This window comes from Dermacentor albipictus, chromosome 1 (assembly GCF_038994185.2).
Source record: "Dermacentor albipictus isolate Rhodes 1998 colony chromosome 1, USDA_Dalb.pri_finalv2, whole genome shotgun sequence".
NCBI lineage: Eukaryota > Metazoa > Arthropoda > Arachnida > Ixodida > Ixodidae > Dermacentor > Dermacentor albipictus.
In genome coordinates this window covers 235,782,808-235,850,262 of record NC_091821.1, presented here as the reverse complement: position 1 = coordinate 235,850,262, position 67,455 = coordinate 235,782,808, and the positions used below count along the sequence as shown (strand labels likewise).

General features: G+C 46.9%; 2 protein-coding genes across 2 annotated transcripts; both read right to left on the bottom strand.

Annotated features, from left to right (window-relative positions):
• Positions 1–7,758: 7,758 nt before the first annotated feature.
• On the bottom strand, positions 7,759–52,414 carry LOC135901208 (uncharacterized). Its single transcript, XM_070521820.1, has 8 exons — positions 52,221–52,414; positions 45,422–45,633; positions 43,077–43,324; positions 22,973–23,076; positions 19,847–20,058; positions 18,472–18,717; positions 8,677–8,901; positions 7,759–8,106 (listed from the first exon to the last, which is right to left on the bottom strand). The coding sequence occupies exons 1-8, from the start codon at positions 52,234–52,236 to the stop codon at positions 7,858–7,860; spliced, it is 1,512 nt and encodes a 503-aa protein (XP_070377921.1). The 5' UTR covers positions 52,237–52,414; the 3' UTR covers positions 7,759–7,857.
• Positions 52,415–60,278: 7,864 nt separating this feature from the next.
• LOC135901277 (uncharacterized) lies at positions 60,279–66,047 on the bottom strand. The gene is made up of 3 exons (XM_065431015.1): positions 65,750–66,047; positions 64,987–65,201; positions 60,279–63,260 (listed from the first exon to the last, which is right to left on the bottom strand). Exons 1-3 carry the CDS (start codon positions 65,949–65,951, stop codon positions 63,012–63,014), a joined length of 666 nt encoding a protein of 221 aa, XP_065287087.1. The 5' UTR covers positions 65,952–66,047; the 3' UTR covers positions 60,279–63,011.
• Between the last annotated feature and the right edge of the window lie 1,408 nt (positions 66,048–67,455).

Genomic DNA, 67,455 nt, shown 5'->3' with positions numbered 1-67,455 from the left:
GACAGTCGGCACAACTGATTTTGTAGACGACGCCTTGAGCTTTTTCTTTAGGTGGACGATCTTTTGGTTCAGGGAGGAGGATATTGAAAGTGTTTATTGGTTTGTGCGCCACTTTGAGGCCTTCTTTTTTTAATATTCGGCTGAGCGCTTCGCTGGTACCTCTGATGTACGGGATGGGCACTCGCTTCTGGGGTTGGGGAGAAGTCAACGGTTGAAGGTCCCGCATTTTGCTTCTTCTTTTTTGTTGTCTGGTTGTTTTTCGAATGAAGTCATCTGTGTAGCCATTCCTCTTAAGTTCGTTGAGAACAGTTCTCTTTTCTTTCTTTAGATCCGATTGCGATGAGGAATGAGTTTCGGCTCGTTTGAATAAAGAATTTACAACAGACGCCTTGTGGTTTGCCGGGTGGTCAGATTGGAAATGAAGATAGCGGCCTGTGTGGGTTGGTTTTCGGTAGACTGAAAATTTTAGAATGCCGTCTTTTCGTGTAACTTGTACATCTAAGAATAGGAGTGATCCGTTCTGTTCGCACTCATATGTGAACTGTATATCCGGGTCTATGGAGTTTAAGTGTTTCTGCAAATTTTCAGTCTACCGAAAACCAACCCACACAGGCCGCTATCTTCATTTCCAATCCGACCATCCGGCAAACCACAAGACGTCTGTTGTAAATTCTTTATTCAAACGAGCCGAAACTCATTCCTCATCGGAATGAGTGTTTCCCCACCTCTCGTGTTCCCCCCCTCCTTTCTTCAAAAAAAAAAACGCTTTAAAAGCGGCACACCGCCACCCCCCGAAGAACAACCCCCTGAAAAAGGAGCCGAATGGGCTCCGAAACGTCGGGCTAATAAAATTCAGTTATTTGGTTGGAGTCAGTCTCAAGTTCCTGCTGCAACTTTATTGCTCACATTTGAAAAACGCAGTCGAGCAGGCTGAGCACATTGCGAAGCGTGCTTGTTGTATCGGCGCAGGACATATAAAATACCAAAAGTAGAAATGAGCTCGCGATACAACGATGCTCTAGAACAGGATTTTGAATTCTTAAACGAACCAAAATGTTTGGTTAAGCTGACCTGCCAAATCTCTCCGTTCCACTTGTTGAGTCATGCGGAGGCGGACGTCTGTTAAAAGGTGGATATATCGATGGCACATAAGCAGGATGGTTCGCAACGTTGTTTTTTTCTGTTACCGACGAAGTGGCGGCTGCAGATTCTTGAGTTTTCGCTTAGTTACCGCGGTCCTCCGTCAGGGCTACGCAACACAATTACAGAAGAACAAAATTGTCGCACTTTCTCATGCGAGCCGCTGTGTTGTGGGGAATGCCAGTAATCCGATTACCCAACAGGTTGAACGGCCCGTATCCAACGCTCTCGCCTTTCCCCTTCATACGATCGCGATGGACATCGGTAAGACTGAACGTTGTTATTCCGTCCTTCACGTTCATGGCAATTCACAACACAACAGTAGCGTCGATTGCGGCGTTCCTTCGTAGCGCGCGGAGCTATCGCGGTCGCCGTCGTTTCCGCCATCAGTCTGAAGAGTGAGCCAGGAAGCGCTTTATGGCAGTTCGGCGGCGCGTCCGACTAGCGTAGAAATTCATAGCTCTCTGTCTGGGTGTTAAATGCGCAAAACACATGCAATATGGAAGAAAATCTAGTTAAATCGTTGTTTCGCAGTCGCTAGCTGCATAGGCAACTTAGCAAGGGAGTCGGGCATAGGTGTTCTGTGATCGGGCTTCGCACTACTCAATTACTGCCTCTTCGCAACGGCAGGTGGCGCTACGCGTCTTGCAAAACTCCACACTCTTAGAAAAATGTACACCCTTTGGGGCTTGTCCCACAACGATAATCGTCATCTGCCTTGCCCGCGTTTCCTTTCTTTAACGCCGCGAGCCCGGTACTTCCCAGTCACGAACGGCATGCGCGTTATCAGTGTGACGCAGCATTCTCGACAGGAAAGTAGCGAACGCCTAGTTTTCAAGAAAGGAAACGCAAGCAAGGCAGATGACGATTATCGTTGTGGGACAAATATACACCCCAAAGGGTGCAACCGTTTTAAGAGTGCAGAGTCTGACGTCCAGAGACGTCTTCACTTACCGAAAGTAACAGGAATTAATGAAAAAAAAGAAAGAAAAATGTGCAGATCCTACGCAGTGTGGGAATCAGTGTAAGCGAAGCTTTCTGTAGTGTTAGCGTTAATTGACGATAATCGGCGGTGATGTTGATGGCGAATGTTTAATTATTGAGCGCTTGCTGCAATACGAGAGTGGTGCACGAGGTCATATGTTTCTATTGCGTGCACCACTTGTGTTTGTCCACGTAGTACACGAAACAAGCAGCGAGGCGCGTTTACTTGACGCGTTGTTGTGGGCCAGTGTTCATAGGCTGCAAGAAGGTTAGCAATGCCATTGCCTCACACAGGGCGTTGCGCAGTGGCCTAAATGTTGAAATTATGGGGCGTTACGTGCCAAAACCATAATCTGATTATCAGGCACGCCCTAGCGGGGAACTCCGGATTAATTTTCGCCACCCGGGTTACTGTGCGGTGCACCTAAATCTAAGTACGCGGGCGCTTTCGCATTTCCGCCCCGTCAAAAGCGGCCGCCGCGTTCGGGATCGAACTGGCATCCGTCAGCAACGCCATAGCCACTAAAATACCTCGTCGGGTACAGAAGTGTTGATTTGCAGGGTGGCCGCTTGCGTAGTGTCGTCTGCTCGGCCTGCGGCCGTTCTCAGCAGGACAAATTTGCACGATGCCTATTTTTTTTTCAGAAATATCAGAAACGTATCTTAGTGTACCTGAATTCAGATTCATCAACTTAGTCCTCTATTGTAGCCACATGTAGTAGAAGCCTTTCCCTTATTGAAGAAACTCCGAACGACGCATGCTCTCTTGACGTTGCATTGCCCCCCTCCCGCGCCGTGTAGGAGAGCTGCCACGAGCGAAGAGTAGTAAAGTTGTGCACTCATTTCGCGACTGCATCGGTGACTGAACGAGTAGGGCATCCGGGTCTACCCATTTTTTGCCCAAAGCCCGTCAATTTTCCAAAAGTCGCGCCATTCTTAGAACTTTCCGCCACCCCACTCTCACTGGCATTTCCTTCCTCCACGCCTCCGCCGCTCGTCCATTGGCCAATCTGTGTCACGTGGAAGCACGCGTCGCGCTTTTGTATATTTTTTTCTTTCCAGCGCGCTCCGACCGCCATTGCTGGCCCGGTGCGACGAAAGTACGCGCAGACGAACTGATGGCGGGAGGTCGCGGGATCAAATCGCGGCCGCGGCGGCCGCATTTCGATGGGGGCGATATGCAAAGACGCTCGTGTCCCATCCATTGGGAACACGTTAAAGAACTCCAGCTGGTCAAAATTAATTCGGAGTCCCCCATTACGGCGTGCCTATAATCATATCGTGGTTCAGGCGCGTAAAACCCAAGAATCATTTTTTTTTTCTGTCTTGTGTGCCATAAGTGTTCCAGGCAAAGCAACACTGCTTCCCTGCGAAAACTTACAACGCAAAAGAATACAGACGCACGTAGTATGCAGATATAAAAAAAAGTGAGCACATCAACAAAAATGTTACTGGTGCTAATGAGGGAGGGGGATAATTATTTTCGGAACTTCTGTTCAGTTGTCCCATCAAGTTCGTTCTTCCTATCAAATTCCGACCACTTGTACTGTAATAAATAAATAAATAAATAAATAAATAAATAAATAAATAAATAAATAGAGAACGATTCCATGTGCGGGTACGTTGTTCAAATTATCAATACTGTCTACGTGTGAAAACGTTGCTCATGGCCGCCACAACCCGTGCATGAGCTACACACATCTGTAAAAGGCGCGGAGCAAAAGTGGCCTTGTTACTAGGCGTTGCTGGCCCCAGACAGTGGGAATTTCGCACGCGCCGGCCGAACAAAAGTATACCATGTGCAAAAAAAGCAATGATTGGGCCTATCGGTTACATTATCGGGCAGCTGCTGCGGGCCCGACGTTCGATCCCACCAGTGGGCAACCGTGAATGCAGTTTTTTTTTTTTTCTTGTATGACCTGGTCGGCAAGACAGCAATAAGCAGCTACGGTCACGAATAGACCGGGCCGGTTCGTAAAGAATGCTTCGCTTTAAAGCTTTCGTACGATTGGTTACATTTTTCAAGAGCAGAAGACGGGCCTAAAGGCAAGGCCGTTAACAATATTGTTGCAGCAGAAATATTTAGATTTTCGGCAGGAGTCATTGATGTGCCTGTTAGCATTGCTGCCTCGTATCTCGATATTTGCAGCGAAATGCATTGCTTTTCCAGGTGATGTTTCCGTAATAACCCCAATCCAACGAATGCCCGAGAGGTTCTCGCTCATCAACGTGCAAATTGGAAAATATACCCTACCTCTCACCCACAACTCAGTGGAGAGGAAGCCGCCAGATAGCGCAAAATTCAGACCGGGGTATTTATTCCCCCACCTTAAATTACAAAATGCCATGTTCCCCACTCGCTACAGGCCCGACTGCCCGTGGTGCGGCGACATACCAACACTACAACACATTACATAGGATTGTGAATCACACCCGTTTGATAAAACACACCACACCATGGAGTAATGGGAGGCACAGCTAACCAGCTCAGACCTGGCGGGACAACAGTCCTTCATAAGACAGGTCAAGTGGGCGGCCGAGGTCAGTGGGGCTTTGGACTAAAGGGGCTCCGACCATTGCACGTAAATCTTAGGCAATAAAAGTTTGTCTCTCTTTCTCTCGCCTCGCACTGTGGAGAATGCAGTGTGAAAAACTGTTCGCTAAAACGGATTGCATAGCACGACACATTTTCAGCCCGTGTTTTCTCGAAACTGGTTCAACTCTCAATGCTTCTAGCAGGAGCATGTATGCTTTGAGTACTAAATTTGCTGTCTTCAATTACTATGTCAGAGACAAAAAAGTGGTGCTTACTTAATACTCTTATTTGCATTGACATTATGTTGTTCTATCGTATACTCCTCTAACAATGACGATATCGCTTTCAATTTTGGCTCAACCTGCTTCTCGTTTTTGATATACTTCCGCCGCACAGAATCTAATTTTCTGAAGAAATCGAGGCGGGCTTGTCGTAATTTCTTAAAAGTTGTAAAGTGCGTAGTCTGTTGGTGGTACTGTACTGTTCATTGTTCATATTGTTGGTAGAGCTTGGTTATTAGAAGTAGGAGTTGACTGTCGTCTCCTAGGATAGGCTTTATTAGTGTTAGCCTTTAATGACACTTGGCGCTTTTATCAATTCTGCGGCAGGTATGTGTTAAGGTACTCGATACTTCGTGTATCGATAACAAATGTATAGAAAATACGGATCTGATACAAGGCTTGCCGAATGTGATACAGATACAAGATACCTTAAAAGTATCTTCGGATAGTATCTATGATTAATGTATCTTCAATTCTGGCCAGCACTCTGCATACAGTGGCTGCACAGAGTGGTTTTGTTCTGTTCTTATATTTTAACAAAGGCTGTGTGGCCGCAGCTGTCGGGACGGTTATACACACCTCACTTTTGGCGAAGCGTGACGTAGCCAAGTGCGAAATTACCCGAAACATACCATCGCCTGGCCATTTTGGCCTGAGCTTGCTGTATGAAGCGGCGAACTGACCACTTTGACACACTTTGTGTGTGTGCGTGTGTGTGTGTGTGTGTGTGTGTGTGTGTGTGTGTGTGTGTGTGTGTGTGTGTGTGTGTGTGTGTGTGTGTGTGTGTGTGTGTGTGTGGAAGTTCGTTGGGTCGCTGCAACGCCATCGCTGTGAGTACTACGGTAAGCAACAACAAATAAGTTCTCTTCTGTTGCAGTGGCGTTTCACTGGCCGAAATGAGCGCGCCATGATTCCTACGAACCAAATGACAAACTATCATTTCAAAGCATTAAAAGAAAGTGAGAGAGAGAGAGAGAGGTCTTTACAACACGCGCTGAGGCGATGCACTTAAAGGGCCCCTCACCAGGTCTGGACATTTTGAGCTCACAAGCGCAGAGCATACATTGAGCGATAACGATCGTGTCTGCAAAGTATTACACCGCTACGCGCCGCGGAAAGACCTGAAATTTCAAACCGAACGCCGGTTTTCCTTATCCTCGCGGCTGCCGCGCTCCAAGCCGGATGGTGACGTAGTCGTGCCCCTGCGCCTACGTAGTCGTGTCCGCAGTGTGACGTTGCTCGTGGTGACACGTGACTTCGAGAATTATTCTAGACAACATCTGTTATCGATCTGTTGCTTGAATTGACGAATTGAAGTTTAGAGAAATAATAAAACACACAAACGGAATGTCTGCGTGTTTGTTTTTTGTTTTACTTCGCACCGAAGGAAGGGAGATGTGCTTCCGCTTCGTCTGCTTGTTTCCACGGTCGTGCGGTCACGTGCGCAGGTACCGAAACTATGCCATTTCCTACCGTGCTTCAGCGCGTGATCATGCTCTGCGATCCACTTGTTCTGCCTCAGTATTCGTGTAGCACTGAATTATACCGCTAGTCATGTTCCCTCGTGCCAACGAGACAACAGCTCGCGCGCGACACCGTCAGCGGAAATGCGTAGCGCCAGAAAAAAAAAAAAAAAAGACGCGAGGAGAAAAAAAAAAAGAAAACGAAGGCTGTGACGTATGCGTCACGCGATTCTCGAGGTCTGGTATGGGAGAACGGAGGGAAGGAATTACGCTTGCGAAGGCTAGACGGGTCGTGTGGAGAGAGCGTCTTGCTTGGCAGTGCAGTCCACCTGCTGAAATCGTGGTTTCGCGGCACAGAAATATTTCTATCTCGTCTATTAATGAGCCGATTTGAAAAATTTTCCGACAGAACCCTCCCAGAGGACACTTAACAACTTCCAGCGTATAACCAAAATTTGCTATGGGGCCTGGTGAGGGGCCCTTTAAGAGGAAGCTTTAGCTCGGGCCCAACACCGACGCGGCCTATTCAAATACATGTAAAACGCAAAAACGTTTTTCTGAGATAACCCCTGCACCTATTTTAATGAAATTTGTTACACTTGAGAGAGAAAGTGAAATTCTAGTGACTGTTAGAAGCGGAATTTCGATATCAGGCCTGAATTTTGGCAAAAGGATTTTCAAAAATTCGGAAGTTCGAAAAAAGGTAGAAGCACGAAGTTTACAAATAAATAGCTCTGCATCAAGAATAGATATCGCGGTTCTGTAAAGGGTATCCACTAGATCATTGAAAGCGGACAAATTTGGCGTGTCATTTTATATTTTACGTGAATTTTTCACGTTGTCTACAAGGGTTCTGCAAAAGCTGTATTTCCGTATTACTAAGTTTTTTTTTAGATTCATGTGTAACATATCAATTTCGTGCGCTTTATATGCACTATTAGATGCAATTCACATAATTGTGATATCGTTTTTCATTGCTGAGTTGCAGAGTTGTAAACATGATAGTTTCGTTTTCTGAAAATTTTCGATTTTTGTCTCTTTTTAATAAACAAATTGACGACCTAAATCGAAAATCTGAAACCAAAAGCCTCCAGATTTTAGGCTTTTCGTTTCAATGCAACAAACCTCGCCAAATGTGGTGCAGTGGTTGCTGAGAAAAATGAATCCTCCTTTTACGTGTACTTATATAGGAGCACCCGAGCTAAAGCTTCCTCTTAAGTACAATTCTGAGGTTACGGAACTGCATGTCACATGTCCGGGACTCCTTGTTTACGCTCCAAAAGGCACTCACCTTAAAATAAAGTCAAGAAAGCATACGTCATTTATGGCCATGTTATATTGCCACAAGAACGTAAAAACGAGATCAGAAGACGGTTCTTTCGGGTTTAAACTAATTTGAGCGTTCAGTTCAGACGTCGATATCTCTTTCGCCACTCGATGAGGTTCAGGCGTCTCAGAAGTTGACCGTCTGTACCACCAGCACCTCGTAGTCGCTGTAGCAGTGCTCCTCGCCGCCGTACGGGATAGAGAGGCAGCGGCGAGAAGGCTGCACCTTGCCGATGGTGAGCGTGCCCTCGTGGTAGGTGCGGCCGATGTAGAGCGGCTCGCCCGAAGCGCACACGCCGCCCTGGACGGCTCCCGTGGGAATCGCGCCGTCGGAAGCCGGCGCCCATGCGAACGGGGTGCCGTCCGAGATGAGAGCCTGCGACAGGACCGATAACCGTATCACACTGAAGCTTGCTTGATTATGTAGTGTGTGTGTGCGCGTGCGTCTGCTAGTTATCCTATATACAAAGCTAACTACCTTGTATAGAATAGGAACCTTCTAAAAGTTTCCATTGTTTTAATGCTGCTGGTAACTCTAAATCTGTTAACATATACTGTTGCTGTCCGACCGCTGCCCCTTGTACCAGTTCGGCCGGGCAGTGGCAGTAATTCGGTGGTAGCGCAGTGGCCAACTGAGAAGACGGCTCGGATGAGTTGTTTTTTGACTACGGAATTTATCTTTACCGCCATTTACTAACGGCAGAAGCATGTCTGAGTATAGCAAGTGCGCGGTCAAGCTGGCGGCTAAAACGCTGACTGAGCCAAAACGCGTCTCCTAAAACTTAGTTCAAAGGCGTGAGAGAACGTTATTGGACCACCGAGAATGCTTTTGCGGGCATTACAGATGCCGTTTTCTAAAGGAAGGGGGCAAAAAGGGTATATGGCTCGCTACAACGCATTCTTTCCCACTGCTGCGGTCCAAGCAAGAGTCGCTGTTCCTGCGCACCTGGTAGTCCCTGTGGCTGTGCTCGGCGCCATCGTAGGCCACGTAGCAGCAGCTGTGAGACGGCACCACCTTGCCCGGTATCACCTCGCCGTTGTGCACGGCGCGGCCGATGTAGATGGTCTCTCCGCTGTCTTCACCGCCGGGCACCGCGTTGTACGGGATGCGGTTCTCGAAGCACATGACCCACTCGCACACGGGCCGGTACGTGGGTGCTGCGAAACGGTGCTGTGTCCATCAACCCGAACGCATGCATACGCTACGCGGGCTTTGCGCTGTGCCATTCGCCTCCACATTTCCCGATTTTTCTGCGGTTGAGCGTACTGAGCGCAGTTGCGCCCGGAGGGTTTTATTAAAAATTGCAGTAGCTTGTAGCAGCCGCGACGTGGTGATGTGTGTAGCTGGAACTAGTTTTCCCAGATGGGCTTTGTATGCCGCGTGTGTTTCTTCTTTTTATTTAAAAAATACATTGTGCGATTTTACGCGCCAAAATCACGATCTTATTATAGCTATACCACGGCGGCTGTTCTATCTTTACTGTGACTTTTGGTCGAACAGTCAATTTCTTTGCTTACTGAAGAAAAAAGGAGCGATAATTGTTGCTGCCTTACGAACCACATGTCGCGATGTCTCACATTGTGAAAAAAGCGACGATATGCAAGAATTTCGGCTAACCGTCGACGTTCAGTATACCTGTTCTACGCATAGCACATTTCAAAGGGCGCATCGTCCTATAGGCTGTGCACGCACCCCGCACCCTGTCCTTGACACTCAATTGCACAATTAAGTTGTTTCTGGCAATCTTGATAAAGACGTGCGATTAGCAGGCGCTACAAAACGTTGAGTTAATGCAATCTTAGACTAGCCTCTCGGAAAACACGGGTCGTGTATATCGTGTCATTATGCTGACAGAACTGTATCGCGCTCTGTGCAACGTATTGAACGAAGCCGCCATGTACAAACGCTGATAAAGCAATGTGTGTGTGTGTGTGTGTGAGTGCGCGCGCGCGTGTTCGCGTGTATGTGCGTGCGCGTGCGTGCGTGCGTGTGTGTGTGAGAGAGAGAGAGAGAGAGAGAGAGAAAACGGAGCTGCTGCCGTTGTTCTAAAATTACATTAGCCCAAAATCTTTCACTGTACGACATTCTTGCTTTGGGACTATAGGTTCCATCAATTATGCCGCAAACTTATCGGCAACGCACATGGAAACTCATAATCTCTTCGAATATATTTACAGTTATCGCATCTCTTGTTCAGTACAATATACGGCGATGTTTATCATCGATCGTTGTGCAGAAACACGGTTGGTTTCGCCCTTTCTTATATAAAACCGGAACCAAAAGTGAGTCCTACCAGGCGCTGTTATTTGTTTCGCGTTGTTGGACGAGTTTGTGCAAGCGACTTAGCGCATATGACAATGCATGGTGCGTACGCGCGCAAAAGCAACACACCTTGTCACCAACACAGCACTACGGATTATATTTCGTCATTTCACATCGGTCTCATTATTTGCGTACCGCTAGCTTTTAATTCCATCCGTTCTAACGTGATGAATAACTTTTGCGGTTATGGTTCTAAACGGGCAAGTGGCGTTTTATTTCTGTTTACTGTAACTTTACATAAACTGTAAGAATACATGAAAAGAAAGTGAGAGCAGCCATCGGCGCACTGTTACGCGTGTGCGACATGTAAGGCCCGTTGTCATGCGTAGCTATTCTAGTGACAGCAGGGAGTAGACTCTACTCGCGGTACAAGAACTCGACTGGTGGATATCAGCGCTGACGTGCGGGCATACTCGATAACGCGAGCTGTCGCCTCACCGCACTTCGCTGTGCGTGCCGTAGCCGGATCTTTTTGTGCCACAGCGTGCGGCGACTGTGGCGGGCCAACCTTGGCAGCCGTATCGCTTCCTCAGTAAAGTGGGAAGTTGGGCTAGTTGGTGAGTAATCATCATACCCTGCTGGTGAAGCAGCGCACTGACACGGACACAGAGAAGACACACAGGATTTTCTTTGACGCCTGAGGGTGCGCAGGTACATAAATATGAAGTATGTGTTCTGAAATAACATAATTGCGAGTAGCAGCGAGTGTCGGCCTTTTCTTGTGTGCCTTCTCTGTGTCCGTGTCAGTGCGCTGCTTCACCAGCAAGGTATGATGAGTATCGCTTCCTCCTCCATCGGCAGGCTGCTGTCGCAAATGTTTCCTGCTCGTGACGTGTGTGCAAATTGAATGCGCAAGCTGAAGCGGACTGGGAAAGTCGAATTTCATGCTACCTCCGGAATGTGTTGGGAGTATGCGGAGCTCCGCCGCAATGGGTTGCTCACTGCAGAGTTGAGGGAGCGATTGAATGTTTTTTATTTCGGCATGGATTTCAATTAGACAAAATACAAAGCTATGCAATTCACAGCCATGTTTCACAGTGCGAGTGCCTGTTACAGTAGTTCAATATGACGTTCTGGTGCTGAGCATGAGGGCGCAGGTTCGATTTCCTATCACATGGCGATGGAGGAGGAATGCGAATGCCCTGCAGGTGTACACTTAAACTTAGGTGCACGTTAAGGAACCGCGCAAAACGCGAAGCCCCCCACTACGATGTCCCTCATAAGCCCATTGTTGCTCTGGGACGTTATACCGCATCAGTCGAATCTCGGTTAGCTTGTGCTTGGGTTGGAGTTACTGAATAAACAGGTTAAAGCTATAAAATATGGGTCGGCTTCAGAACTCTCCCGCGTTTTCAACTGAAGAGCCCGGCTGCCTAGAGAAAGTCCGAGCTTATCACATGCAGCGGTATCTCCCGCGAACAGATAATGTACGTACGAGCGGCTCCGGAATCAATGCGTGGGCAGGCTAGGCATGCCAGAAGGATGTCCTGAAATCGTGATAGACTCGAGAATCACTGGAGATATGTCCAGAATAGCCTGTACACGTTGCCACTCTTCCATGCGAGCGGCATTCTCCGAGTGTTGTTCGTTAAACGACACATAAAGTATAGATGCTTGTAAGTGGCACATCGGGATCGTGTGCGAGGCACGATTGATACCGCACAAGTTGTTGGTAGCGTAGCGCGCTCTGTGTTGCCGTGGAATTGCCAAAAACAATGTGAAAGCGACATTCGCTGTATAGGAGTGTAATGAGCGCACTTCGATTACCGCTAAATGCAAGCGGACCTCATAAATAGGTTGCTGAAGTTCGCTGCCTTGTTAATATTCCTGCACGGATAAAAAATATGCCTGAATTGTGCACCTCCCCCCCCCCCCCCATTCCCACTTTAATCGTCCATCAGGTCGTCTTCACTTTTCGCCATACCACTAACGTTTAATTTAACGTTTTAATTTCAGCTTCTAACATGCTGTGCGTGTGGTGTGTGTGTGTTTTATAACTACTACAGGTATAAGTGTATACTTACACTTGTGATAGCCAGCTCATAAGTATTCTTATCAGCTAGTTATTACTGCCGCCTCTAAGGCTTTTGTATGTCGACCGCGCGAAGAACACAGAAGAGATAATCACCAATCACCAAGACGACAAACTAGGTTTTAACCCTGAGTAGCGGAAAGCATACGAAGACTACGTGCTTTGAGAGTGCGACATATTTTACAATGACAAAGCAAAAGAAGATACGACAACGGTCGGCATGAATGAAGCATGTTCAAAATCATGGGCCCTATATATTATTCTATGTGTGGTTGCGAGCCAGGTAGCCCACCTCGCACGCGTCCTTTTATCAATTTGAGTGAATGTATGAAGAGAATGACGCTGGGGGGCCGTCATCGAGTGCATGACATCATCGACGGTGAGGCCAAGAAGCTACCGTTCAATAAATGTCTCTGGCGCCTTCAGCAGAGCGGCTGCTTTGGGACAAACGTGGAAAAGAGAACGGTAAGCTAATGCTTCCAAACGTCAGAACTGAGCCCATCGGACTGTTCCACGTGAGAAGGAGGAGTGCGAAATGTTAAGAACTTACCACCGAAAGCCTCCATTGCGTCCCGAGCGAAGTGAACTGTTAAGTGGCAGGAGTGCTTTGGCTGCCGCGATATGACGCCCATAAATAGAGGCGTTTAAGATAAGGCATACGGAGGAAGTACAGATAACTCTCAGTATGGGCGGTCAGCGGAGCAAGTGCAACGCTGTGGCAAGACTCCACGTGACGCTGACATCAGAACAGCGGGCGCACCTTGCTGTCGTGCCGTGCCTCCTTGCTGCTTTGCCTTCCCCTAAAAGGCGACCATGATGGTCGTCATTTTTTAGCGTTGAATGTACATACATGCTTCTTCTTTTTTCTTTTCAACAAGCTCACTATTTGTTTTATGCGAAGCATATTACTAGAGCTCAACCCAGCTCCTCAGGCGCGGCGGTGTCACCTTCAATACCACGTGACACCGTGACGTCACGACAGAGGAGAAACGGGGCTCCAACTCGCGCCGTCGCTCGCGGCGTCGCGGCTGTATATAAGCAGCTGCGCTTGCCTCTGCTAGATACTCACGAGGTGAGATGCCTCCGGGAGACAGAGCTGCTCGTTGGAATGAGAAGCGAAGGTTGCGGCGTGCTACAGAGACTGTTTCTAGGTGGCTTTGCTACGGCGCAGCGACTACGCGCCCCGCATCGGACGCGGTGAGCGTCGAGCAACACAGCGTTCGGCGCGACAACGAAATGTGCGCCTGAGCAAGCGCCGCACGCCTGAGCCGACGCCGACGACACCGGCTTTTCTGCGACACGAGCTCCTTAACGCTGTCGCGTTAAAATAAAGGCTAGTATGCTTCGCATCCTGGGCTTAACCTTAGCTAAGCCACAGCCAGTTTTTTTTTGTTTTATGATATACAAGTAGAAGCACGCGATAAAGGTACATCATGACGAGGGTATTTGTCAGGCTCAACCATGCGGCCAATGCATGTAGCCTCTTGTGCATACATCCTGGGAGCACTGGGAAACTTGAGTTTCGAAATTGTGCATCAGCAGGCCGTGGTACTCTATTGTAAGGGTTAACCGAGATATTTGGAAAGAGGTGGAGGAGAATATTGGAGGCTGCAGGCGGATCCAGCCTTGCAAGGCATGCCGGCAAGTGCTCCTCAACCCGAGCGCCTTCTTTCAAAAAAGTTCGTCAGTGTTCAGAAACGCAGCACGAAACGGGGGAACACGACGACGCGCACAACGAGGCGCAGTAACAGGACAGACGCCCACAGCCTGCTATCCATCCTGCGCGCAGGGCCGCCCACTTCCCGACACAATGCCCTGAAATGAGTTTGTCAAACGTTGCCAATCATTGGATAAGCCTACAGCACTTGAAAACTCCTCAAGAGAAGTCGGGACACCTCCTTTCTGAATGCCCGGAGCCCACGAGGAAATACCATGTTGTTCGCACCAGTATGGGCAGAGTGTAGACGCTGGAGTGCTTGAAAAAAAAAAAAGTCGCCCTCTGTGACAAGTCCGTAACAACCCCAACAAACAGTGCTCAACATCACCTAAAGTCAATGTACAAGTCACCCATAACGGTTAGTGTTCCGCCCACACGTACTCAGTGCTCACTCTCTCCCTTTCTCCTTTTTCTATTCCCCTTTCCCCCACCCCCAGTGTAGGGTAGCAAACCGGATACTCTTCTGATTGACCTCCCTGCCTTCCCTGTCCTTGCTTTCTCTCTCTCTCTCTTTCTCTCTCTCTCTCTCTCTCTCTCACCCATAACGGAGACGCGGCGAGGCCGATCTTGTGCAGCCACGCCGGCCCGGTATGCGCACTGACCCCGTGCGGAGGCGAAGCGACAGGGTTGCCTCTGGCCTGCGCATTCCCTTTGTCTGACGGGGCTGGTGAAGTGGCTACCACGAAGAGCGAAAATGGCTGCCCACGGCTTGTTTTAGAATGCGCTATAGGGATCTCTATAGGAGCCATTTTTTTTGTTGGCTGGAGTTCTAAAGCGTTTCGAGCAAGTCTACCAGTCGCCTCATTTCCCTGCAAGTGTATTGCGGTGGTAATCTACGTCACCGGCGCTGTGGATATATATTACTGGGGAAATAATTTTTGTTCACAGTTTTGGGAGGTCACGTGCAAACTAAGGACATGCGATTTCAGAGAAATGTTTTCGCCCTCTTATGGCGGCATACCTAACAACATTAAGAGACATTAAATAGTAGATACGGCTATATTTCAACGTTGTTATTTACGTTTTGAAGGATAAATTGAAAATGTAACTTTGTTTTGTTGCACTTTCAGGTGGATGCGAACTTACCTTTTCACATTCTATGCATTTTTTTCGCTTCGGAAGCTATTCTCTCTCGGAGAAAAAGTGCATTAAAAAAGACCAACTACATTTTGTAATACATAAAACGCACTGAAATAAAGGTCAGCATCTCGTATATGATTGCCCATTCGTTTCTTTACTCGCTTTTGACACAATGGATGAATAACTCAAGCGCGATAAGATAGGTTAATGAATGCAGCAGCAAGTTTGAAGGTTGGGTGAAGGCCATTAGAATACGTGACTTAACCTAAAAAAGGTGCAACATTATGAATCTTTGCAATTAACATGAACGAAACGAGTTCAACCTACTTAATTGCTTATTTATACTGGTGGGAGAAATACCCCCAGTGATCGAAGAAGGCAAAACACTTAAGCTAGCCTGTGTTGAAGAATCTGGCCGCAAGGCATGACTGAGAGAGCGGAAAAAATGTTCAAGAACAATTTGTCGCAGCTAAGTTACTCTGACTAGCAGGTATGCCATTAGAAAATAAGTGATTGCAGATATGTCTCTGGAAACAATGAAATGAAATATATACCAAAGAAGGCCAAGAAAATTTTATTGGCAAATAATGAAGGTTTTTGCAAATAATTGAAATACTTTCCGTCTGAAGTAATAAATAGCCTAAGAGATTTAGACCACAGCAAGGTCAGAAACTGCTCTAAATGGATTCCAGTGCAGTTATTAGACTCCTCTACACTTGTACCATGCTTGTACTGTGACAGGAAATGGAGGGTGCGCGCGTGTGTAATTAGGCAACACGTACTGTGTCACGTGACAGTGGCCCCTTTCAACCTTGATATGCTTCACCGCAATATATTGCGTATGCTTCACCGCTTAACACAGCTGTATTGCGCCGACGCTGACCTAAAGAAACCGGCCCTTATGCAATGGATATCAGAATTATGCCTCACATGCACTCCCCGACGCATGTCTCGAGCTGAAGAGAACTGAGTTAGGCCTACACTGCCTACACATAAATGGCCTGGATTTAAATCTGACTTGGTCTGGCTACTTAGCGCACAATGACAATTACGATGTGCTGTACAGCATGACGTATGCGTGTTTCGCAGTGGGGTTGGGGCAGTTTCTCCGGAGATTTATGGCCGTGCTTGTACAATCGGTAGGATTGGTCGAAATTCGAATCTCCAGTCGGGAGAGTTGGCAGGTATGCACGTAACTCAGTAAACTTAGCTAACTTAAGTATACCTAACTTAGACAACATTTTAACGCAAGAAGACAAGGAAGGACAAAAGGGCGACGTAGACACTACGATACGCTGCTTCCCTTTTGTCCTTGTTCGCTTGCGCTAAAGTATTATCGAAGTTCGTATACAAACATGGCCAACACATAGTAGTGTTATGTATACTGTGCGCTGTTTTACGTTTCCTTATTAAATAACATTTAAATCACTTTTAACCAACGCTCACAATCACCGAAAGGAAAATGAGCCTTACTTCATTCCAGAATGCTGGCGGCTCAAGCAAGAAAACGAGAGAGAAGTGGTAATGAATACTGTTGTTTGCCGTCGTTTGGAGCTAAATTATTTGTTTCATTCCACCTAATTAGATAATTAGTCTTCATTAATTAATCAACTTCTCAAATATTATAATTAGATTAAAAGTGTCGATGAGGAAATTGTAGAGCCACATGAACAACTCCTGATAAAGCGTTTTGTTGCTCGATACGTGCTACATAAAAGTGCGTTTATTTTTTTCTGAGCGCGAAAGAAGCCCGCATGCAAAGTGCCTCGAGAGGCCAGTCGCGCGGCAATATTGCGCGTATTCGCGGGCTTCTTTCACGCTAAAAAAATGTAGCACGTATTGAGCAACAGAAAGCCTTATCGGGAGTTTTTCATGTCGCTCTACAATTTTCTCATTCACACTTTTAGTATAATCTTAATATTTTAGAAGTTGATTAATTAATTAAGACTAATTATATAATTATGCGGAATAGAAAAAAACATGGAGTATCTCCAAGTGACGGCAAACAACATTACCTTTGTTCTGTCCAGGTAAGTGGCATTCGCATATTTTTTTAAACTCTGGCTAAAGTTATAGGGGGCACACCCTGTATACTGTGAGAAGGATCACCAGCACTCAAAAGAAGCATTGCGCGAACACTCGCATTGTGGAGCACACGACTGCTGAATACAGTACCAACACAGGAGCAACCTTATTTCACAAATATACGCAAGATTCGCACTCAAGACAATTACACGTGTATCAAGACTAGACAAATGAATATATAAATAAAATACTATCACATACATTTGATTGTCTTGCTTATCCAATAGCGTCAACAAACATTTTAGCCGCGCGGGTTATAATATGTGATGTGATTGAAAAATACGTTCAATTCTTGCAATCAAAATGTCTCCCAAACAGGCTAACTTGCGGTGACAGCCTGAATTGTTGTCCCCTTTTCAGAAGCGCTTCCCTCCTTACGCCGAAAAAAAAAAAGAAAGAGCGAAGAGACAAAGCGAAGGTTAACTCTCCAGGCTTCTTCAAACCTACAATTTCAAACATTGTCTAGAATAATCGAGGTCTTCATACATAACTGAAATCATGCCTCGTCGATTTTACACGGTTTCTGTTTAATTTCGGATGAAGCCAAACTCGACACTAATTTCTGAAATCAAGGTGCACTAATTGTTCAAATACTATAGCCCACAACTTCCAGCTTGCGACCGCTAAAGTTCGCTTCACTTTAGCTGCACACGGCTCAGGCGTTTCACGAACACATCGCACGCTGCGATGCAAGCAAGGCTTGCGTTCTACATAAGATACACCATTTGCAAAAATCTGTTATTCGTTCGAAACTCAAATGCGTAAGGCAAAGTAGAAAAAAAAAATCTTACACGTGCCATGCATTCAACGAGATTATTTCGTCACTTTGAGGACTAAAATAAAAAGCAAAACTCATTTACATGTTTTGCAAGGCGATCATCTCACATCGATCGATGCAAGGCGATCGTCTCACATCTTCTGGCATATTACCGGGCACCACATTATCCATAACACATCTCTGCCTTCATGTTATCGCTCCTTCTGGATAATAGACAGTTTGCCAAAAGACATGACCTGCGTTTTGAATAACCGTGGACCCGTGCAAGGTACGGCGTTTTGCCTCCATCCTTGAGTCATGTAGGTCAAATGTGCACTTCCTAAAGCGAATCATATTTCTTGACAACTAGAAGTGATTGTCTTTAAAGACTCTTCATTCTTTAACGCTGACAGATTTTCATGTCTTCAGAAGTGTAGGATGTGCAGAGTATAGTGTTGTTTGTGATTAACGCCGCAGACACCTATAGGTAGATATTGAAAGAACCGGTAGGAGAAATACGATATATGGGCCAAGTCTGGTTTATTCTAAACGACAAGTTTGCCGGTTTGGTAGTCTCGCTCCAACTCTCAACATTTAGCGTTCCAGGGCTATGTGCCCATTCCATTCATACTCCATTCCGGAACCTCGGGTTTTCATTCCTTTCCCATTCCATCTGATTCTGGAAGCAATTAAACTCTGGAGTGGCCACTCCAAAACTCTGTATAGGAGGGGTGTAACGGCTTTTCAGAAGTTGATCGTCTCGGAAACCAGCACTTCGTAGTCGGTGTAGCTGTGCTCGTCACCACCATACGGGATGTACAGGCAGTTGTGCGATGGGTGCACCTTGCCGATGGTCAGTGTGCCGTTGTGGTAGGCGCGGCCGATGTACAGCGGTTCTCCATTGGCGCAAGTACCCCCCTGGATGGCTCCGGTTGGCACGGAGCCGTCGGAATCTGGTACCCACGTCATCGGGGTGCCGGTGGAGACGAGTACCTGCAAGAAGACAAAAAATGACATGGAGCTCACTGACGAATGAGCTTGGGAATCGGGGATCTGTTCGCATGTCATTCTTCATATCTTTGACCTGCCCCTTCGTAGAGGTCTCGCTATCCTTCTTGCGAACCATATACTTGAGTGCGAGTGAATCTGTAAATACGGTACTTCAGTCAAACTTGTTCTGGGGTTAGCTGGTGCACAGATGCAATCACTGGAATTCACAGAACACAGTACTAATCACGAAGACAGGCGCACACAGAACAGCGCCCATCAGTGCATCAACTTCAGCGCCCGTCGATGTTTTACTCGGCAGCAATACTGGTCCCTATTATCTTTGAGTGTTTTTAACATCAAAAGCACTTTAACCGTTTAGCGGCCTCTGCGCCTGCGCTTTGGTTTCAACGGAGTTCGCATCTGCGCTGCACTGAGCGCCAGCTTTAATTTATACTAGCACATACTATTCATGCACTACATTTACAGAATGTTTCGAAGCTACTTGATCTGACGCCGAGTCCTGTTGTATAGGCGCCTGCAACATGCCTGCTGCTTCGAACGTGCAGGAAGACAAAGAACGTCGTTCCTTGGCAACAGAGTTCTTAACACACATTCCTGAGAGCAGTACGCTCATAAATGTGTTTGCGCCGTCTCCCGCCGCGACCGTATATAGTTGTCTGTTTGAGACGACTTACCCTAAGCACGCGCTGCCAGTTGGGCTGGCCATCATTTGAGTGCTTCTTGCTCCCCAATTGGCTTTGCCGGACCGCCTTTAGCAAATCACCCACCCAATCAGAAAACAGGCAGCCCAACAGTAGGCTGCCAACCGGACAACTCTCGCTGAAACGCAATTTGTCTCAACTCAGCGATTTTCTTTGTCAATGGCAGAGTGCAAAATGAATGCCCCAGGAAAAGAATCGTTTAGGGACAAAGCTCATGTTATCCGCAACAAAAAACTAAATCTTGTGGTCTGCGTGCCAAACCCACAGTCTGAATATGAGGCACACCGTAGTGCCGAGGGCTCCGGAATAATTTTTTTCGATTTGGGGCTAGTGAGGAAATGGTCTTACGTAAGAGAAGTTTTGTGAATATGGGCTCAGGAGAACTGGAATTGGCGAAAAAGTTTGCGCACCTGATATTCCTTGTAACTGTGCTCGACGCCGGCGTATGAGACGTAGCAGCAGCTGTGTGAAGGTAGGACCTTGCCCGGGATGACGTCATCGTCGTGCACCGCGCGTCCTACGAAGGCGGTTTCTCCGCCGTCTTCACCGCCAGGCACCGCGTTAGATGGTATGTGACAGCCGTAGCACGTTACCCACTGGCAGACGGGCTTGTGCAGGTATGCTGCGAGACAGTACGTGGAACGTATGTTAACTTGGGCTAGAGTAGCCGGATACTTAAAAGATATCTGCTTCTGGGTCACCGAAAGCACTGGGAGTCAGTAATGAGGTTCGAGCCAGGATCGGAGGAAGCAGTGCATGTGTGTGTGTGAGAATGAGAGAGAGGAAGCTCTTTAATGAAATTCAGAGAATTCCGCCGCCATGTATGTAGCTGCCTACATTATACTTTGCGTGAGAAAAGGGATAGAGAGAGAGAGAGACGACAGGAAAGGCAGGGGGTTAACCAGACGCATGTCCGGTTTGCTACCGTGCACTGGGGGGAGAGGTTATGGGGATGAAGAGAGAGAGAGAGGAGAGAGCACAGTTTCGCGCACAGTGGAAGGTTCGCACCAAGTCTACACACGGCTCCAAGATCTGTCGACTTGAGGTACCTCAAGAACGCTTTCGTGGCTTTCTGTGACATCGACGCGTACGGTCAGGGTCCAAGGATCTTATTTACGGAAAATGGTCTAGAGTCCAGCTCGTTCAGTGCTGTCCGGAGAACTTCGCGGTCGACGGTATATTGGGGTCAGATACATAGGATGTGTTCAATCGTTTCTGTGGTTCCGCAAGAGTCGCACATGGGCATATCCCCCATTCCAATGCGGAACGAGTAGGCCTTCGTAAATGCCACCCCGAGCCAGAGGCGGTACAGTACTGTCGCCTCAGAGCGGGAAATTCTTCATGGCACTTGTAGCTTTAAGGATGGATCCAGCCTATGAAGATGACACTTCGGGAGGTTGGGAGAAAAGGGATAGGGGACAGAAAGTTCCTTGGAGGCGGAGGGGGCGAAAATGAGAAAAAATGGAGCAAAATATATGATCGTACATATAGAGGTGAGACAAAGGGGATGATATTAATGTAAGGAGCGAGAACTTGTTGAGCTAATGTCTGGAAGGAGCGGGAAAATAAAATTCAAAGCAGGGAGTTGCTTAGAAGAAAACAATGGCGGAATAATTCAGTGCGACTCAGAGAACGTGGCTTAGCCACGTAAGAGAAACAAGCCCGGACCTGACACCCAGGGGGCCTGCGCTAGTGGTGGTTGTGATGCTGGCACTAATAAAATATCGCAACGAGGTATATTTCTTATTATTAATTTATAAATAAACGACAAATTCATATTTATTAAATATTTAATAAATACGAATCCTGCCAATGTTGCTCTTTTTGCGGTCTCCTCGGGTTTTTTTTTATTGTCGTAGAGCTGCCTGAAAATTTTTGTGTAACTGTTACGCACGCGGAATGCATAAATTTGTACGACGCTTAATTTCCTAATTGCATGAAAAGAAAGAAAGGACGTCCTGGGCCGGTATATATGTAACAATTATTTTTGATCGATTCTGTCGCTTCCTTATCACCCACCGCTGAACCCCGGCCGGTCCAGGTGGTAACGTATACGCGGAGCGCCGCTCGGGCCACTGGTAAAGCGCGAGGAAAGAATCGGTGTAGAATATTTACATTGCCCTGATGACGCAAAGCGCGCACGCCGCGACGCTGCACAGGTTACACATACTGTGCAATCAGAGAGGATGTTTACCGCGACGTTGTAATTCCAGCTTGGTAGGAAGCGGGAGCCGATGGGCGTATCCGCTGGCCGCCGGACGATGGGCTCTAAAGTGAGAGTTGCTGTACAGAGAATGTTTGCCCTTTTTCTTCCCTTCCTTTTTTTACAGCATTGTTGGATGCGATTTATCACGCCGTTATATTCCGCGGCAGAACTTGTATCATCGCGTTCCTTGCCCTTGTTTTGTGAGGCAAAATACTGTATTGTAGAACATCTTATTGATTGTGCACTAAAGATAAACAACGTGATATACTATCGAGGGCAAAAACGTATGAGCAGCATTATAGCTGCGGCAACCCTTAATTGTTCGCCAGCCTGTAGCTATAAGCAGTCTGGAAGCCAGAGCGTCACACCGCTTGTGCAATCACTGCGGTGCACTTCTCAGCTGCTTTTAGGATGTGAGGAACTTTTTCGCCTGTACTGCTGTCTGTGTCTGTCTGCAGGCGGCGTGCGTGTGAGTGCAGAAAGGTGGGTGTGATTTTGTGTTTCTCGCCAAATTTCAGTTGCTTACGGCGCACGAATAAAGTTAAAATTATTCCCTCATATTAACCTTTTAATTTTTATTGTTGCATATTATTGACGCGGAACTGTACGTAAAATGAAGGTTAATTTCTGCACAAAAGACTTCTCTTTTTTTGTTGATACTGGACTATTCTACTATGTAAAAGAGAAACGCAACATTATAAGAAGTTTTGGTTGTGTGCGCGGCAAGAAAAGAAGAATTAATTAAAACAAAGCTTCCCATGAGCGTGAATGTGCATTGTGCGTCCACAAGAAACGTGTTTGCTCGCTTGCATTGAATAGCTGCTCCCTCACCTTATTTACTGCGTTTGCATGGCATTTTCGTGTTTGGGAACAGCCGCATGAATGGCGCATCAATTACACAGCGCTTCTGTAGACGTTTGATGCATATATGACCAACCTAGGTCGGCAAACACGCCCACAATGTGTTCTGCCGATACACGAGACTGTTCGACTCAATGCAGACGCGGGCACCCATGTCAGCAGTTCGCAACGTTTCGATTGGTCACTATAAAACTTGTATATTGAACAACGCGATACGTGCGCGCCGGTCCTACCCACCCAACATTTCTTGGGTCTTTTCCGATTTCCATCAAGCTCGTGATGATAGCTTGAAAGGCCGCCCATCATTGTGCCCAGTTTCGGTGGTGCGACTTAATATGAGGCCACATTTTGTCGACTTTGTGAATGTTCATGCTGTCTTGTATTGTGACAAGCTGGTACACTTGCCTGCCATCGCTTTTATCGATGATCGAAAAGCGATGTTTTGCATCGTGGGCGTATATTTCTTGACCGTCATTTTCCGTGGCGCTACCAGGAATTTGGCTCGGCAGGGGTAAGGCGGTGCGTGGATGCAGGGGGTTTAGGCAGAGGTACTGTCCAGCTTTCTCATGGTTCCTATATATAGAGACGGGCATGGAGTTAAAGTAAAACTCTTGCTTGAGCTAGTTGGTTCATGCTTGAATGTGTAATGAGCAGGGCGCAAAGATCAGGACAGAAGAAGAGCACAAACGACAGGACCGGGCGCCACTCACAACTAAGTTTATTTCCGCAACAAGCCTGCCTTATGTAGGTCAACCAAACCGAAGCACACACGAAACATTAGAAGTAAACTGCAGGACACGTGTCGTGTACCAAATCCTTCTAAGCTGTGGTCGCACCTATATCGATGTTTCAACGAGCGTGCAATTGAACATTGTCGTAATCTGCGCAACAATGAAGGGAGCTTCCTTGTGTTGGCTATTTCACAAGCTGCTAGCAAGCGCTCCCTATACCTTGTACACGACGATCTGCGGCCGAGACGCGTCAAGTGGCGGTGGGATCATATGGCTGGACTTTGTTCGGAAGTGCGCATTCGATCGTGCGACGATGAGGCTGTGCGAAAAAAAAATTACGGGGTTTTACGTGGCAAAACCACTCTCTGATTATGAGGCACGCCGTAGTGGAGGACTCCGGAAATTTAGACCGCCTGGGGTTCTTTGACGTGCACCTAAATCTAAGTACACGGGTGTTTTCGCATTTCGCCCCCATCGAAATGCGGCCGCCGTGGCCGGGATTCGATCCAGCGACCTCGTGCTCAGCAGCCTAACACCATAGCCACTGAGCAACCGCGGCGTGCGAGTGTGAGCGCGAGAGTCCGTGTGCGCGTTCGACGGGCGCTATGTGCGAGCTCCTGTGCGACGAACTTGAGCCCCTGCGTTGCTCCCTGCGAGCATTCTTCCTTATTTTTGTTCACTTAATAAATCAAGTTGCATTCAATCAAACCACAGTGAGCTGTGGATTGCTACTATCGTCATCACTTGCATAGAGCATTGCAGAGACTGCACTAATTGCCGCCCTCAGTTCGAAAAAAAACCACTAAATTTTTGAAGTTTGGAAAAGACAGGTTCGAGCGGGAGATTGTGGAAGCCTATTTCATCAAAAAAAAAAGAGGGAAACATATAAATGCGTCAGCAGGCCGTCCATTGTGTTTAGTGACAAGAAGCTACATTTTTAGAAGGCTTCATTTAGGTCTCATGTTAGCGTGATTTCATTTAGGTTTTTCTGTCGATCTTCTTTATATTCAGTTCTTATTTTTGACGATTTTCTAGTACTCTCACAGGTCTTTTTTCGCCTTTTTTCCGTTTTGACGCAGACGCTGTTCTTTAGACCCTTTATCGTTCAACTGTTCTGTCCATTTCATTGTTTGTCACATGGTTCATTTTTCGCAAGGTCATACGTTTTATTAATTTTATCGGTGAGTGACTTTAGAGATTTTAGATTTGACGCAGACGCTGTTCCTTAGACGCCCTTTCTTCATGTTATTCCGTGTTATTCGTTGATCATTATTCTTATAGTCGTGCGGTTTTTATCACTGACATGGTCCTTAGGACTCTTGTGTCGAAAGCTGGGCCATAAACAAGATAAATTGAGCCCGACGAATAGACCTCAAACAATATTTACAAGTGCGCACGAGTTGGCACAACCATAGAGTCGTTGAAAGACACGGTAGTAGCACGTTTTAGGGCAATTATTACGGGAATAAAAACAGCAAATGGGACTCACCGCCGTGTAATAAAGCCCTTCTTCCTTTCGGTGCATGAACACGGGTCGCACACACTAGCGCCAGCGTCGTCGCTCTCGCCGTCTCAAAATAATGAGAAGCAGGAGCTTCTTTTTTAGCAGCAAAAGCTGCTGCCTTCTTTCCATGATGTGGCGTATGGCGTCTAGCAATAAAAAGCACCTACTTCCCCCTCTATCATGGAATAAAGAAACCTCGATGCTCAGCTTCGCACGCCGACGCGCCGACCGCTCGTGATGTTCACGCCGATATTGCTTTTCTGAAGCTTAGCTTTGTGTAATTTTTCTACACTGCCCTGAATATTTTATTTAGCGTAAAACTATGCCAAAGGCATAAATATTGCATTGAAGAATACTTATGACAGCTCTTTTCATTGACATTACACAATTAGCTTAGGAGGTATCTGGTAAAATAAATCTGGTCACCTTGTGCGACGCTGCGCTGGCGCTGGTCCGCGTGCCGCTCGTGTGGCTGGACGCCCTCTCTGGCGCCGTTCATGCGACCACGCCGGGAGGCGCAACGCCAAAAAACGCCGGTAGAAACGCTGAATGTGGGGCGGCCTTTATGTGTTGGACAGTTTGTTAGTGAAGCGTAGTTGGTACTAGTTATCTCTCGTTTTTCTACCCGTTGGCTTGGTAATGACTGCACTCGATGAATTGCTTCCTGTGCTGCTCCACATGTGGTTCTTTGCTGATTTGATCTATTGTGCCAGATATCATTCCTGAGTGTTCGAAGGATTGCTGTATTTCTTATGTTTCGCGCGTGCTTCGGTTTGGTTGACCTACATAAGGCAGGCTTGTTGCGGAAATAAACTTAGTTGTGAGTGGTGCCGATCCTGTCGTTTGTGTTCTTCTTCTGTCCTGATCTTTGCGCCCTGCTCTTTACACATGGAGTTAAAATTTGGCTTGATGGTTTCGAGAGGGCGAGGCTTGAGTTTCTAGTTTTTGAAATTATGGATATACGCAAAGAGTGATAAAGTCTCAGCCTTTTGCGTATCGGCCACATCCTTGGAGGGGAGAGGAATGCCACGTTCGGTTTGTACAGCCCCGTCTAATGACAACGTTCACGTTCATTACACCCGCAAGTTGCCACTATCATCGACCGATTTGCATTCAAGCGGCTCATCGAAAAGATCCCATTGTAACTTGTAGTATCTTTGTTTGCCATTAACCACCCAATCCCTCATGTAATGGCTCAACAAGAGACCTTTGAGGAAATAAATAAATAAATAAATAAATAATGCCAGACGGTTGCTTCAGTGCCCTGAACATGAAGACGATACACCAACCGGGAATTATAATCCTCTATATCGTAGCATATAACCTAGTGACACTTGCTAATGCTGGAACTTGACTGCCTTCAAGACGATATAGCAAAGCTTATATTATTAATGTTATTAATATTACTATTATTACTGGTACCATTGCAATTACCGCCTTCGTCGAGTCTCGCCTTCGGCTGCGGCTGGCACTCTGTGGTTGCATAACTGATGAGCCAAATTGTCAAGCACTATAATATAGTATCCACCAGCCTTTGCGCACTCATTAGTATACCTCGTTGTCCAGCAAAATGCAACAGGAACGACATGATCGTGTAAAATCACAAAGTCAAACTCACCTCCGTAGCTAGCCATTCGGACTTATGGAGTACGGCTCGTTCGCTGCGGGTGTAGGAACGCTGAGGCCCCGAGTGAGGCTCGAATATATATCAACAGCTGAGGTGACGAGACGTGGCGCGAGTTTGCACAGATAGAGCGGAAACTCGGCTCATGCAGGAGCGGAAGAGTGTCAGCGTGCAGACAAACCTCCCACCCGACGTGTTTACAGTGGCGGCCGGTGTAATGTTCAGTGCCGCGATCAAGGTTGTACTGTGTTTCAAGCAGTGATGAAATGCTTGCGGCTTTTTACAGCGAAGCTGTTAGCCTCTAGTTGGTTGATATTTTTTTGTGTGTGTGTATGCGTGTCCGCGTGCGTGTTGCTCACACAGAAGTGTGGGACGATTCCGGAGACAGCGAAGAGAAGCGGAAAGCGCATAGAGGCATCACATGACGTCATCACATTACGTCTTCAGGCGATATCGTCACGTGACGATGCCGTCATTCTGGTGAATTCGAATTACAATCCGAAGCTATCACGTCTGCAGCTTGCGTGTAAGTCGTACTTTACGAATTTGCCGAGGCAGTTTACGTTGTCCCCCACCATGGCGTGCCTCAATATCAGATCGTGGCTTTGGCACATAAAACCCCATAATTTAATTTCAATTTACCATTACCTCAATATGCTGTGATTTAGTGCTGCTGTGTCAGCCGGCGCTGCCGTCGTTTACATAAGGAACTTGATCACTGTTATAACTGTGAGGTCCCGCTGTTCGACAACAGCACTGAAAGCTCATTCATACCGAAAGTGGAGCATCTAAGCGGACAAGCGGATTTTCAAAGCGGGGAGGCGGCGAGCGCCCGCGCCTGTTCAGACCAGCCGGGTTGTCTGGCTGCCCGCGCCGCCGGGGAGGCGGGGCATCTCGCAATTTCTTTAGCAATTTCAGGGGCGTGCCGCCATATTGTGGCACTTTGGGTTTGCACGCGCCGTGTCGTCGTTTTATACCTTCTTTTGTCCTTGTCTTGTGCTGCGCTGTAACAAACCTTACTATGAATCTCAACCAACTGGCCCAACTTGCGGTTTGGACGCTTTTCAAGAACAGAAGCGAACAGCCCAGAGAAAGACATTTGTTTACATTCGTTCACGAGCGCTTCCGCCGTGTCGGGTTCTGATTGGCTGCGGCCAAAGCGGCCAACTTGTCCGCGCGGAAAAAATCGGTCCGGGCGCGATCCGGCCAAGCGGCCGCGTATTTTCCGCAAAGCGAAAAATCCGCGCCCGCTTGGCCGGATCCGCTTGTCCGCTCCGCCTTCGGTGTGAATCCTGAAACGTTTCGGACAAATTTTGTAGATGCGTAGGGTACAGCTTAAGTAGAACATTCGCACCACAATTTAAGTGAAGCATTACGTATGAATGAAGCTACAAGATGTTACCCTCTTCCCTAGACATGCTTTTCCTCCTCAACTCGTTCGCCGAGCAATCGGGGCTAAGCTCCGCCTTCACTGGTTCTGCGTCACGATGCGACATCACATCGTCCACTTCCGGTTGTTTTGGAGTCCGCCCCCCCCCCCCCCCCGCGCGAGACGTCTCCGCTAGCGGCTTGGCCGTCAACCCCAAGCGAGAGCTATCGAAGCAGCGTGCGTTGCGAGCATTCTGTCGCAGCACCGAACGTGTCTGGTATTTCGGTAATCACACACTAGCAGAACGTTTCGACGGAACGGTGAAGGCATAAACTCAAGCTGATGAAGGAACTTTAGCGTAGATGTACATGAGCTGCCTGATCGGTCTCCACGGTCCAGCCACCCGTTGGCGCAGAGCTTAACCAGCCAAAGAAAGAGCTAGTATTGCTCTACCCAAGTGTAAAACATTTTCAACATTTACAAAAACAACGTGTTAACGATTACACTCTGCGAAAAAGATTACACCAGCAGCAAAGAAGAATACATTTTGTTACTGCTACTGTGTGTGCATGATCTCTATGCCACCAGGTGGCTGCACCGTGCAGACCATTCACATTTGCGCTTCTGTTCATCCTCTGAAATGACACGCAAGGGCACACGGCCAGGCCCTGTCCCCTTGCGCTTCCGTTTACCCTAATACCGGAGTCGCGAAACACTATTGCGTTAGTAATCTTCCGGTGTAAAGTGACGGCCGCAATTGCGCAAATCCTGGCGCCCATCGGATAGCGGCTGTCCAAGGCGCTGCAGCCAGTCCGCTCGTCTACTGGCTTGCAGAAGGACACGATGTCGCAGCTTGACATATTGCCAGTCGCTACGTTTGCAGTCCACAACGCAATAAAGTCGAATCATAGCTCTCGTGAAAAGACATACCGACACTGACTGCGGGGCTCTCGTCAAAGAAGGAGCGCGTTGTAACACAAGCAGACACTAGCTGTGTGCCGGAAGTGCTTAAGTGTACTGAAAAATTGTTCTTGTGCATTCTCTTTATGTTACTGTCTTTTTATAATAACAAATTAACTAACATTCCAACTATTACAAACATCATTTGTTTACCACAAAGTTGGAAAAATTATCGATCTCGCGCCCTGGTAAGCCAATCGGATAGCTCGTCCCACTGACGTCATATGGGCGATTTCCGTCATATGGGTAGGGGCGGCTTAAAATTCCGCCGAGCAGTGTGCTACGATCGGCAGCGATGTGCATTTTTAAAACCTTATAATAAATTACACGATTTACGTGGAGCCCTTAGATGTGTCAATTAATGATCAGAAGGACCTACTCTAACGACTCAGTACGTTTGTAGAAAATCGTCAGAATCGTTTCAGGGTCCCTTTAAGACCGTGGCTACCCGTTACAGTTGCCCCTATGGCGCTGTATACCTCGCAGAAAAGCAGAAGAAAAGTTTTGCAGCCGCTCGTGCCACATGCGGTTAGCACATGTGGTGAAGTTAGTGTAATGAGTCTCTGCCAAGACGACTCTGCTCAGCTTTGTCGGGTACACCTTAACAAAATATTCTGCTTGCCGTATTGGAATGACTGGCAACACAGCTTCTCAGTCAGTATGACTGACAGTCGCGAGGAGACCACTGAACACGTTTTGCGTGACTCTCTCCGACAGTGTACTACAGAGACGATCGCTCGCGACTGCGCAAGCTATCATTGATGCCAGACCATCGTCAGAATAAATCATTTTGGAATTGTGATCTCAAAAACTGTGACAGCACAGGGCCACGAATGCAATGTTGCAATTCTTAAGGGTAACGTACCTGCACAAGCGACTTTATCATTGACTAGTGATAACTGTTATCCCGTGCTGTGAATGGACGTGATTGTGTACATGTGCTCTGTGTTCTCCCCATCTAGTTCCTTCTTAACTTTATAGCTCTCCTGCTCCCAACTACATGGTGGCAAGCTGTATAATTGTTCCAGTTAAGCTTCCTGCATTTCTCCTTTCTTTCCTATCTCTTTCGTGAAATATAGAGATCTAGGTGGGGAGCACAGCGTGTGAAAGAAAGCAACTATTTTAATAGCGCGAAGATAAACAACAACAACAACAACAACAAGCCCTAACGGCAAAGTGATAACACGCTAACTAAGATAAGGAAGAACAAAGGCATGCGAAATCGAAGTTATTGCACTATCCAAGGCACAAGTGCACAGTTCGAACTATCAGATGAATAAAACACTTAGCGTGGCATAAACGCAAGGACATCACAGGCAGCAAAACAGAATAACAGCTTAATGTAAATACTAAACGCTTTCTGCGTATATGTGCATTACAAGGTAAAGATACGACGCAATGCAGAGGGACAAAAATTAAGCGCACTCCGGTTGGCATCTACCTAATGCAAAGCATTCACGGTTTGGTACAGAATGGATCTTCTGAATCATATAACTGTTCTACAGCGAATGATTCATGCTTTTGCGAAATCACTAAGCACTATCACCTGGGTAGGAGGACTTATCCTCCCACTCATAGCAAACTGGCTACACCTCTGGCGTCCACTTTACGCATGCTTTAGACTGAGTCCTATCTCAACCTGGCCCTTTTCCATACGATCACTCCAGAGGCTTTTAGCTCTACTTTGCCCGACTGTGGGGCTGTTAGCAGTCTCGAACCGATGCTCTGGCGATGCCCCTCGTTACAGGGACCCAATCGCATCACGGAAGAAGAATGGAGTTCTGCCATCCAGAGCTCAGAACTTTCACGGCAAAGATGCGGTGGTTAAGCTCGGCCTACCAGTGCCCACGTGGGAGCGGCCCGCAGCTCTGCCCTAGGGCAAAGCTTCTCAGGACCAAGAAAATGAAGCTCGTTGTCTGTCTGTCTGTTGCGACGTGTTGCGAAATGATGCGGAGTGCAGCGGATTGTGTTGTTTGCCATTGTTGCGGTACCCACGGTGACCAAAGATGGCGTCAACGAGGTTCATTGAAGAGCGGCACATGCCCAATGGCACACACAAGTGACCAGCGGCACGATGAGCACGAGAGTATCGATGGGCTCACACTCAACAAGCTTGGCGCCCCAGCCAACCATCAAGTGAATCCTCGAATATAGTGCAAGGGTGTCCAGCCATTCATGCAAAGCAGCTCCTGAAGAGGCGCATTGGTGTCGTGGTTAATTGTGCAGCTGTAGGCAATTTGGGGCATATAGCTTTTAATTTAATTCGGGCAGACTTTATATACTACAATGACTATCCAAACCGCAGTTTCTTTATTTTTGTACTGGCTGTTCCTTACTGGCTACTTCGCGAAAGAGGCCATATAGTTGATGCACGACAAAAAAAAACTAGGTTAACTCGGAGAAGAATAATTCTTAGTCATGGGGCAAACGCAGCACTGCTTTCTTAGCATTGTAGATTAGATTTGTAGATGAAGATATACATCACCTCCTTCTAAATTGCCCACATCACGACACACCAAGAAGCCGACTTAAATCAGCGCTAATCAAATTAGACCGCAGACCTTTCAGTTTAAGGAAACTTTTGGGCCCTTGGCCAACAACGGCCTCGCAGAAGAGTGCTTTAAAAGCACTAAAGACTTTTCTTGAAGACAGCGGCATTGCTGGACGTTATTAGCGCTTTCATTGTGCCCTTCATTTCATTGTCACTGTATATATCCATCTGTTTCTGAATTATGTTGGCTGTTCTGTTGTGACTGTGTGTGATAATGCATTTACACGCTGTATGTACCACCCGCTGGCTAGACAATATGTTATTAGGCGACAATATCTTTTGTACTTTTAAGACTTTCATCTACATAAGTGTGGAGACATTTACATTGTATATTGTATGTACCATGTATTCCTTACGTCATAGTCTTCCTGTGGAAACGTTGCGTGATAAGGCCTGATGCTTGTGTGAAAAGACTATTTGATATGTAACCTTGAACCCTGTACGATGTATGACGGAACCACTCAAGAGATGAGGAGTAGCAAAAACAAAAAAAAAAAACTGTATCGCGTTCTGTGCAACGTATTGAACGAAGCCGCCATGTACAAACGCTGATAAAGCAATGTGTGTGTGTGTGTGACAGAGAGTGTGTGAGATAGAGATAGAGAGAGAGAAAACGGAGCTGCCTTCGTTGTTCTAAAATTACATTAGCCCAAAATCCTTCACTGTACGACATTCTTGCTTTGGGACTATAGGTTCCATCAATTATGCCGCAAACTTATCGGCAACGCACATGGAAACTCATAATCTCTTCGAATATATTTACAGTTATCGCATCTCTTGTTCAGTACAATATACGGCGATGTTTATCATCGATCGTTGTGCAGAAACATGATTGGTTTCGTCCTTCCTTATATAAAACCGGAACCAAAAGTGAGTCCTACCAGGCGCTGTTAATTGTTTCGCGTTGTTGGACGAGTTTGTGCAAGCGACTTAGCGGATATGACAATGCATGGTGCGTACGCGCGCAAAAGCAACACACCTTGTCACCAACACAGCACTACGGATTATATTTCGTCATTTCACATCGGTCTCATTATTTGCGTGCCGCTAGCTTTTAATTCCATCCGTTCTAACGTGATGAATAACTTTTGCGGTTATGGTTCTAAACGGGCAAGTGGCGTTTTATTTCTATTTACTGTAACTTTAAATAAACTGTAAGAATACATGAAAAGAAAGTGAGAGCAGCCAGCGGCGCACTGTTACGCGTGTGCGGCATGTAAGGCCCGTTGTCATGCGTAGCTAATCTAGTGACAGCAGGAAGTAGACTCTACTCGTGGTACAAGTACTCGACTCGTGGATATCAATGCTGACGTGCGGGCAGGCACGTACCCAGGGGGGCAGGCACGTACCCAGGCACGTTTCGGCCCCCCCCCCCCCCAAAATCAAGTGGCATACCCCCCCCCCCCTCCTCACCCACGCCACCACTCCTCACACATTCCTAAAGCGCCACCAGATCAATGTTGAGACTTGACAGCTGTTCATCGGTCGGCATTATGCTGCCTTTTTCACTCCTTTTAGACGGCGGTAGTTATCGGCACCTCTTGTAATGTGAAAGACAGGTTTCTCATAGATTCCGCACCCGTGCGATTAACTCGATATGCGTTCAGTTGTCCCCATCCATTCAACCGTCACGCGCATAGCTGTTGCTTTTGTTAGTTCAACCTTCTTTGTTTAGGCTGATCCTGGGACCAGGAGAGGGATGCGGCTGTTACTCAGCTGGTCTGTACTTTCATGGAACGAGTTGCGGCCGGAGAAAACGCTAATTGCGTTTAACTTTTCCCTTTGCTTCATTATTTTCTTGAGTTACGGCTCGCCGCGACGCTGACAGATGCCCGGAACCATATACACGTGATATGGGTTAGATAAGGTGGGAAATAAAGTAATGTGAAAGAGCGTCCATCATGAAACCCTGCAATAACCCTTAAACCCATAGGCAAGTTGACTGTCGCCCGTTACCTCGTCTGTTTTTCCCTAACTGTATAGCACTTTCCGTGCAAAATTGGCAACTGGAAACAAAAATCGCAAGGAGTTGAGAAATTAAGCGATATACTAAGGGAGAGAGCCAAGGCAACAACCAAACTGCAAGCAAAAGCGAATAATAAAAAAGTTAAGCGTTGTTTATGAGACTATTTATGGATGAACACCTTTTTATTGAAACAGGAAGTAGAGAAAACGCCGCCGGAAGTGAAGAACAATTACTTGTTTTGAATGACGCTTCTACATTTATCGGTCGAAGCGCCTCACGCAGCCACTTCTCTGCTGTGCTTATGTGTGTGTTTTTCTAACCTTTCGTGGTGAGCGCAGTACGTCTAGAATTGCAGAGTCCTGCGCTCTACGCGGTTGTATGGGACTGGCGGCCGCACAGCGTTACGCAATTCGCGGAACTGTCAAAGCTGATCAACAAGGCGAAAATAACTGATATTCGAAACTATAACATGAGAAACACTGAAGAAGCCGTAAAAAATGAACGCAGCCTGAAATCAGTAAAAAAGAAACCTGGCATAGGACAAACCATGATGTAGGCACTAAAAGATAAAAAGGGGAATATCATCAGCAATCTCGAAGATATAGTAAAAGCAGCGGAAAACTTCTAAGCTGACCTGCATATACAGTACCAAGAGGAGTCACGATACCTCACTTAGAAACAGTAATGAACAGGTTACTGAAACTGCTATTTGACAGAAACCACATTTGAAACCCAGAGAAACCTAGAAAGCCACATTTGACAGCTTCTCCAGAGTATAAACACCTGGCATTTCCCTGGCATAGCGAACCTTATTACACAAAGATGCTTGAGGTCTGCCTCACCAAATTACGCTGCCGCATACCCTCCCTAAATTTCTATTTATACAGGTCGGGTTTGGTTCCCTCTCCCCTTTGTTTTTTTTGTGAGGAGGAGGAGACGATACAGCACTTTCTTCTATCTTGCCGCCGCTTTGCTGCGTTAAGAAAAAGATTGTTGGAGACACCTTTTCGAAGAATTGGCCTGGACTTGGCAGAACCTGCAATTCTTTTGTTCGGGGCGTCCACTTTGGGATTCAGCCACAGGGATGCATTCCTTACAAACATTCCTTACAGAATCTAAACGAATGCCCTGCTAAATTCGATTTTTTTATTACTTTTAAATTAATTATTCGTCATTCAACAGCACCTTCCTGATTTTATTTTAGCCGGTAATTCAACCCTATTCAATGCTATTCGCATAGATATTATGAAATTTATGCTCTATCTTATTTTGGAAAAATCCAGCCATTTCTTGGCCAATCCCCCATCGTGGGTAGGAGCCACACGTGCCACAGGCTTCAACAACAACAACAACAACAAAGGAACAAGAGATCAGGATCGCCAGTCGGCCACTAGAGACTGTGAAGGAGCACGTTTACCTAGGTCAATTATTCGCAGGCAACTCTGATCATGAGAAGGAAATTCACAGAAGAATAAAAATAGGTTGGATCGCATACGGCAGACATTGCCAGCTCCTGACTGGAAGCTTACCATTATCATTGAAAAGTAAGGTGTGCAATCAGTGCATTTTGCCAGGTCTGACATATGGGGCAGAGACTTGAGAGCAAGTTAAGGACCGCGCAAAGAGCGATCGAACGAAGATTGCTAGGCATAACGTTAAGAGAGAGAAAGCGCGGTTTAGATCAGAGAGCGAACGGGTATAGACGATATTCTAATTGACATCAAGAGGAAAAAATGTAGCTGGGCAGGTCATGTAATGCGCCGGTTAGATAACCGTTGGACCATTAGGGTTACAGAATGGTTACCAAGAGAAGGAAAAGGCAATCGAGGATGACAAAAGACTAGACGGAGCGATGAAATTTAGGAAATTCGCGGGCGCTAGTTGGAATCGGTTGGCGCAGGACAGGGGTAAATGGAGATCGCATTGCAGGGAGCGGCCTTCGTCCTGCAGTGGACATAAAACAGGCTGCTGCTGCTGCTGCTGCTGCTGATGATGATGATGATGGTGGAGGTGGTGCCCCCCCCCCCCCCTTGAAAAGTAATCCTGGGTACGTACCTGCGTGCGGGGAAACTCGATAACGCGAGCTGTCGCCTCACTGCACTTCGCTGTGCATGCCGTAGCCGGATCTTTTTGTGCTACAGCGCAGGTTCGATTTCCTATCACATCACATATTTCCTATTCGATTTCCTATCACATATTTCCTCCTCCATCGCCATGGCGATGGAGCAGGAATGCGAATGCCCTGCAGGTGTACACTTAAACTTAGGTGCACGTTAAGGAACCGCGCAAAACGCGAAGCCCCCCATTACGATGTCCCTCATAAGCCCATTGTTGCTCTGGGACGTTATACCGCATCAGTCAAATCTCGGTTAGCATGTGCTTCGGTTGGAGTTACTGAATAAACAGGTTGAAGCTATAAAATATGGGTCGGCTTCAGAACTTTCCCGCGTTTTCAACTGATGTTCCGCGAAGAGCCCGGCTGCCTAGAGAAAGTGATCACATGCAGCGGTATCTCCCGCGAACAGATAATGTACGTACGAGCGGCTCCGGAATCAATGCGTGGGCAGGCTAGGCATGCCAGAAGGATGTCCTGAAACCGTGATAGACTCTAGAATCACTGGAGATATGTCCAGAAGAGCCTGTACACGTTGCCACTCTTCCATGCGAGCGGCATTCTCCGAGTGTTGTTCCTTAAACGACACATAAAGTATAGATGCTTGTAAGTGGCACATTGGGATCGTGTGCGAGAAACGATTGATACCGCACAAGTTGTTGGTAGCGTAGCGCGCTCTGTGTTGCCGTGGAATTGCCAAAAACAATGTGAAAGCGACATTCGCTGTATAGGAGTGTAATGAGCGCACTTCGATTATCGCTAAATGCAAGCGGACCCCAGAAATAGGTTGCTGAAGTTCGCTGCCTTGTTAATATTCCTGTACGGATAAAAAATGTGCCTAAATTGTGCACCCCCCCCCCCCCCCCCCCATTGCCACTTTATTCGTCCATCAGGTCGTCTTCACTTTTCGCCATACCGCTAACGTTTAATTTAACGTTTTAATTTCAGCTTCTAACATGCTGTGCGTGTGTGTATGTGTTTTGTAACTACTACAGGTATAAGTGTATACTTACACTTGTGATAGCCAGCTCATAAGTATTCTTATCAGCTAGTTATTACTGCCGCCTTTAGCGCTTTTGTATGTCGACCGCGCAAAGAACACAGAAGAGATAATCACCAAGACGACAAACTAGATTTTAACCCTGAGTAGCGGAAAGCACACGAAGACTACGTGCTTTGAGAGTGCGACATATTTTACAATGACAAAGCAAAAGAAGATACGACAATGGCCGGGATGAATGAAGCATATTCAAAATCATGGGCCCCATATATTATTCTATGCGTGGTTGCGAGCAAGGTAGCCCGCCTCGCACGCGTCCTTTTATCAATTTGAGTGAATGTATGAAGATAATGACGCTGGGGTGCCGTCATCGAGTGCATGACATCATCGACGGTGAGGCCAAGAAGCCACCGTTCAATAAATGTCTCTGGCGCCTTCAGCAGAGCGGCTGCTTTGGGACAAACGCGGAAAAGAGAACGGTAAGCTAATGCTTCCAAACCTCAGAACTGAGCCCATCGGACTGTTCCACGTGAGAAGGAGGAGTGCGAAATGTTAAGAACTTACCACCGAAAGCCTCCATTGCGTCCCGAGCGAAGTGAACTGTTAAGAGGCAGGAGTGCTTTGGCTGCCGCGAAATGACGCCCATAAATACAGGCGTTTAAGATAAGCATTAGGAGGAAGTACAGATAACTCTCAATGCGGACGGTCTGGGGATGAAGTGCAATACTGTGGCAAGACTCCACGTGACGCTGACATCAGAACAGCGGGCGTACCTTGCTGTCGTGCCGTGCCTCCTTGCTGCTTTGCCTTCCCCTAAAAGGCGACCATGGTGGTCGTCATTTTTTAGCGTTGAATGTATATACATGCTTCTTTCTTTTTCATTTCAACAAGCTTACTATTTGTTTTTTTGTTTTATGATATACAAGTAGAAGCACGCGATAAAGGTACTTCATGACGAGGGTATTTGTCAGGCTCAACCATGCGGCCGATGCATGTAGCCTATTGTGCATACATCCTGGGAGCACTGGGAAATTTGAGTTTCTAAATCGTGCATCAGCAGGCCGTGATACTCTATTGTAAGGGTTAACCGAGATATTTTGAAAGAGGTGGAGGAGAATATTGGAGGCTGCAGGCGGATCTAGCCTTGCAAGGCATGCCGGCAAGTGCTCCTCAACCCGAGCGCCTTCTTTCAGGAAAGTTCGTCAGTGTTCAGAAAGGCAGCACGAAACGGGGGAACACGACGGCGCGCACAACGAGGCGCAGTAACAGGACAGAAGCCCACAGCCTGCTATCCATCCTGCGCGCAGGGCCGCCCACTTCCCGACACAATGCCCTGAAATGAATCCGTCAAACGTTGCCCATCATTGGCTAAGCCTACAGCACTTGAAAACTTCTCAAGAGAAGTCGGCACACCTCCTTTCTGAATGCCCGGAGCCCACGAGGAAATACCATGTTGTTCGCTCCAGTACGTGCAGAGTGTAGACGCTGGAGTGCTTCAAACAAAAAAGTTGCCCTCGGTGACAAGCCCGTAACAACCCCAACAAACAGGGCTCAACATAACCTAAAGTCAATGTACAAGTCACCCATAACGGAGACGCGGCGAGGCGGATCTTGTGTAGCCACGCCGGCCCGGTATGCGCACTGACCCCGTGGGGAGGCGAAGCGGCAGGGTTGCCTCTGGCCTGCGCATTCCCTTTGTCTCACGGGGCTGGTGAGGTGGCTACCGCGAAGAGCGAGAATGACTGCCCACGGCTTGTTTTAGAATGCGTTAGGGATCTCTATAGGAGCCATTTTTTTGTTTGCTGGAGTTCTAAGTCTACCAGTCGCCTCATTTCCATGCAAGTGTAATGCGGTGGTAATCTATGTCACCGGCGCTGTGGATATATATTACTGGGGAAATAATTTTTGTTCACAGTTTTGGGAGGTCACGTGCAAACTAAGGACATACAATTTCAGAGAAATGTTTTCGCCCTCTTATGGCGGCATACCTAACATTCAGAGACAATAAATAGTAGATAGCACTATATTTCACCGTTGTTATTTACGTTTTGAAGGATAAATTGAAAATGTAACTTTGTTTTGTTGCACTTTCAGGTGGCTGCGAACTTACCTTTTCACATTCTACATATTTTTTTCTCATCGGAAGTTATTCTCTCCATGAGAAAAAGTGCATTAAAAATACCAACTACAATTTGTAACACATAAAACGCACTGACATAAAGGTCAGCATCTCGTATATGATTGCCCGTTCGTCACTTTACTCGCTTTTGACACAACGGATAAATAACTCAAGCGCGATAAGATAGGTTAATGAATGCAGCAGCAAGTTTAAACGTTGGGTGAAGGCCATTAGAATACGTGTCTTAACCTAAGTAAGGTGCAACATTATGAATCTTTGCAATTAACAGCAATGAAACGAGTTCAACCTTTTTAATTACTTATTTATACTGGTGGGAGAAATCCCCCAGTGATTGAAGAACGCAAAACATTTAAGTAAGCCTGTGTTTCAGAATCTGGCCAGAATGCATGACTGAGAGAGTGGAAAAAATGATGTTCAAGAACTATTTGTCGTGGCTAAGTTACTCTGACTAGCTAGTATGACATATTAAAATAAGTGATTGCAGATATATCTTTGGAAACAATGAAATAAAACGTATACCAAAAAAGGCCAAGAAAATTTTATTGACAAATTATGAAGTTTTTTGCATATAATTGAAATGCTTTCCGTCTGAAGTAATAAATAATCCATGAGATTTAGACAATTTAGACCGTGAGCAACGCCAGAAACTGCTCTAAATGGATGCCAGTGCAGTTATTAGACTCCTCGGCACTTGTACCATGCTTGTACTGTGACCGGAAACGGCGTGTGCGCGCGTGTGTAATTAGGCAGCACGCACAGCGTCACGTGACAGTGGCGCCTTTCAACCTTGATATGTTTCACCGCAATATTTTGTCTATGCTTCACCGTTTAACACAGCTGTATTGCGCCGACGCTGACCTAGAGAAACCGACCTTTATACAATGCATATCAGACTTTTGCCTCACATGCACTCCTCGACGCATGTCTCGAGCTGAAGAGAACTGAGTGAGGCCTACACTGCCTACACAGAATAGGCCTGGATTTAAATCTGACTTCGGCTGGCTACTTAACGCACAATGACAATTACGATGCGCTGTTATGCATGACGTATGTGCGTGCGCGTGCGTGTGTGTTTGCGCGCGCGTGTGTGTTTCGCAGTGGGTGTAAATGAATGCTCGCGCCTTTGGGCTAACTCTAATTGCTGTCGCTCTTGGACGACTCCGCTAACTTTTGCTGCTCGTTAACTAAGGTGGACGGCGTCGGCCGTGCACGCAGGAGCCTCGAAGGAAGGAACTGCACTCGTTGGGATACGTTTCGAGACTAGTTTATTTACAAAAGATGGATCGAAGAAAGGAGAAAGGAAAGAGAGAAGAAACACAAAGTCCACGTTCTCTTTTGGCCGCACCGAGGTCTTCGTCCTTGTCGGGGACGTCCGCGCCTCGCACTGAGTAGGCGGTTCGCCGAAAAGCCGGTGGAACGGATCAGATTGTTATTAGATGCGCCGGCCGGGACGTGCTGCAGTGGGGCGCTTCTCGTCCGTTCGCCGGCTCCCTCTCTCTCTTGTGTCGTCGGTCCTCCAACCACGGGTGCAACAATGTATGGTGGTCGTTTGCGACTTTCAACAGTGGGGTTACGGCAGTTTCTCCGGAGATTTATGGCCGTGCTTGTACCATCGGTAGGATTGATCGAAATTCGAGTCTTCAGTAGGGAGAGTTGGCAGGTATGCACGTAACTCAGTAAACTTAGCTAACTTAAGTATACCTAACATAGATAACATTTTAACGCAAGAAGACAAGGAAGGACAAAAGGGCGACGTAGACACCACGATACGCTACGTTTCCCTATTGTCCTTGTTCGCTTGCGCTAATGTATTATCGAAGTTCGTATACAAACACGGCCAACACGCGGTAGTGTTATGTATACTGTGCGCTGTTTTACGTTTCCTTATTAAGTAACGTTTAAATCACTTTTAAACAACGCTCACAATCACTGAAAGGAAAATGAGCCTTACTTCATTCCAGAATGCTTGCGGCTCAAGCAAGATAACGGAAGAGAAATGGTAACGAATACTGTTGTTTGCCGTCATTTGAAGATAAATTATTTGTTTCATTCCACATAATTAGATAATTAGTCTTAATTATTTATTCAAATTCTCGAATATTATAATTAGATTAACAGTGTCGATGAGGAAATTGTAGAGCGACATGAACGACTCCCGATACAGCGTTTTCCTGCTCGATACGTGCTTACATAAAAGTTTATTTTTTTTCTGAGCGCGAAAGAAGCCCGCGAATCCGTGCAAAGTGCCTCGAGTGACCAGTCGCGCGGCAGTATTGCGCGTATTCGCGGTCTTCTTTCACGCTCGGAGAGAGAGAGAGAGAAAGCAAGGACAGGAAAAGTAGGGAGGTCAACCAGAAGAGTATCCGGTTTGCTACCCTACACTGGGGGTGGGGGAAAGGGGAATAGAAAGAAGAAGAAAGGGAGAGAGTAAGCACAGAGTACGTGTGGGAGGGACACTAAGCTCAGGGACACTATAAACGGTCTCTTAAACCGGTGTACCTCAAGTATTGCAGTAATGCACGATTCGCTTTTCGTGCCAGTGACGGGTGTGGCCACGGTCCGAGTATCTTTGACTCGGTGAAAGGTCGTAAGTCTAGTCGGTGTAAAGTTTCCTGCAGAGAGAGGCGTTGTACATCATAGTGGGGGCAAGTACACAATAGGTGCTCGATGGTCTCCTCGCACCCACAGTAATCGCACATCGGGCTCTCGGCCATTCCCAAACGAAAGGAATATGAGTTTGTGAATGCTACTCCCAGCCACAAGCGGCACAGCAGGGTTGCTTCACCGCGGGAAAGGCTAGATGGCACTTGTAGCTGTAGCATGGGGTCCAGTTTATATAATCGGCAGTTGAAGGCACCTGAACTCCAGAGTTCTTGCTCACGCTCGGAAAAAAACACTTTGATGTAGCACGTACTGACCAACAGAAAGCTGTATAGCGATTTTTTCATGTCGCTCTACAATTTTCTCATTGACACTTTTACTCTAGTTTTAATATTTTAGAAGTCGAATAATTAATTAAGACTAATTATGTAATTAGGCGGAATGGAAAAAACACTGAGTATCTCCAAGCGACGGTAACCGTTACCTTTGTTCTGTCCAGCTACGTGGCATTCGCATATTTTCAAAACTCTGGCTAAGGTTATAGCGGGCACACCCTGTATGCTGTGAAAACACTCGCATTGTGGAGGACACGACTGCTCAATACAGTACCAATACATCAGCAACCTTATTTCACAAATATATGCACAAGATGCGCACTCAAGACAATTACACGTGTATCAAACTAGACAAATAAATATATAAAATATTATCACATACATTTGATTGTCTTGCTTATCCAATAGCGCCAACAAGCATTTTATCTGCGCGGGTTAGAATATGTGATGTGACTGAAAAATACATTCAATTCTTGCAATCAAAATGTCTCCCAAACATGCTAACTTGCGGCGACAGCCTGAATTGTTGTCCCCTTTTCAGAAGCGCCTCCCTCCTTACGCCGAAAAAAAAAAAGAAAGAGCGAAGAGACAAAGCGAAGGCTCACTCTCCAGGCTTCTTCAAAACTACAATTTCAAAAATTGTCTAGAATAATCGAGGTCTTCATACATAACTGAAACCATGCCTCGTCGATTTTACACGGTTTCTGTTTACTTTCGTATGAAGCCAAACTCGACACTAATTTCTGACATCACGGTGCGCTAATTATTCAAATGCTATAGCCTGCAGCTTCCAGCTTGTGACCACTAAAGTTCGCTTCACTTTAGCTGCACACGGCTCAGGCGTTTCACGAACACATCGCACGCTGCGATGCAAGCAAGGCTTGCGTTCTACATAAGATACACCATTTGCAAAAATCTGTTATTCGTTCGAAACTCAAATGCGTAAGGCAAAGTAGAAAAAAAAAATTCTTACACCGTTGTATATGCCATGCATTCAACGAGATTATTTTGTCACTTTGAGGACTAAAATAAAAAGCGAAACTCATTTATATGTTTTGCAAGACGTTCTTTTTTGTCTCACATCTGGTGGCATATTAACGGGCACCGCATTATCCATAACACATCTCTTCCTTCATGTTATCGCTCCTTATGGATAATAGACAGTATGCCAAAACAGATGGCGTGCGTTTTGAATCACCGTGGACCCGTGCAGGGTACGGCCGTTTGCAATGTGCTTTGCCTCCATCCTTGTGTCATATGTCAAATGTGCACCTCCTAAAGGGAATCATATTTCTTGACAACTAGAAGTTACTGTCTTTAAGGACTCTTAATTCTTTAACGCTGAAAGATTTTAATGTCTTCAGAAGTGTAGGATGTGCAGAGTATAGTGTTGTTTGTGATTAACGCCGCAGACACCTATAGGTAGGTATTGAAAGAACCGGTAGGAGAAATACGATATATTGGCCAAGTCTATTTTATTCTAAATGACAAGTTTGCCGGTTTGGTTGTCTCGCTCTAACTCTCAACATTTAGCGTTCCAGGGCTATGTGCCCACTTCATTCATACTCCATTCCGGAACCTCGGGTTTTCATTCCTTTCCCATCCATCTGATTCTGGAAGCAATTAAACTCCGGAGTGGCCACTCCGAAACTCTGTATAGGAGGGGTGTAACGGCTTTTCAGAAGTTGATCGTCTTGCAAACCAGCACTTCGTATTCGGTGTAGCGGTGCTCGTCACCACCATACGGGATGTACAGGCATTTGTGCGATGGGTGCACCTTGCCGATGGTCAGTGTGCCGTTGTGGTAGGCGCGGCCGATGTACAGCGGTTCTCCATTGCCGCAAGTACCCCCCTGGATGGCTCCGGTTGGCACGGAGCCGTCGGAATCTGGTACCCACGTCATCGGGGTGCCGGTGGAGACGAGTACCTGCAAGAAGACAAAAAAATGACATGGAGATCACTGACGAATGAGCTTGGGAATTGGGGATCTGTTCGCATGTCATTCTTCATATCTTTGACCTGCCCCTTCGTAGATGTCTCGCTGTCCTTCTTGCGAACCATATACTTGAGTGCGAGTGAATCTGTAAATACGGTACTTCAGTCAAACTTGTTCTGGGGTTAGCTGGTGCACAGATGCAATCACTGGAATTCACAGATCGCAGTACTAATCACGAAGACAGGCGCACACAAAACAGCGCCCATCAATGCATCAACTTCAGCGCCCGTCGATGTTTTACTCGGCAGCAATACTGGTCCCTATTATCTTTGAGTGTTTTTAACATCAAAAGCACTTTAACCGTTTAGCGGCCTCTGCGCCTGCGCTTTGGTTTCAACGGAGTTCGCATCTGCGCTGCACTGAGCGCCAGCTTTAATTTATACTAGCACATACTATTCATGCACTACATTTACAGAATGTTTCGAAGCCACTTGATCTGACGCCGAGTCCTGTTGTATAGGCGCCTGCAACATGCCTGCTGCTTCGAACCTGCAGGAGGACAAAGAACGTCGTTTCTTGGCGACAGAGTTCTTAACACACATTCCTGAGAGCAGTACGCTCATAAATATGTTTGCGCCGTCTCCCGCCGCGACCGTATATAGGGGCGCTACAACGTAAAACTATTCCAAACTTTTCTATTCCAATTCTGCTATCAGCCCTCCACGATTGGTCAAAAACTTTTTTCGACCACCCCCACTTCACCTGTCTGTCACGCGACGTCACGAAAACCGCGATACCTCCCCATCTGATATGATGTGTACACATTGATTATGCATAAGTTGACAGAAAAAAGAAAAACAGTTATTTCTGATTGGACCCCTTTTCGCCATTAGCCCTCGGCTATAAGTAAAAAGGTTTCGGGCTGCACCCACTTCCCCTGCCTGTCACGCAACGTCACAAAACCGCAAGAACTCACCACGTCAAAGTGACGTGTACGCGATAAAGATGTATTAATATGCCGAACAAAACTGAATTTTCTTCGGAATAGCCGCAGGCTGCCCCGTTCCGAAAGGAATAAAAAATGGCTGCCGCCGATCGCTCAGACGCTGGCTACTCGCACCTGCCGGAGAGCATGGGTGTATTTGCGTATAACACAACTTCTTGCGTTGCCGTGTAATGTTTTCGAGGCCTCCCGGCACGTTTACCCCCTCATTCTGCCAACTCTTCTTTGCTGAGAGTCTGTTTTAGCGTCATTCTTGAGCTTCCGTTGCATGTCGCTGCGATTTTTGACCAGCCAGCGCAAGCTAAGTAAGGGAAAGCCGGCCAATCGTAGACGCCGGCACCACCCTCTTCATCCGGTTATCGACTTTCAGTGCAGTGGCTCGGCCCCATCGAATCCCTCTCCACTTGAGCGTTCTCCTCGCCTCTTGTCAGCCAATTAGATACGACAACCCGCTCAGTGTAGGCAATGTTATTCGTTTTTCAAGCAAACAAAAGTGACCTGCGTTTGATTGATCTGTCCAGACAACCCTGCGGGTGACCGCCCGGTGCTTGCGTTAGTGGTTACGCAAATATGACGTCAGGAGATTGGAATAGAAACATATTGGAATAGTTTTACGTTATAGCACCCTAGTTGTCTGTTTGACACGACTTACCCTGAGCACGCGCTGCCAGTTGGGCTGGCCATCACTTGAGTGCTTCTTGCTCTGCAATTGGCTTTGCCGGACCGCCTTTAGCAAATCACCCACCCAATCAGAAAAGAGGCAGCTCAAAAGTAGGCTGCCAACCGGACAACTCTCGCTGAAACGCAATTTGTCTCAACCCAGCGATTTCCTTTGTCAATGGCAGAGTGCAAAATGAATGGCCCAGGAAAAGAATCGTTTAGGGACAAAGCTCATGTTATCCGCAACAAAAAACTAAATCTTGTGGTCTGCGTGCCAAACCCACAGTCTGAATATGAGGCACACCGTAGTGCCGAGGGCTCCGGAATCATTTTGTTCGGCTTGGGGTTAGTGAGGAAATGGTCTTAAGAGAAGTTTTGTGAATATGGGCTCAGGATAGCTGGAATTGGTGAAAAAGTTTGCGCACCTGATATTCCCTGTGACTGTGCTCGACGCCGGCGTATGAGACGTAGCAGCAGCTGTGTGAAGGTAGGACCTTGCCCGGGATGACGTCATCGTCGTGCACCGCGCGTCCTACGAAGACGGTTTCTGCGCCGTCTTTACCGCCAGGCACCGCGTTAGATGGTATGTGACAGCCGTAGCACGTTACCCACTGGCAGACGGGCTTGTGCTGGTATGCTGCGAGACAGTACGTGGAACGTATGTTAACTTGGGCTAGAGTAGCCGGATGTTTAGAAGACATTTGCTGCTGGGTCACCGAAAGCACTGGGAGTGAGTAATGAGGTTCGAGTCAGGATCGGAGGAAGCAGTGCATGTGTGTGTCTGAGAGTGAGAGAGAGGAAGCTCTTTAATGAAATTCAGAGAATTCCGCCGGCATGTATATAGCTGCCTACATTATACTTTGCGTGAGAAAAGGGATAGAGAGAGAGAGAGAGAAGACAGGAAAGGCAGGGAGCTTAACCAGACGCATGTCCGGTTTGCTACCCTGCACTGGGGGGAGAGGTTATGGGGATGAAGAGAGAGAGAGAGGAGAGAGCACAGTTTCGCGCACAGTGGAAGGTTCGCACCATGTCTACACACGGCTCCCAAGACCTGTCGACTTGAGGTACCTCAAGAACGCTTTCGTGGCTTTCTGTGACATCGACGCGTACGGTCAGGGTCCAAGGATCTTATTTACGGACAATGGTCTAGAGTCCAGCTGGTCCAGTGCTGTCCGGAGAACTTCGCGGTCGACGGTATATTGGGGTCAGATACATAGGATGTGTTCAATCGTTTCTGTGGTTCCGCAAGAGTCGCACACGGGCATATCCCCCATTCCAATGCGGAACGAGTAGGCCTTCGTAAATGCCACCCCGAGCCAGAGGCGGTACAGTACTGTCGCCTTAGAGCGGGAAATTCTTCATGGCACTTGTAGCTTTGAGGATGGATCCAGCCTATGAAGATGACACTTCGGGAGGTTGGGAGAAAAGGGAGAGGGGACAGAAAGTTCCTTGGAGGCGGAGGGGGCGAAAATGAGAAGAAATGCAGCAAAATATATGATCGTACATATAGAGGTGAGACAAAGGGGATGATATTAATGTAAAGAGCGAGAACTTGTTGAGCTAATGTCTGGAAGGAGCGAGAAAAGAACATTCAAAGCATGAAGTTGCTTAGAAGAAAACAATGGCGGAATAATTCAGTGCGACGCCGAGAACGTGGCTTAGCCACGTAAGAGAAACAAGCCCGGACCTGACACCGAGGGGGCCTGCGCTAGTGGTCGTTGTGATGCTGGCACTAATAAAATATCGAAGTGGTATATTTATTATTAATTTATAAATAAACGATAAATTCATATTTATTAAATATTTAATAAATACGAATCCTGCCAATGTTGCTCTTTTTGCGGTCTCCTCGGGTTTTTTCTATTGTCGTAGAGCTGCCTGAAAATTTTTGTGTAACTGTTACGCACGCAGAATGCATAAATTTGTATGACGCTTAATTTCCTAATTGCATGAAAAGAAAGAAAGGACGTCCTGGGCCGGTATATGATGTCACATGGTCGTGACGTCAAAGAACACAGTAGCAATACTGTGAACGACAAAACAAACTTTTATTGGGCGAACCTGTGCCCACAAAACAGGCTACACTTATAGCACAACGATAGCGGCGAACACGCTCGGCGATCGTCGAAAATCTGATCAGCGGGTCAAGCGCACCGGCTTTTATACATCAGTCGTCGAATGGTCTAGAGTAATCGCTGGCACGCGCATGCCTTCCACAAAGTTCTACATTACGTAAGGTTCGGTCACAGACAGCCGATCGTAGCATCGATAACATTCCAGAAATTTCTTTTACATGCAGGCGCGTCCTGCACTGCACGATAACATTTGTTAGGCGGCCAAACGTGGTCGCCCGATAAAGATAAGTATACGTGTCAATATGTCACACTTCTTTTTGATCGATTTTGTCGCTTCCTTATCAGCCACCGCTGAACCCCGGCCGGTCCAGGTGGTAACGTATACGCGGAGCGCCGCTCAGGCCACTGGTAAAGCGCGAGGAAAGAATCGGTGTAGAATAGTTGCATTGCCCTGATGACGCAAAGCGCGCACGCCGCGACGCGGCACAGGTTACGCATACTGTGCAATCAGAGAGGATGTTGACTGCGAAGTTGTAATTACAGCTTGACAGGAAGTGGGAGCCGATGGGCCTATCCGCTGGCCGCCGGACGATGGGCTCTAAAGTGAGAGTTGCTCTACAGAGAATGTTTGCTCTTTTTCTTTCCTTCCTTTTTTTACAGCATTGTTGGATGCGATTTGTCACGCCGTTATATTCCGCGGCAGATCTTGTATCATCGCGTTCCTTGCCCTTGTTTTTTGAGGCAAAATACTGTATTGTAGAACATCTTATTGATTGTGCACTAAAGATAAACAACGTGATATACTATCGAGGGCAAAAACGTATGAGCAGCATTATAGCTGCGGCAACCCTTAATTGTTCGCCAGCCTGTAGCTATAAGCAGTCTGGAAGCCAGAGCGTCACACCGCTTGTGCAATCACTGCGGTGCACTTCTCAGCTGCTTTTAGGATGTGAGGAACTTTTTCGCCTGTACTGCTGCCTGTGTCTGTCTGCAGGCGGCGTGCGTGTGAGTGCAGAAAGGTGGGTGTGATTTTGTGTTTCTCGCCAAATTTCAGTTGCTTACGGCGCACGAATAAAGTTAAAATTATTCCCTCATATTAACCTTTTAATTTTTATTGTTGCATATTATTGACGCGGAACTGTACGTAAAATGAAGGTTAATTTCTGCATAAAAGACTTCTCTTTTTTTGTTGATACTGGACTATTCTACTATGTAAAAGAGAAACGCAACATTATAAGAAGTTTTGGTTGTGTGCGCGGCAAGAAAAGAAGAATTAATTAAAACAAAGCTTCCCATGAGCGTGAATGTGCATTGTGCGTCCACAAGAAACGTGTTTGCTCGCTTGCATTGAATAGCTGCTCCCTCACCTTATTTACTGCGTTTGCATGGCATTTTCGTGTTTGGGAACAGCCGCATGAATGGCGCATCAATTACACAGCGCTTCTGTAGACGTTTGATGCATATATGACCAACCTAGGTCGGCAAACACGCCCACAATGTGTTCTGCCGATACACGAGACTGTTCGACTCAATGCAGACGCGGGCACCCATGTCAGCAGTTCGCAACGTTTCGATTGGTCACTATAAAACTTGTATATTGAACAACGCGATACGTGCGCGCCGGTCCTACCCACCCAACATTTCTTGGGTCTTTTCCGATTTCCATCAAGCTCGTGATGATAGCTTGAAAGGCCGCCCATCATTGTGCCCAGTTTCGGTGGTGCGACTTAATATGAGGCCACATTTTGTCGACTTTGTGAATGTTCATGCTGTCTTGTATTGTGACAAGCTGGTACACTTGCCTGCCATCGCTTTTATCGATGATCGAAAAGCGATGTTTTGCATCGTGGGCGTATATTTCTTGACCGTCATTTTCCGTGGCGCTACCAGGAATTTGGCTCGGCAGGGGTAAGGCGGTGCGTGGATGCAGGGCAGAGGTACTGTCCAGCTTTCTTATGGTTCCTATATATAGAGACGGGCATGGAGTTAAAGTAGAACTCTTGCCTGAGCTGGTTGGTTCATGCTTGAATGTATAAAGAGCAGGGCGCAATGATCAGGACAGGAGAAGAGCACAAACGACAGGACCGGGCGCCACTCACAACTAAGTTTATTTCCGCAACAAGCCTGCCTTATGTGGGTCAACCAAACCGAAGCACGCACGAAACATTAGAAGTAAAATGCAGGACACGTGTCGTGTACCTAATCCTTCTAAGCTGTGGTCGCACCTATATCGGACAAACAGGTCGATGTTTTAACGAGCGTGCAATTGAACATTGTCGTAATCTGCGCAACAAAAATTGGAGGACGCTTAAGCTTCGCCTTCAAGAGTGGAACGCGACAGCGTTCCCATCGACCCGCCAAGGGGTGTAAGACAATGCGCTACGGCGCAGGGATCACTTACGAGGCGCCCCGTATCGGACTTTGCGGCCACCTATCACACGGAGAGCGTCGAGCAATGCAGCGTTCGGCGCGGCAACGAAACGTGCGCCTGAGCAAACGGAACGAACCAAAGAACTCGGTGTCTCTGAGGGGGAAACGATCTACGCCTGCCAAACGTCGTGATCGGCACGGGCAGAGAGATAGATAGATGGTAATCTAAAGAAGGGAACGGCGCTTGATTCTGCAACCCGCGTGGGAGCACGGCGAAGCGTCGTCAGGGGAGAGGGAGTCGGGGCCGGTCCGCGCACAGCCCCAATGCGCGCATGGTGCGCCACCTGTCGGGGCAGCGCCGTACATTGAGAGGAGGGGGTCTTCTGTGTTTGCCGCAAGATGGCTCTGCGTGTGCGGTAAGCGCAGAAGAAATTTAGCGGAAACGTACTTCGCTACTCGTGTAAATGCGACTTGTGTAAGTTACATGCTCATAATTACGGATATACACTGCAGTTTAACTTTCTACGGCACGTTTTTAAGGCAACACCGCGTTCACTAGAAGCGCGTTTGTACCGCTTGCAAGCATCGAACTCGTGGCTGAGTGGTGGCGTCTCAGTCTCACACTCTGCAGACCCTGGTTCGATTCCCACCCAGCCCATCTTGGAAGTTACTTTTTATTTATGAAGTGCCTGCCGTGATTTATCGCTCACGGTCAACGCCGTGGACGCCGACACAGACGACACCGGCTTTTCTGCGACACGAGCTCCTTAACGCTATCGCGTTAATAAAGGGAGCTTCCTTGTGTTGGCTATTTCACAAGCTGCTAGCAAGCGCCCACTATACCTTGTACACCACGATCTGCGGCCGAGACGCGTGAAGTGGCGGTGGGAGGATATGGCTGGACTTCGTTGGAAGTGCGCGTTCGATCGTGCGACGCGAGGCTGTGCGAGTGTGAGCGCGAGAGTCCGTGTGCGCGTTCGACGGGCGCTATGTGCGAGTTCCTGTGCGACGATCTTGAGCCCCTGCGTTGCTCCCTGCGAGCATTCTTCCTTATTTTTGTTCACTTAATAAATCAAGTTGCATTCAATCAAACCGCTGTGAGCTGTGGATTGCTACTATCTTCATCACTTGCATAGACCATTGCAGAGACTGCACTAATTGCCGCCCTCAGTTCGAAAAAACTAAATTTTTGAAGTTTGGAAAAGACAGGTTCGAGCGGGATGTTGTGGAAGCCTATTTCATAGAAAAAGAAGGAAACAAATGCGTTAGCAGGCCGTCCATTGTGTTTAGTGACAAGGAGACTACTTTTTTAGAAGGCTTCATTTATGCCTCATGTTAGAGTGATTTCATTTAGGGTTTTCTGTCTATCTTCTTTATATTCAGTTTTTATTTTTGACGATTTTTTAGTACTCTTACAGGTCTTTTTTCGCCTTTTTTCGTTTTGACGCAGACGCTGTTTTTTAGACGCTTTATCGTTCGACTGTTCTGTCGATTTCATTGTGTGTCACATGGTTCATTTTTAGCGCGGTCACACGTTTTATTAATTTTATCGGTGAGTGACTTCAGAGATTTCAGATTTGACGCAGATGCTGTTCCTTAGACGCCCTTTCTTCATGTTTTTCCGTGTTATTCGTTGGTCATTATTCTCATAGTTGTGCGGGTTTTATCACTGATTGGTCCTTAGGCGTTTGAGTGGTGTTATGTGTTGTATAGTTTGTTAGTGAAGCGTAGTTGGTACTTGTTATCTCTCGTTTTTCTCCCCCTTGGCTTAGTAATGACTGCGCTCGATGAATTGCTTCCTGTGCTGCTCCACGTGTGATTCTTGCTTGTTGATTTGATCTATTGTGCCAGATATGATTCCTGCGTGTTCGAAGGATTGCTGTATTTTACTTCTAATGTTTCGTGTGTGCTTCGGTTCGGTTGACCTACATAAAGCAGCCGTTGCGGAAATAAACTTAGTTGTGAGTGGCGCCCGGTCCTGTCGTTTGTGTTCTCCTTCTGTCCTGATCTTTGCGCCCTGCTCTTTACACATGGAGTTAAAATTTGGCTTGATGGTTTCGAGAGGGCGAGGCTTGAGTTTCTAGTTTTTGAAATTATGGATGTACGCAATGGGCGATAATATCCCGGCCTTTTACGTATCGGCCACATCCTTGGAGGGGAGAGGTATGCCACGTTCGGTTTGTACATCCCCGTCTAATGACAACGTTCACGTTCATTACACCCGCAAGTTGCCACTATCATCGACCCATTTGCATTCAAGCGGCTCATCGAAAACATCCCATTGTAACTTGTAGTATCTTTGTTTGTCATGGACCACCCAATCCCTCATGTAATGTCTCAACAATAGACCTTTGAGGAAATAAATAAATAAGTAAATAAATAAATAAACAAATAAATAAATCATGCCGAACGGTCGCTTCAGTGCCCTGAACATGAAGACGATACACAACCGGGAATTATAATCCTCTATATCGTAGCATATAGCCCAGTGACACTTGCTAATGCTGGAACTTGACTGTCTTCAAGACGATATAGCAAGGCTTATATTATTAATGTTATTAATATTACTATTATTACTGGTGCCATTGCAATTACCGCCTTCGTCGAGTCTCGCCTTCGGCTGCGGCTGGTACTCTGTGGTTGCATAACTGATGAGCCAAATTGTCAAGCACTATAATATAGTATCCGCCAACCTTTGCGCACTCATTAGTATACCTCGTTGTCGAGCAAAATGGAACAGGAACGACATGATCGTGTAAAATCACAAAGTCAAACTCACCTCCGTAGCTAGCCATTCGGACCTATGGAGTACGGCTCGTTCGCTGCGGGTGTAGGAACGCTGAGGCCCCGAGTGAGGCTCGCATATATATCAACAGCTGAGGTGTCGAGACGTGGCGCGAGTTTGCACAGATAGAGCGGAAACTCGGCTCATGCAGGAGCGGAAGAGCGTCAGCGTGCAGACAAACCTCCCACCCGACGTGTTTACAGTGGCGGCTGGTGTAATGTTCAGTGCCGCGATCAAGGTTGTACTGTGTTTCAAGCAGTGGTGAAATGCTTGCGGCTTTTTACAGCGAAGCTGTTAGCCTCTAGTTGGTTGATATTTTTTTGTGTGTGTATGCGTGTCCGCGTGCGTGGTGCTCACACAGAAGTGTGGGACGATTCCGGAGACAGTGAAGAGAAGCGGGAAGCGCACAGAGGTATCACATGATGTCATCAGATTACGTCGTCAGGCGATATCGTCACGTGACGATGCCGTAATTCTGGTGTATTCGAATTACAATCCGGAGCTATCACGTCTGCAGCTTGCGTATCAGTAGTACTTTACGAATTTTCCCAGGCAGTTTACTTTGTCCCCTACCACGGCGTGCCTCAAAATCAGATCGTGGCTTTGTCACGTAAAAACCCACAATTTAGTTTAAATTTAACAGTACCTTAATATGCTGCGACTTACTGCTGCTGTGTCGGCCTGCGCTGCCATTGTTTACATAAGGAACGTGATCACTGCTATAACTGTGAGGTCCCGCTGTTCGGCAACAGCACTAAGACCGTGGCTACCCGTTACAGTTGCCCCTTGTTAGATATGGCGCCGTTTCCTGAGGCTACTTCGAGTTCCCCAGACCACATCGAATCGCAGCACAGCTAATTGAGGAATGCAGAAGCAGGGATGCCACATTCCTGAGGCAAGACACGTGCAAACAAGTTGGCGGCCCCCAGGTCGTGTGCCGCCGGGGAACTATTCAATGCTTGACTTTTCCAGAAAGCGAAGGGATAGCCCGACACTGTTCCGAAGAAAAGGGGGTCTCGAACCAAGACGGCTGTAATGCGCCGTGACAACATGACGGCTGTAATTGAGCGTGTCCGCCTTCGTCCGCCGTCACCCCCTGCCCTCTAGGCTGACGGAGCATTGCAAGTCAGAAGGCAAGACCGCAGGGAGCCGCCTGGTGTGGCACCGCGGCACGGGCGCCAACCATTGGCCGAAAATGGTGTCATCTGAGCGGACTCTCCCATTGGACGAACATGACGCGACTTCCAGTCCTCGAAGGGTTTAAAAGAAGCATTCCAGAGATTCCTGGAGCATTCCCTGATTCACCTCTCTCGAACTTCTTGCCGCGGACCGCAGCGTCCGAGTTGCTGCCGGCCCGTAATGACTGTACGACTGTTACTTGACTCTCACCTCTCTGTATATAATGTAAAATAAATCCTCCAAGTTAGTTTTCATCCCGAAGTCCGTCCTTCAACCCCTACACCCTATGGCGCTGTATGCCTCGCAGAAAGGCAGAAGAAAAGTTTTGCAGCCGCTCGTGCCACATGCGGTCAGCACATGTGCTGAAGTTAGTGTAATGGGTCTCTGCCAACACGACTCTACACAGCTTTGTCGGGTATACCTTAACAAAATAGTTTGCTTGCCATATTGGAATGACTGACAACACAGCTTGTCAGTCAGGATGACTGGCAGTCGCGAGGAGACCATTGAACACGTTTTGCGTGGCATCTTCGACACAATGTACTACAGAGACGATCGCTCGCGACTGCGCTAGCTATCATTGATGCCAGACCATCGTCAGAATAAATCATTTTGGAATTGTGATCTCAAAAACTGTGACAGCACAGGGCCACGAATGCAATGTTGCAATTCTTAAGGGTAACGTACCTGCACAAGCGACTTTATCATTGACTAGTGATAACTGTTATCCCGTGCTGTGAATGGACGTTATTGTGTACATGTGCTCTGTGTTCCCTCCATCTAGTTCCTTCTTAACTTTATAGCTCTCCTGCTCCTAACTACATGGTAGCAAGCTGTATAATTGTTCCAGTTAACCTTCCTGCATTTCTCCTTTCTTTCCTATCTCTCTCGTGAAATATAGAGATCTAGGTGGGGAGCACAGCGTGTGAAAGAAAGCAACCATTTTAATAACGCGAGGAGAAACAACAACAGCAACAAGCCCTAACGGCAAAGTGACAACACGCTAACTAAGACAAGGAAGAACAAACGCATGCGAAATCGAAGTTATTGCGCTATCCAAGGCACAAGTGCACAGTTCGAACTATCAGATGAATATAACAGTTAGCGTGGCATAACCGCAAGGACATCACAAGCAGCAAAACAGAATAACAGCTTAATGTAAATACTAAACGCTTTCTGCGTATATGTGCATTATAAGGTAAAGATACGACGTAATGCAGAGGGACAAAAATTAAGCGCACTCAACTCCGGTTGGCATCTGCCTAATGCGAAGCATTCACGGTTTGGCCCAGAATGGTTCTTCTGAATCATATAACTGTTCTGACGTAGTAGTTCTGCGGAAACCCGCAAGGTGGAGGGAAGTAATGAATAAAGGGAAAATGAGACATCCACCCGTTCGTACCTATTGCTACAAAGGAAACCCATACGGGTTCCTCGAAAGAAAAGCCTCAAAGTTGAAGAAAAATTTGTCCTGGTCCGGGACTCGAACCTGGGACCACCGCCTTTCCGGGGCAGCCGCTCTACCATATGAGCTAACCAGGCGGCCGGCAGATGGTAGGGCGAAGTCGAATTTGTCGACAACACGAAGCAAAGGTAAGAGATTGACGTAGTAGTTGCTATGGGTTTCCTTTGTGGGTTTCCCGTATGGGTTTCCTTTGTAGCAATAGCTACGAACGGGTGGATGTCTCATTTCCCCCCCCCCCTTTATTCATATAGTTGTTCTGCAGCGAATGATTCATGCTTTTGCGAAATCACTATGCACTATCACCTGGGTAGGAGGACTTATCCTCCCCCTCATAGCAAACTGGCTAGACCTTGTGGGGATCGCACGCGCATCCCGATATCTCCGGAGCGGCCACGCGGTTATCACGCGATAATCACGTGCTCGCTTGCGGAGGGTAGCGGGGAGAGCGCACCTTCGCCGCTCCCGCTGCTCTTCGCGCCTGGCCGCGACGCCGCAGCCCAAGGCACCCCGCTCCCTCCTTTCCCTTTCTTGGAACCGGGGAGACTCCCTCTCCGCCGCTCGGGGAGAAGCGCTATTCCCCCGATGCACCGTTGTCTTTCGGCTGACGAGCTTACGACTGGCCGCATCTCAATTCAGCCGCTGAGACCGCCGGACGCCGTCCCCCTGTTGCGCCCGGCCTTTGTGAGCGACTGACCGCCCCAGGGCCCGAGCGCGGATCCACTCTGGGTGAGCTGAACTCTTATCAGCCTCTTTTATGGTTCCCACAATGTGGGGTTTGTTTCACCCCGGACGTGCGGAATGCTCCGCCGCTGTGGGTTTTGTGTTGTATTTGTATGTGTGGTTGCTGTCGTTGTCAGTTGGTATATTTGTACTCTAAGGTGAATAAACACCTTAGGTCGAGACTCACCCTGTCCCCACTGGCCTGAACCCGCCGTGGTCGCAACTCACTGCGAACCGCGGGTTAGGGGTCACAGCTCTGACTGTTAGGGCTGCTGCGAAAGTGCTAGTGAGCGACTGCCGCTCCGCCGGCGCTGTGCGATCCAGAGAAGGGTCAGGTGCGCACGCGCGAACTTGAGTAATACCCCCATAACCTCTGGCGTCCACTTTACGCATGCTTTAGACTAAGTCCTATCTCAACCTGGCCCTTTTCTATACGATCACTCCAGAGGCTTTTAGCTCTACTTGCCCCGACTGTGGGGTTGTTAGCAATCTCGAACAGATGCTCTGGCGATGTCCCCCGTTACAGGGACCCAATCGCATCACGGAAGAACAATGAAGCTCTGCCATCCAGAGCTCAGAACTTTCACGGCAAAGATGCGGCGATTAAGCTCGGCCTACCAGTGCCCACGTGGGAGCGGCCCGCAGCTCTGCCCTAGGGCAAAGCTTCTCAGGACCAAGAAAATGAAGTTCGTTGTCTGTCTGTCTGTTGTGACGTGTTTCGAAATGATGCGGAGTGCAGCGCATTGTGTTGTTTGCCATTGTTGCGGTACCCACGGTGACCAAAGATGGCGTCAACGAGGTTCATTGAAGAGCGGCACATGCCCAATGGCACACACAAGTGACCAGCGGCACGATGAGCACGAGAGTATCGATGGGCTCACACTCAACAAGCTTGGCGTCCCAGCCAACAATCAAGTGCAACCTCGAATATAGTGCAAGGGTGTCTGGCCATTTCTGCAAAGCAGCTCCTGAAGAGGCGCATTGATGTCATGGTTGATTGTGCAGTTGTACGCAATTTGGGGCATAAAGCTTTTAATTTAATTCGGGCAGACCTTATATACTACAATGACTATCCAAACGGCAGTTTCTTTATTTTTGTACTGGCTGTTCCTTACTGGCTACTTCTTGAATTGAAATATGGGGTTTTACGTGCCAAAACCACTTTCTGATTATGAGGCACGCCGTAGTGGAGGACTCCGGAAATTTCGACCACCTGGGGTTCTTTAACGTGCACCTAAATCTAAGTACACGGGTGTTTTTCGGATTTCAGCCCCATCGAAATGCGGCCGCCGTAACCGGGATTCGATCCCGCGACCTCGTGCTCAGCAGCCCAACACCATAGCCACTGAGCAACCACGGCGGGTTGGTTACTTCGCGAAAGAGGCCATATAGTTGATGCACGACAAAAAAAAAGGAAAAAAAGTTGACTCGGAGAAGAATCATTCGCATTAATTACTCGGAAACAAGTATGTACAAACGAAAGTTCAACGAAGCTAGTTTGGTCCAATCATGAGTCTTGACGTGCAGGTGTTGAGATGGACACCTTTGAGGCCAACGGTGATGAGGTCGATGGCTTCAGTCGACGACGATGACGTCAGTGAACGTTTTTTTTTTATTAGTATTATTCCTACAGCGGTAATCCAAGCCTCTCGCACCGCTGAGTAAACTCACGCGGCGAGGGCCCAAGGACTTCTGACCGCCGTTTAGGCGCGCACTTATTCCCCAAACAGCTGGATCCAATAAAGTTATTTCTTTCTCCCTCACTGCATTGCTTCCGTGCACACAAGGCTTCGAGCGCCCATTTGGGAGTCCGCTTCTGATGTGCCTCCCGCGCTAGCCAGCCCAGTACTGCGATTCCCGACCCTTCCTGAGCGCTTATTGCCTCACAGATTCCGTGGCACCCGGCAACGGCGTCGGCCAGCGATCCCTAGGCGACGTATGGGCCGCAGGCGATCGCTGAGTGACTGCCGTGCCAACGAAAATCGAGAAAGACAGGACCCGGGGCATCTGGCCGCGACTGTCTCGACTCTTTGGGCTAACGAACAACAGCCTCGAACGGAAGCTCACAGACACACCGACACACCGGAACGACACAGACACACTGCACACTTTCCGCGGAATGAATTAATCTCGTTTGTCACAATCACTCCGTCTAAGGTATGAGGATAGCGGTTACTGCAGCTGCACAGTAACTGTTTACGTATACAGTATGAGGAGGAGGAGACAAAGGAGAGGAAAGACAGGGAGGTTAGCCAGTGTAAGTACCGGCTGGCTACCCTGTGCTGGGGAAAGGGGTAAAGGGAATGAAAGGAGAAAGAAGAAGAGGGAAAAAAATTGAAAAAAAAAAGAAAATTCACACAGTAACGCGAAACTACGCGCTACAACGTTCAAAGGCGGTTGCACAATTCGCATGTCCTTAAAAACTTCACCAAAGCCCTTAAGGCTTTGAGTGCCGAAGCCCGTCTGGGCCAATGTCCTAGAGCTTTTTCCTCTGTAAAGGGGCGATTGTCCAGTTTTGCGAGAGCGGTCACGAGCACTTTTCTTTGCACTGCGTAACGGGGACAGTCACAAAGGAGGTGTTCAATCGTCTTCTCGCAGCCGCAGGTGTCACAAGTAGGGCTGTCGGCCATTCCTATGCGGAATGAATAGGAGTTCGTGAATGCCACGCCGAGCCACAGGCGGCACAGAAGTGTTGCTTCCGCTCGTGGCAACCCTGGTGGTAGGCGGAGTTGCAGACGTGGATCCAATTTGTGGAGACGTGCGTTCGTGAAATCACTGGTGTTCCACAGATTCTGTGTAAGCTCGCGGGCGAGGGAGCGAAGACTTGTGGCTGCATCTGTTCTTGACAGCGGTATGGCTATAATCTGGGCACCATCATGAGCCGACCGGGCAGCGTCATCCGCACTGTCATTTCCTGAAATTCCGCAGTGACCCGGTATCCACTGGTAGATGATGTTGTGTCCCGTGTTGATTGCGTGGTGGTGGAGCAGTTTAAGTGCATCAGACCTCCTTCAGTTTGCGACAACAACGGCTTCTTAAAGAGAGCTTTCAATTGCCACAATTTACGCCATCCTTGTACGATCGTTTAGGTGTTAGTTAATTGCGCCTGGAAGAATGCAGTCATTGTCAGTTGCCCTGCTTACTCGTGCTCTCTGAAATGTTCTAAAAGTATAAATTTTATCTTTATATCTTCTTTCCCCTTGTCTTTTCTACACTTTCCTCTTCCTCCACTCCAGAGTAACCAATAGGGCAGTTACTCCGGTCAACCTCGCTGCAAACCGCCGCAGTAGCTTTGTAGCCATGGCGTTGCAAGCTGCTGAGAACGGGGTCGCAGGCTCGATCCCGGAAGCGGCGGCTGCATTCCGGCGGGGGCGGAATGCGAAAACGCTCGTGTAACGTGCATTGGGTGCATCTCGAAGAATTCCAGGTGGTGACAATTAATTCAATGTCCCCCAATATGGGGCGCGCCTCATAATCAAATCAAAATTTTAGCACGTAATTCCCCGGAATTTAATTAACCTCGCTCCATTTTATCCTAATGTTTCTATTTCTCTGGTGACTGGGAACAATAGCTTTATAGTGTATTACGCGGCCATCTGCAAATACTCTGATTTTGAATACGAACGATAATACCGTCGAAGATGTTAAGAAAATAATGTGATTCTGGACATTCAAACCCCTGCAGAATGCCCAACTTCATGCTTTATCATAAGAAGCCAACAAACACCGACACCAAGGACTGGTAGAGGTGGATCAATTGGTAGAGCATCGCACCCGAAATACGAAGGTTGTGGGATCGTTCCCCACCTGCGCCAAGTTGTTTTTTCATGCACTTTCATTTCCGCCAATTTATCGTTTCTTTATTTCATTTATTAAGCACAAGAAATTTACCCTATGTTGTCCTTGGTGTCAGTGTTTGTTGGCTTCTTATGATATGACTAATAAAAATTGGGACCCTCGGTTAATTCTCTTTCCTCTCGTTCAACTTCATGCTTGCTGTATACTGAAAACGTCAGCAGTGTATGCTTACAACGGCATGTTTACAAATATCATGCTTAAATTGCAGTGCCCAGGTGTCTAGAAAGTACTTCTAAACCTTTTAATTATTTGCTTTAGGGCGTGTGTTGCAACTGTGAAATTGAGGCCGAGTGGTATTGAGAAGTCGCGTTTCAAAAGTTCTTAATGTGGCGCCACTTTCGATGAATCTATTCTGGAGCTTTACGTGCCAAAACCAAGATATGATTATGAGGCACGCCGTAGTCGGGGACTGCGGAAACTTGGCCCACCTACGGTTGTTTAACGTGCACCTAAATCTAAGTACACGGGTCTTTTCGCCCCCTCAAAGGGCTGCCGCCATGGCCGGGATTCGATCCCGCGACATCGTGCTTAGCAGCCCAACACCATAGCCACTAAGCAACCACGGCGGGTAATTTCACAGCTGTTGGACTTGAATGCGTGCGTGCGTGCGCGCTCGCGCGCGCGCGCGTGTTTTTGTGTGTGTGTGTGTGTGTGTGTGTGTGTGTGTGTGTGTGTGTGTGTGTGTGTGTGTGTGTGTGTGTGTGTGTGTGTGTGTGTGTGTGTGTGTGTGTGTGTGTGTGTGTAAAACGGGGAATCAAGTGATCACTTCGTGCATTTACGTACAACAAGAGAGAGAAATAAATGAGATGCGAAAGGCAGGGAGGTTAGGTAACAATATTATTAGATAAGGCATGGAATTACATGTAGCTGTTTTATTGAAATACAAGTTCTATTGACTCTTGAAAAAGACAGTGATGGACAACTGATACATGCAACTTCATGGGGAAGGTCCTTCCACTCTGATGCTGCCCTGAAAACAAAAATGAGGCTGAAAAAGTATGAGTGTGGCAACGCGAAGCGTGAAACTTGAGATGAACTCTAATTTACCGTTGAATCTATCATCTTCGCGAAATCTATCATCAGCGAAATATAATGCTCACAAAATGGGCGTGTGTTGCATATCCTACTTGCCTATGAATGACGCTGTGGACAGCGCCCTGACCGCGTCATACTAGGGGGATTAGCGTTGTCTAAGAGCTATCAGAAGTTCCTGGGTGGCACCGGAGTTATCTAAAAGCTTGCGAAGAGTACGGGCGGTTGTTAAGGTCGCATGAGCGTCTCTAAACGTATCGATGAGCCGGGTTTCACAACTGCGATTTGCTGTAATTGAGTTCAAGGGAACGAAAAAGTCACTGGAGGCTGCGCATGTATATTATCTTCCCGGTTTGTTCTTCCTTTACTTGAAACGGGCAATACCAACTCGGCCAGACCATTCCGCTTGCAATCATGGTGCCATTCGTAAGAGTAAAACGTATCAGTTTGATTTATAAGTAATAATGGTGGCTGAGAAATAGTACATTCCTTCGAGAAAAGGTGCCGCTATTAGCAACCTTTTTACGAAACACACATTCGCTGTGATCAATTAGACTTAACTTCAAGCAATACCGATATGCCTAAATATTTTTTTGCGTTTTCTAGTTGTTGCATAACGAGGAAATGAAGTGAGTCTGGAGATCATAGCTTGTGGTAATTTTTTGTTGCCTTTAGGTGTACAAATAATTTTTTTTAATACGATGAACAAATCAAGAACAAGGTGAAAGCAGGAGCCAACGTTTCGACAAGTGGACTTGCCTTTTTCAAGGCGACGTATGTTCTCCTTGGCACAGCATACTGTCACGAGCATAACAGTTGGCTGTGTAGTGGGCTTGACGCTTGTGCAGAAGCTGAGGTTACATACAGGGTTTTTTTTTTTTTTTAGCTGGACCAAATCTTAAAATTGGAAAAATGTAAATCACGGTTATGTTATGTTTACCATTCGAGTGTACAGATTGGCGGCCTCTAGATACAGAGCAATTGCCGCAATCACGCACGCAATTAGCGAAGTTATGGTAAAGGCGAGGAGAACATATTCTTGAAAAAGGCAAGTGCACAGGTCGAAACGTTGCCTCCTGCTTTCACCTTGTCCTCGTTTCGCTCATCGTCTTGAATTTCCATCTCCCGTATTTCATGTGTGTTCCCTGGATTTTTTTTTAATACGTAATAGTTAGTAGATAATGGCGCCTTTGGGCGACGCCGGTTACGCCCTTTCACATCTAACAAATATGCACTAAAAATGAAATAAGCTGGCACAGTGAACAAAAGAAAGGTATGAAGAACGAAAAAGTTAGCGAGATGGCATATATGTACTAAAAACAGTTCATAACAAAAATTACACGAAACCCAATGGAGCATTAAGTATTCTAACGCAAAAGTAGGAAAGACAACTCAGAAAACAGGTAACAAAACAAACCAAACCATAATGTTCACATAAATACAATAAAAACAAATTACAACAGAGGTCACACCAGAACGTAAAGTCATGCAGTTTTCATAGATACATTAAATACAGAAGACACGGAATCAGGTAAGAGAAATGCACATGAATTTGGGTAAAGAAAGGTATACAAACTGCAACAAATAATTTCCAACAATATTGCCCCCTTCCTGAAATCTCTGGAAGGCCGCTAGCGATGTATTTTAATTTGCACTGATTCTGTACTTCGGACAAAGACAGTTCAAATATAAGGCCTAATCACTTCGCGTATATTGCAAAAGAATGTGTGCCATGAGCACTCAGGATTTTCACAGGGTGAACGTTGAAGAACAGTGACACCGCACTTTTCTCAGGCACACACAGTCATTATATAGACGAATGGGAATTCACTTATCAAGCTTGGATTGCACACTTTTACTCAGTGAACACACACACATGGAGGCGAAGCTACTGTGGTTCTCATTTTGGGGGGAAATGGCATAAGAGCCTTTTCACGGTTACATTTAAATATTTGTGTTTAGGTTCTTCGATGAGGTCTTTCAATTCAAAACGCAAATCACAATTTTTCCGTACCTTAGTCATGGGGCAAACGTAGCACTGCTTTCTTAGCATTTCCCCCTCCCCCCCCATGACTTGTTTCGCAGCCGGATCGATGTTTGGTGTATTATTCGTTTTATTGTTAACATTAAAAAAGGCATGGTTACCTTTAGTGCAAGGCCCTTAAAGAAATGACACAAGTGATCATCGACAATACAAAGCGACAAGAAAAAAAACAAATTTGAAAAAGAAGAAAAGCAAGAGATCTCAGCATGAATTGTCGCCATGACACATCAATGGTCACATGAGTGCCGATATTAACCGTGCACTCCTTTCCTTTTAGACGTGCAATGCTAGTTTAGCGTTGACCACCAGCTTAAGAAGAAATATAATGTTGTCTGATGGCCTACATCATCAAAGTGCATAAACAAACACACCATGCTTTCACAACAGCACACATCGTTCTCTGCGTTTGGTGGTGCGAGCGGTCATTTGCGATCTGCATTTTGCTGCTAATGCAGGCTGCAGCTTTTGCAGGGCACTTCGTATTTTCTCAAAAGTTTATTGTGCTGCAGACCAGCACCTCGTAGCTAGTGTGTCTATACTCTTGACCGCCTAAAGGAATGTATATGCACTTGTGGGACAGTTGGACCTTGCCGACGATCAGCATGCCCTCGTGACGGGCGCGGCCGATGTAGAGCGGTTCGCCCTCGGAAGTAGTGCCGCCCTGAATGGCTCCGCTCGGCAGCGAGTCATCGGATGCCGGTAGCCACTTGAGAGAAGCCCCATCAGAGACAAGCATCTGTAAGAAAGTGGCATCGTTTGTCGTCGTCGTCGTTGTTGTTGTTAAGTAAATGTGTCGCTCACACCCAACATAGAGTATTGGCCCGGAAGTGGATAGATTATTGCGAGTGGTAATGAGAGACGAATTTTCAGGACTATTGATAAAGGGAGAGTGAAGTGTAAAGGAGAAATTTTATGTTTAAGTGAGAAGAACAGCAGTAAGGATCAGTAATCTATAATTGAAAAGTAGAAAAGAGAGAGAGAGAGAAACTGAAAATTTATCAGGGTAATCGGTTAAACTGAAAAGGCAGCTCGTGGACGACGGTTCAAACATCCCCGTGGCTTAATCCCATACTCGAATCTCCTAACGAAAGAATAAGATCTTCTAAATCCAGGCCAAGTCTTCAAAAGGGAAATTTCAATATTCTAATTCGTGTAATAGCAAAGCGGCGACAACATATAATTGTTGTATTGAGTCGTCCTTATTAGAAAAAGAAAGCGTATATGGAAAGGCACGAACCAAAACAGTGTGTAAGTAAGAGATCATGGGGGCGGAGCATTGTGGCAACGTAATATCGTGAGAGAGACCTCAAGCCTCCTACGACTTCTGCGAATTCAAATCTTCGAACCCACAGTGGATATATGATGTATTCACTATGTCTCAAATCATAATTACGCTATCACACTGTAATGAGGGCGCCACCCGTGGGCTTTGTATTCGTTTTCAAGTCAGGTGTGATTCCCGGTGTCAAATCGTGGTGATTTGTGCATCGTGCTTTACATACAACGAATGTTGCTAAAGGTCGCATTGAACCTGTGTACTGTGTGCGAAAGAATGGAACCAAACACCTCAGGGGGCGCAGGATTTATGCACAAACAACCAACGGTTCCTGCTCAACCAATGTTATTTTCAAGTGTCAACGTGGTCCTATAGGAAAATTGTGAATGAACGAACAAGCTTAAACGTTAGTTTGATTCACTGTATCGGGTGATGGGGCTACCTCACCTCCGTTGACGTACTATCAAAATTTCTACGCTTCATGCCGCAGTACATAAAGCATCTTTTCTACAAATTTGTTTTCTTTTATCACTGGTTGCTGTACATTAACTGGCATGACCACGGTAACGTTTCCAAATCTAAATCCTTTGAGAGTTCTTCATAAACGTGCAGTTAGAAAGTAACATCGTTAATATTCCTGAGCATGCCCGCAATCGTGATGATATAGGGGCACCTCATATTACTCCCAGTTCTAGAATTATACTCCTTTACTTACACGTTACAATTCAGATCAGAATGAATTCTTCATACGTTTGTTAAAATTAGAACGCAAACAGCACGCTCATAATACACGCACTGCGCATTACAAGGTGGTACAACAAGCGGGAACAACTTATATACGCGTTACAATTCGCCTAGTTTGCTAAAATCTCATATAATTGTCGGACAACTCCCTTTACTTTTGTAAACTGTCTTTTTACATATTAGGTATTAATGTTCTACTATGCATTTCCGTCGTATTATATAACGCTCAGTAGTGTAATTAGCGTTTTGTATTCTTCTGTTCGTGCTGATATTGCAGCAACCCTGTCTGCTGTGCTTTTGTACTGGTATTTTTTGTGTGCACCAAAGGGTGTTTGTGCATGTTTATAGGGGGTGTTTGCCCATGTAATCAAGCCTTCATGATGAGTTTTCTGTCCGCGCCTACATATATCTTTTGATGAAAAACAAACATCTAATTTGATACCTGGTAGTCTTGGTAGCAGTGTTCGCACGCGCCATAAGCGACGTAACAAGCACCGCGGGAAGGGACCACCTTTCCCGGTATCACGTCGCCATTGTGCACAGCACGCCCCACGAATACGTCCTCGCCTTGCAGGTCCATGCCTCCTGGCACAGCGTTATGCGGTATGTGCTGTCCGTGGCACCGAACCCAGTGGCAGGGGGGCTTGTACATGGTCGCTGCATTGCAGGCCATATTTCTTGTCAGCTGTTGTGGGCATTTCAGTGTACATGAAACCTTAGAACTAGAAGAGTAACTGGTCTGGTGCGGTATGACAGTGTTTAAATCAATCAACAACCCTGCATGGCTCAGCTGTTCTTCCTGCACGGTGCGCTTCCCGCAACGCTCACGTTCGATGAATAATAATGTACTCTGAATAATACTTGCAGGATGGCCTAGCATGGTGCTCATGTACTTTTCGCGCGTTGATTACGCCGTGGAAACTGCAGCTGAAGGGTAACACTTGAGTTCGACCCTTGTGACGCATGCTACCAAGCGCGCTGAGCTGAAACTACGTGTGCATGCCGTGACACGATCGAATTTCGCGCCCATATTTCAACAAATTAGAAACAATAGTCAGCTTTGTAAAAATACATGGACATATTTTTTTTGTTTGTAACCGGCGTGTGCATTTCTAATACGCTGCTTCGTGTCAGATTAAAGAGCTTTTTTGCACCACGCTTGATACGGCTTGAATGGTAGACAGACAGAAAAATCAAAAACTCACCTTCGTATCCGGCTTTGACTGTGGCTTGCGTGACGCAACTTGCGACGGAAAAGTGAATCTTTGCAGTGGGCACTGACTTCCCTAAGCAGTAAAGCTGAACGACTGGAAAAGGCCAAGTATATTCCAAGGTATAACCGTTCTCAAAACGATAGCGCGGAAGAGAAAAGAAACTGTTCGGGTAGGCGTGTATGTCACAGTTCATTGCACGGACCCCCTCCCGTCTTCCTTTGGAGTTTGCTGCTGTCTGCTTCGGAGGAGCAGAAACCAGGCGGCGCTCGGTTTCACGCAGCGAAGGCGAAAATAGTGATACGTCACAACAAAGTGCCGTGCCCGACACAGACAGCTGTCCGCGGCCGGCAGCAAGCGGTTGGTTGGAATGCGCTTCTCTTTCTCTCCGCGCCTCGCTGAACCCATCACTCTCGCACGTGAACAGCGCGTGCCGCGGCCGTCGACATTAGAGCGCTGTTGGAATTAAGTTACGTGCACAAGGAACCAGGGACGTGATATTGTACCGATTCTATTGCAAGTCTTAATTTTCGTGCATCGTCAGTGGTCGAAACGGCGCTCTTATTATTACCACTATCGGCCGATTGTGACCTGAGGACGATAGGAAAGGAACAAAATTGAGCGAAAGGAATCGGTACATCATACCGGCCCAGTCGGCGCAACCTGCGGTGATGCAGTTCCTTTTCGTGAAGTCGTATTTCTGTAGGTGCATGCACCAGGCAGGCCATGTTTACGCTTGGTTTAGAAAGGCTATTTGACAAGGACGCGCCGTCCGGCTGCACCGATCACCCGCACTCCCTTCTATTGTCACTGTTGTCGGCGCAGCTCACTATCGGTGACAGGCTGATAATCGGGCGTAAGCATGAAAGAAATAAAGTTAAGCTGCTCTAAATGTATACCATCACAGGAACCGAACGAATGCGGAAATGAACAAAGTGACCCTGGCGTCCTTGCCCTTCATGGTGTCTCCTCGCTTTCGTCCTCCCTATAGTCAGGTTCTTCGGCACGTAATCTGTGCATCACAAGCCGAGTCTATAGTTTCCTCGGTGAAATAGTTGGGCTAAAGATCGGGCTGCCAGGTCATACCTTATCGTTTTGAATTACGCGTGTGCTCATGATCTTTGTTCATTTATTTTTCATTATTATTTTTTCCTTGTGCGTTTCATTACGTATACTTGATTTCAGGTTCCTTACATGCGAAATGATCGCTGCGTGGCTGTGTACTCCTTCGGTACGGGCTAATAAATAATAATAATAATAATAATAATAATAATAATAATAATAATAATAATAATAATAATAATAATAATAATAATAATAATAATAATAATAATAATAATAATAATAATAATAATAATTCTTATGGCACTATCATATATACACATATTTTTTGGCGACAATGGCAAAGGGATTCGGGGTAAAGCTATATTTCGATTGCTCGACAATACTCTGCAGTCAAAAGTATTTATTTTCAAGGATAAAAAAATATATAAACCACACGCTTACGCAAAACGGTTCAGCTTTGAAGGTATAGTCAACAGGACAGACATCCTATGCAAGTAAATAAACATTACGCGTCTAAATAAGGAGGAAAACAGCGTTACCATTTTACAGAAAATTAAGTAAGTTCTCGAAGAAAAATACTAAAACTATTATCGATGTCCTATTTGAAGCATAATAATAATATAAACATATCTCCT

Coding starts and splice junctions, on each gene's coding strand:
- LOC135901277 (XM_065431015.1), bottom strand. CDS start 65,951: ATGAACTGTGACATACACGCCTACCCGAACAGTTTCTTTTCTCTTCCG. Junction 65,202..65,749: donor AGTCAAAGCCGGATACGAAG/GTGAGTTTTTGA, acceptor CCTGCAATGCAG/CGACCATGTACAAGCCCCCC. Junction 63,261..64,986: donor ACTGCTACCAAGACTACCAG/GTATCAAATTAG, acceptor ACTTTCTTACAG/ATGCTTGTCTCTGATGGGGC.
- LOC135901208 (XM_070521820.1), bottom strand. Junction 23,077..43,076: donor TGCAAGACGATCAACTTCTG/AAAAGCCGTTAC, acceptor CTCTATATATAG/GAACCATGAGAAAGCTGGAC. Junction 8,902..18,471: donor TTTCCGAGACGATCAACTTC/TGAAAAGCCGTT, acceptor TGATGGACACAG/CACCGTTTCGCAGCACCCAC.